General features: G+C 35.4%; 3 protein-coding genes and 1 pseudogene across 4 annotated transcripts; all 4 read left to right on the top strand.

Annotated features, from left to right (window-relative positions):
• The first annotated feature begins 8,042 nt into the window (after positions 1 to 8,042).
• LOC113362774 (coiled-coil domain-containing protein SCD2-like) lies at positions 8,043 to 13,609 on the top strand. Of its 2 annotated transcripts, XM_026605268.1 has the most exons (17): positions 8,043 to 8,532; positions 8,901 to 9,319; positions 9,560 to 9,632; positions 9,743 to 9,784; positions 9,878 to 9,940; positions 10,137 to 10,186; positions 10,260 to 10,287; positions 10,446 to 10,520; positions 10,644 to 10,754; positions 10,857 to 10,917; positions 11,156 to 11,266; positions 11,421 to 11,539; positions 11,700 to 11,769; positions 12,492 to 12,533; positions 12,669 to 12,709; positions 13,084 to 13,210; positions 13,326 to 13,609. In XM_026605268.1, the coding sequence occupies exons 1-17, from the start codon at positions 8,131 to 8,133 to the stop codon at positions 13,421 to 13,423; spliced, it is 1,932 nt and encodes a 643-aa protein (XP_026461053.1). In that variant the 5' UTR covers positions 8,043 to 8,130; the 3' UTR covers positions 13,424 to 13,609. The 2 variants fall into 2 exon arrangements, with proteins under 2 accessions (XP_026461053.1, XP_026461054.1); XM_026605269.1 differs by lacking the exons at positions 12,492 to 12,533; positions 12,669 to 12,709; positions 13,084 to 13,210; positions 13,326 to 13,609 and having other exon boundaries at positions 11,632 to 11,769.
• A 24,246-nt stretch (positions 13,610 to 37,855) lies between these two features.
• On the top strand, positions 37,856 to 39,608 carry LOC113273181. Its single transcript, XM_026522942.1, has 4 exons — positions 37,856 to 37,890; positions 38,180 to 38,673; positions 38,751 to 38,795; positions 38,996 to 39,608. Exons 1-4 carry the CDS (start codon positions 37,856 to 37,858, stop codon positions 39,046 to 39,048), a joined length of 627 nt encoding a protein of 208 aa, XP_026378727.1. The 3' UTR covers positions 39,049 to 39,608.
• Positions 39,609 to 46,694: 7,086 nt separating this feature from the next.
• LOC113273180 (protein ALP1-like) lies at positions 46,695 to 48,008 on the top strand. The gene has a single exon (XM_026522941.1). The coding sequence runs from the start codon at positions 46,695 to 46,697 to the stop codon at positions 48,006 to 48,008; it is 1,314 nt and encodes a 437-aa protein (XP_026378726.1).
• A 17,624-nt stretch (positions 48,009 to 65,632) lies between these two features.
• LOC113276785 lies at positions 65,633 to 65,732 on the top strand (annotated as a pseudogene).
• The last annotated feature ends 6,357 nt before the right edge of the window (positions 65,733 to 72,089 follow it).

The following is a 72,089-nucleotide window of genomic DNA, read 5'->3' as shown; positions in this document are numbered from 1 at the left end:
GCCAAGGGCGCGTGTCCTAGGGAGTCGATCAATATGATACTAATACGAGTCTATATATACTCAAGAATATCATTGTAGTAGTTACCAATTCAGTCAATAAGAAACAAATTTTAAAATGTAGATATGAAATCCACTAGCGACCGCATAATTCGGCAGCAACATATTTGTACGGACATGAAATTGAGAAGAAAAAATAATGTTGTAGTCTCAAACCTAAGTTAAACCCATTCTTCCAAACCCTTGAAAGTTGTAAAATCTTTGTTAATCTTTTCCCCAAATCACCATTATCAGCAGCATCAGATTCTCTTTGTTTCTTCTTGGTCTTGAGACTCCACCAAATTTTTACCACTTCCAAATCCATACTCTCTACATTTATTATCTCCTGGATGCTCTTAAACACAAATTTCCCTCTTGAATTCATCCACACATCCTTCCTCCTCTTGAATCATCAAACTGCGTCGCCATTTACGTCAATTTCTCAACTGAAAAGACGAGGGTACCCAAATACACCACAATCTTTTCATTTCAGCATATAAGTCCTATACCGAACGTGATCCCCTATGGACAGAGTAAAGACAATATGACGATTCGGTTCACACTTCGTGTTATTGTCTATGGATACGATATCGAGACAACACAACAACAAGATAACTTATGTTATTGACTATGGATACAAGATCGAGACAATACTACAACAAAGTTTGTTACTTGATAATAGGTTCGGTAATAACCAAACTCTATAGGATCACTATCAAGTATTACGGAGTTAACGTATATGTGTATTTTACTTTATAAAAAAATTATAATGTGGAAATCAAAGTAAAAGACACATCAAGATTTTGTTAACGAGGAAACCGCAAATGCAGAACAACCTCGGGACCTAGTCCAGGTTTGAATACTCTCAGAATTAAGCTGCTATACAAATCTAATACCAACTTCGTATAGTTGAGACCAAGCAGACTACCCCTAGATACTTAGTTCCCTCAGTATCCTTGTGCCTTCGACTTCTACAGTCACGCACGTGAATAGAAATTCCTTTGGATCGTATTCTAAACAACAAAGGAAGAATCTGTTTGATAACCACTTTAATCAAATTCCGCTACAAGATTTAGATGAGTCGTTGACAAAGGCTCTTATGTTCAATCTAATAAACTCCTTTGTCTGGTTAGATCAATCTAACTTAAACTACCGAAATAGTCAAGTATAGATTCGCACTCAGTCAATAAAAATCCCAAAGAGAAATATAGAGAATGTCGATATCATGCAACTAATCAATCAGATCTATCAAAGATAAACTAGTTGGATCCCAGCCGGTCAAGGTTTGTGCAGACAATTCACAAGATACGAAAACTAATAAGAAATCTTCTTCATATTCTTTTATATTCAATACATGCACAACACCTCTTGAATCTCTTGTGATCAATCACGCACAGAACGGAGTCTATTAACGATAGATTATCACAAGATGTTTTTAGATCTAACAGCAGTTCTAAAGATCCCGTAGATACTCTGATCTAGTTTGAGTGAATCTTATATCAGAATAGAAGATTCTCAAGAATAAACAAACTAGGTGCAATCAAAGTTTTAACAACCGTTAGTCAATCAAATCAATCAAAAACTAATAACAGTGCAATTATCTAGTTTCCCACCAATGGTACTCGTAGAGATTTTTGATCCCACTGAAGTCTTTAAACGAGCAGTCGGAAGAGATTTCACCTAATTAGGATACTTTCCTCTCCGAATAGACGGCTCAACCAGAAACTACAAGAAATGAAGTTTGCCTGGCTCTTAGGATAGTTTTCTAGAAATGCAAACTTAGGTATTTATAGAACAAGGATGTTTGGACACCAAGGAATTTCCAAAACCGAAAATATTCTCAAGATATGCAATGGATGCAAAATTCGGTTTCCTAATTCCAATAAATGCTTGTCCAATATTTCCTAAATCTCTCAATAGAAAATCTCCAATTAGTAAATGCACATTACTAATTTTTATTCTCTAGAGCTATGCATTAATTGCTGGTAATTTAAGCATATAAAACCAAAAACCTTAATTAGAAGATTCTTAATTTATTTCAGCACAGGATCACCTTGAGTACCAAGGAATATCTTTGAACAATAAATGATAAGATTTACTGCTCGTGTTCAAAGTATGTTGACATTTTTCACTACAAATCCTTATTTCATATTTACATGGATTTGCATTCTTGAAATCGGTTATACCACACTTCCAAACAAGTTTAGAATTGATTTGCATGTATTCCAAGACTACATGTGATACCAAATCACATACATGGGTCCAATAGGTTATACCAATTCACTAGGATCGGTTATACCTAAATATGGAATTCCTTGTCCTCGGTCACACCAGTCACTAGGATCGGTTACACCAGTTACAAGGATCGGTTCCATCTACACATGGTATTACTTGTGATCGGTCATACCAGTTACCAGGGCCGGTTACATCAATTACAAGGATCAGTCACATAACACTCATGATTGGTCACACCAATTATTAGGATCAGTCACACCAATTACAAGGATCGATCATACCATCACATGGTGGTTACTTAGGATCGGTTATACCAATTATCAAAACCAGTCATACCAAATCATAAGTCTAGGCATTGTGATTGGTTATACCAAGATACATAACCTGATTAAGATCGGTTCTATTGACTCACACATATTGGTCATCCAAATACTTGCAATGAATAGGAGGACCAATAACCCTATTGATTCCCCTTTCGATTCATGAAACAAGTTCATGATTGTACTTCCTTTAAAAAAATGTAAAACATTGTTTCCTAGGATGAAATCTTCACCATAACCCATTCACATAATCATAACACTATATACAAGATTATGCCTATGTCATATCTACGAAGTTCAAAAGATAAGCGTTATACTTCGTAGTCTAATTCCTTAATACTATGATCATACTATTATGATCATGTCACATCACTAGAGTATTATACAATATGTACAGCTTCACAGTTATGTTTTCAATATAGCACGACTTGAAAGATGCGTTAGAAATGAAACAATTCAAGTCAATATTACTAACCTCAAGTGGAATGATGATTTCGTCGTTGTAGTTCGTCACTTCTTCACATTCTTCAGGTATTAGGAGTAATACTTGTATGTATCAACATTCCTAGACCTTCTAGTCTAACCTAAACGAAGTTGACTCTAGTATTTAATCAAACGACTCTATATGATTTTTGATACTAAAATATGACAACCAAACTTGAGATACCAACGCTTGGTGAGTTCAACCGAGCTATGCTCTAACATCAACTGATTTTGTATTTCAGAACTCGTTCAATCCATAACCTAAGACATGACAGACTTGTACCATTCTCAATTGACGTCATAAGAAATTGAACACTAAATTTACCGACAGTGAAGTTGGTGCAGTAGAGAATAATTTTCTTCAGCTGTAAAGCCTGAATGGTAAAAACGAAATTCGAGCTAGATATGCCTTCCTTCAGCTGCAGTAACCAGTTTCATCATCAAATGCTAACTGAACTTTAGTGGCTTCCCTCAATAGACCTTAAATGCTGCTTGTAATTATTTGTTTTGTTAATCCCATGGTGTGTTTCTTAGAAAAAAAAAGGATAAATACCCCCAAAACCATTAGAACTCGGAACACTATTTACATTCGTACTGACATTTGGTTTCATTTTTTCGAGAAAAAAAGGTTATGTTACCACTTTTTTTATGGGTATGCAAAAGGGGAAGAAAAAGGAATATTAAACTACATTCCAGAAAGTAGCTATGTTAGACGGGATACTACAGTTAGTCCCTTCATCCTGGACTTTGAGAGATAAAACTTAAAGCTTAAAGTGACCTTAAACATCTAAGGAAAAAATATGCACCCTAAATTTTAACAGATCCGCCAGTATAATAAACATTTAAAAAGTTATTTATTTTTTGGGGAGTGAAAATTCTCTATATAAAAATAGAGTTTTTCCGAGCGACGTGGTTAATCGGAGCTTCTGGTTGATTCTGGCCCCACCATTTTTATTTTTATGACAATTGTAAAAAATTATGGAAATAAAATTCAAGAAGATATATTTTTCCCCACAATATATTTTATAGACATTCACATTCAATAAAAATTATTTCCGAAAACAGCGAAATCTTGAAAAAGTCGTATAAAATTACCAAAAATATATTGAAAAATTAATCATAATATATTTTATTTTAATTTAGTCTAACAAACAAATTAAGATAAAATCACATAAAAATATGCATTATTAATCATGATTTCATCACAAATTAAATCAATCATACAAAAAAAAATCCAATATCCGTTGTTCAATTACATTTATTCCAATGAAACTAATTTTAATTATAGTTCTAAACTATTCATAATTAAATAAATTCTAATTCTAATTGGAATTTACAATTACAACTCTAAATGAAATTACAAAAACAATTCAACAATGAAGCTAAATCATGATTGAACCAAATATGAGTCAATATCCCAAATTAAAAATAAAAAATTTTAGAGTCGTGGATACATATCAATAATTCAAATTTTCCTCCCCTTTGCTAAAACATTTAATTGTTGGTCTTGTAGAATATTAAAGATACAAAATAATTAATAGAAAATCGTGATGATCAATACATGATATCAAACAAAAATTTTAGAATAGAAAAACAAAAGCTTTAGTAGAAAAATGCGATAATAATAATGATTTTAACATTAATTTTATTCATTTCGTAAATACAAAATAAAAAAAAATTTCATTATGAGATGTAGAATATGCCAAATACTATCTTTTAGACACAAAAATTGCAACAGGTACATGCAAGTATCCAAAAATAGTGGCTATCCGAAGTATAAAAACTACAAAAAAAAAGAAATTGCACATAAGTGCGGAAATAATATCTTTTTTCTTCCGAATATTCTGATTTTATTACTATACTTTTTAATATTGCTTATTCAGAAAAATATTAAATTAAATACACTAATAAAGATACTTTCAACTACGGTTGGCAAAAAAATATACTGCAATAGGTAAATTTGTGATTTTCTTTGCTTGAGGTTGCCAAATATTTTACAATAGATGGATATAATCGGGAAAAATGCAGATATTGCTTAATATTATGTTCAAAATAAAAAGGAAATTCCAGATATTTCCAGATATTAATTAATATTATATCAAAAATAAAATCATTTTATTTTTGGGTCCGGTGTCTCTATATAAAGCAATCAAACAAACCCAAACTCCATTTTTAACCAAACCTTTTTGTTTCCACATTGCTTTTTAAAATTTTGTTGTTATTTCTTTTCTTTTTCCTGCGATGGAATCTGATAGGTATAGAATTTTTGGACGTCTAGAAGATATTCAAAATTGGAAAATAAATACTCAACCAAGATATAACTATCCAAAAATAATATTTACTTACTTATTTATGGAAATAAAATATTACATAAATTAGGTAAACTCTGATTTTTATAGTCTGAACTTGCCAAATGTAATCCAAAGTACACAATATGGGAAAAAGAACAGCTAACCAAAAAAAAAAAATCTCAAATATATTTAGATATTGATTAGTATTCATTTCAAACAAAATCCTTTTATTTATGGGTAGTGTCTTTATATAAATTATTAGAGCATAAGCCAAGCAACATCTTCAATGCCGCTTCTCACTTCCTATGACGGCTTCGTTTTTTGTTTTTTTCTTTTTCAATATGTTATTTTGTTGTTTAATCCGCCATCTGGTAATTTGCAGGTATCCTTGAAACCTTGGCGCTGCAAATGTCATTCTAATGGGATTCCTAATATATTTTCGCACATGGTACTCTTTCTGTTGTGTGACAGTTCTCGCTTTACTTTTTTTTTGTATTTTCTTTTAGGGTTTTGTCATCTTATTTTTATTTTTGAAGCAATTTTTTTTTTGTCATCTGATGTTTGTTACTATTTTTTTTAGCAAGTATCATTCAAAAATGTATTTGATTGCTTTTTTTTTTTGTGTGTGTGTCCAGATGGTGTTGCTTCTTTTTTGCCCGCTGCTGCTATCGGGTATGTAATCTATTAGAAATATCTTGATTTCTGATGATTTTTAAGCTTTTTGGTTTTTCTCATTCCACTGTACGTTTATTTTTCTGAAATCTATTGCAAATCAATTCAAGAATTTGGCGCTGTTTTGTAGAATGCAAATAGAAGAAAACTTTGCTTCGTTGGTGGCATGGAAAGAATGATTTACAAGATGGATATATCAAAACTATTGTCCATCAACACATTCGTGAAAATACCGGATCTATAAACCGTATTATTCTCCGAGCAGTGACCTATAGGAATGAGAATCATGAATAGAGGGTTAAAGTGATTTAGGTACTTAATTAGAGATTTGCTTTTATTTTTTCTTAGGAATGAGTTTTGCTTTTATTTTTCTTTGGAATAGATTTTTTTAGATGGGATTTTTAGAAATCACAAAAAATTTCAACTTTGTTATGGTTTCCCTTTTTGTAAATGTTACAGTTCTTATAGTTTTTCTCTTATGCTACCATTTTCAGAATAGAGAATAAATTATTTTACTTGAAACGTTATTGTGAAGTAGTTTTTCGTGTAATATAAGATGTTCTCTGTTATTTATGGACTGAATTTCCATACAATGACGCTTCTCCGAAGTCCTCCCAGCGCACTGACCCTTAATTTATTAGTTTTGTCCAGAATATTTACAAACTGATCGTAGGGTAATCAATCTTCCCATCATCCTTTACATGGTGTGGGATAATTACCATATGAATTTAGATCTTTACTGCCGTAAATTTTAAATAGTAAATCAAGTAGTAAATTAATTTTAATAGCTACATTCTAGATTAGGGTAAAGTAAACCACGTGTAAAACGATATCTTTCTTACCCTAAATAAACCATGTCTATTTAGAAACCCTAAATTAGATAAAATATGGAGAGAAAAAAAACATTAAACCCGAATTATCTTCTGTATATAAAAACCAAGTGTAAGCGATCTTTAGCCAAAAAAAAAAACGATAAAGCTAGAAGAGCTTCGTAATATATAAGTACGAGTATCACTACCTACACGCGGTAATCAAAAAGAACAACAAAAATGGCAGAAAACAACAAATTCACAAAAAGAAGAACAGAGAAGACTTGCAGAACAGTATGAAAAGGCAAAGTAAACTTATCTCCACCTTGAAGAACTTCACATCAAAAAAAAAAAAAAAGACATACGAAGACAACAAAGAAACCATAGGCAAAAGAAGTGTGAATCTTCGATTTGATACGAATGGTATGATTTTATTCAACCAGCCAAAAGAAGTTTAATCCCGACCAAATAGTTTAAATTTACCTTGCTTGCTATTTTCAATCAATTCTTTGTTATTTGAGAGTTAAAAAATAATAAATTTTTCTTATCATCAAGAATTTTGAATTGTGCTTTAAAATTTGTTTTTATTTAACAATAGCTTATAATAAACATAACTCTGATCAGAACTTATGAAATTTTGTTTATTTTATTTTCTTGCACAATTTGATTTTGTAATATATTCCCTATTTAAAAAGAGCATTAAATATTCCATAAGCAATAAACAGACCCGTACATCGTACTGTTGAGAAACTAGTTTAATTATAGGGTGACTATTATAAAACAGAAAAAATAAATAAATAAAAGAAAAACATTTACAAAAGAAAATACATTTTTATAAAAGTCAACCAGTTTTTATATTATCGGCTTCAAACAAAAAATTTAAGTTACAAGATACCTAAAATAAAATAAAAATAACATCTTATAAGTTGTAACCGACCAAAAGACCCAGGAAATAAGTAACATAATTTTCTGTCTGAAAATAGATGGTTGATTATTTCCCAAGGAAAAATCATGAAAAAAAATGCCTTTACAAGTCATTTCCACTGGCTCAAAGTAAAAAAAACAAGACATTGAATTCCTTACTTTTATTACAAGCTTACTAAAGACAATAACAGTACAAAAAAGTCAATGGCCACTCAAAACCCAATTTTAGTCAAATTCAACTAACAACAAACGACTACTCAGTCTTACTGCTGCAACTACAACTACTAGTAGTAAAAAACTAGGAATCAGTCCTTGATAATATACTATCATTCATTCTGTATTTCTGATCTTGTAAGAAAAATGGATCATCCTCGAAGAAGAAATGGCAGTCCATTGTATACAAGACAATCAAGAAACGGTGATGCTGAATCAACTTCTCCCGGCGGAGGAATGTCACCTGTACATCCACATTCTTCATCATCATATCGTGGTGGATATTCAGCAAATGGATTCTCAAGTATAAAGAGATCACAAAATGTAGCTGCTAAAGCTGCTGCTCAACGTCTTGCTCAAGTTATGGCTTCTCATAACGATGCCACCACCGACAATGATGACGATGAGGACGATGATGATCTTTATAGTGTTCCTCCTCCAATCTCATTCTCGAACCGACCCAGTAGTAATAACCTTAATAATCAGAATCGGAATAGAGTTCCCTTGGTTGCGAAGCCGAATGGTAGTACTAGATCTCAATCTCCTGCTGTAAGTTTCTTGATTTACTCTTATTTGATTGAAATCCCTGTTTCAATGAACTTGATATGATTTTGAATGTCAATATGGATTAGATCTTTTAAAATTTGAGTAGTTTGTCGCTGTTATCAAGTGAAATTGACAATCTGAGAACTGAATTTGAATATGTTATTCATTGATTGTTGAGAACTGTAATGAGATCATTGGATTTGATGTGGTTCGGGGTAATCATGTACTAGGAGTGAAATTAGTTGATTTTAATGTGAGGTCATGCATAGCTGTTGCGATTATCTTAATGCGCAACCAATTAACTACTGAATTTTGCTCAGTTCTGAAGTTTAATGCATCCATTTTCTTACTTCATTTCATGTTTTGAATAGCTAGGCGGAAACGGTGTGGAGCATGCACAATCGGCTCGCTCTACATCAGCTGGAAGGTCATCAGCCGCTGTTCGTTCAACGTCATTGATTCCACCTAGAGCCAATGCCTCACCTAATAGAACATCTTCGAGGACCCAGGTTTCTGTTCCAATGGTGGAACCTTCTGTCAACCCACCTAGAGGCAATGCATCGCCTAGCAGAACATCGTTGAGGAACCAGGTTTCTTATCCCCCTATGCAATCTAGAGCCAATCCATCACCTAGCAGAACATCATTGAGGACACAGGTTTCTCTTCCGCTGATGGAACCTTCTGCAAGTCCACCTAGAGCCAGCGCATCACCTGGCAGAACATCAATGAGGAGTCGGGATAGTATTCCACCAACAGAACCTGGACAAAGAGATAATCAAAGAGATAAAAGGTACAATAATCCCCTCTTGATTCGTTGTTTTGTTTCCCTCGTAAGGTTTGTGTATACCTGGACAAACAACGAGATGGTGAAAAAAAAAAGTGTGATGTAAGGAAACTAGAGTACGCTTATAGATATATAAGTGTGTTTGTGTTCACATATGTGTGTATGTCTCAAATTCAACAAGGACACAAGGGTGATAAACTTTCTTGAGAATTTTTAGAATTATGATCAACTCAATCCTTTTTGCAGGCTTCCATCAGATGTGGGACAGAGCCTAAACGGAATCGGAAATCGCCATGAGGCCTCAGCTCTTCATGATGAGGTGAGTTTTATTTCTCTTGTCATGTGTTATTGACCACAATGTGCCCGGATCTCATTCAGGGAGACTTAAAAACATAATCTTCCTTAAAATGATTTTTTTTCCAATTGCAGCTAGATATGCTACAAGAAGAGAATGAAAACATGCTAGACAAGGTGCAGTTTTGTTCCCAATGTAGGATTTTTCATTTTTGTTTAGTTCGCATATCTACCAATGTTTGTGACAATTACCATAAATGTGCCATACAGCTTCGGTTAGCAGAAGAGAGATGTAAGGAAGCGGAAGCAAGGACCAAGGAGCTTGAGAAACAGGTCCATTCCCTATCTTTATCGTATTTAGCTAGTTTGCTGGATTGAGGAGTGCAAAAAGCATCTCTAAGGTCATACTACAGTATACTAGTATTGTATCTGAATGTGCACTTTCTTTTGTGTCTGTGTCGGCTTTGAGTACTTAGATTTACCTTTCAGTATCACAGCCATTTTTTCACTATCTAATCTGTATATTTAGGTTGCTTCTCTTGGGGAAGGCGCATCTATGGAAGCCAAATTATTGAGCAGGTGCTTCTAAGACATTTATGTAGTTTGTGTCCATCGTAATCCCATTCTGACATCTTATGTGATTCTTCTGCAGAAAAGAAGCAGCATTGCGTCAAAGAGAGGTATAGTGCAAAACCATTATTGTCTGATTTTAAAATTAAATGAACCAAAAAAGTTCCTTACTCAGAACTGGAGAAGCACTGAAATTTTTTGACGTTATGCCATCATTTGAATGATATTTGTACACCCTGAAAGTTTCAAACACAACTCTTCGATGCAGGCAGCTTACAAGGCAGGGAAACAAACTAAGGATGAGCGGAATGAGGAAATTTCGGTTTTGCGGATAGAAGCTGCGGTAAAGTATTTCTAAAATGCACAAACATCACATATGCTTTTAAGTTCTTACGGGTTGCTCTAAGTTAAGTACAAACACTTGCTTCTGCGTAGTGGTTTATTGCTTTAATGTTGCTTAAACCAGAATGCAAAAGAAGTGGCTGCGGCGGCTGTTGCACAGGTACGGGAAGCAGAATCTGATATGAAAGCTCTTCGCTCAATGACGCAAAGAATGATATTAACTCAGGAAGAGATGGTTTGCAACTTTAAGTCCCGCCAATGTCTATATATATATTTTTTTATCTTCCTATCATTTGCATTATGGGACTTGAACTGTATCTTTTGATCTTCGTTTCAGGAAGAGGTTGTTCTTAAAAGGTGCTGGCTTGCTCGCTATTGGGGTTTAGCTGTATGGCATGGTAATTAGTGGAACTATTGTTACTTCGCCATGAAGGTGCTCTGAGCATGCTATTCAAACTCAATCTTGGTTTAGACTCTAACATGTCTTAAGGAGCTCTCAAGACCGTACTCATGTTGCAGACATAAATATTTGAGTTCTATTAAACAACTGTGAAGTAGAGGAAAACTGAGGGAGATTGTTTGGCGTGTAGAATAAGGGAAGCCTTCTCATGTCCTTATGATTTGTGATTTTTGCAGGCATCTGTGCTGATATTGCAGCGGCAAAACATGAGCACTGGTCATCTTTAGCACCTCTTCCTTTTGAAGTTGTCATTTCCGCTGGACAGAAAGCGAAGGATGAATCTCCAGGTATTAAACGGTACTGGTTTTTATAGAAGTGATGCATGTTTGCGTTAGCTTTTCAATTAACCGAAACATGACTAAGATCCAAAATTTTGGATATATATTATGATTTGTGACATTGCTGTATAATATGACTTCGTTTGTTAATGTGGCAAACCAGGTGTTGTTGATCAGGACAGGATGAACCTTACACGGGGATTCAGTGATCTAACCGGAGAGGGTAACATTGAGAGCATTCTTTCAGTTGAGATGGGACTGAGGGAATTAGTTTCTCTAAAGGTAAGTGTCTTTTTTGATGTACTTGATTACTACTAAACCTTGTGGATTGTGTTTCTATTCAGTTTGTATCTATCTACTGCATTAACTTTCAGAATATTTAAAAGCTGGATTATTATAAAAGCATTCTTTATATGCTTTTTCTCTTATGGATGCATTCAAGGTTGAGGAGGCTGTTGTACTAGCACTGACCCAACACCGACGCCCAAATTTGGTGCGCCAATCTTTGTCAGGTTTGTATTCATTTAATGTGATGAAATATTTGATTCTATTTTCAACCAAAGAGTGTTCAATTTGATGTTTTTTTTTCTTATATCTGAAAATTTAAATTCAATTAATCTTAGGAATTTCCTAAGCCGTTTTTTTTAATTGAATGAATTGGAAAGCTCACAGACAAACCGCCTTATACCGGCAACACAGGAGTACTCAAACTAAAATAGTTACATTGGTATCCCTTATCACATTTATCCCAGCAGCCCCCCTCAAACTGAGTACTGCCAAGTATGACAGTTTGCTCCTCCAATTAAAACAATACTGAAGAGAACAAAACAAAACAAAACAAGAAGAAAAAACAAAACTAGACAATAATTTCTTAGAAGTGACAAAGAAGATCAACAAGAGCCGCGGCAATCCAATAGCAGCGTTGGAGGGGGGATGAGGAGTTTAGAAATTACCAACTCTTGAAGCACCCAACTTGCAGTTGGACGAGGCTGAAACTGTAGGCATCCTTAGAATCCCAATGGAACAAATTTGAGTGATGTTGAGGGGCAGATGAAGACGAATTTGAGTTGTTATTAATTTAAGCAGGAGTCACCTTTGCTACAAAGATTTTGGAGCTGTAAAAGAAGTTTTCCCGTGTTTCTGTATTTAGTAATTTCTGCATTATCACGAAATTGTTGTTGTTGAAGTTCTCACACTTTCTTATCTCTTTCTTGTGTGTTAAATTAATAAGCAGATCCAAAATCACCTGGTGATCCAAAGTTTATGGAGGCATATGGTAACAAGAACATTAATTTCTTTACTCCTATGTGTTTTTAAAATGTGGGTTGAGATGTTCCGATCTGGAATGGAGTCACAATCCTTGGTTCACTAAACGGTCCTTGTTTTGTTTTTGTTTTCTTTGGTTTTACAGAATTAAGTCCAGATGAATCAGAAGATGTTCTCTTCAAGCAGGTAAGCAGTTGGTTTTCGCAATGCTTACAAGTGTCAGTTACTTTCACAGTTTTCTTGGTTTACCTACGCCATGCTGCCTATTTCGCTAAGTTCTTCCAAGATTTGGAACAAACATTCATTAGTTGCATAGAGGGATGCAACCTACTTTCACAAAACCTAAGCAATTATTGACCAACTACACTGACTGACAGTTCTATCTATCTGTCTGGTATATATATACACTCATATGTCGATCAACAAATCATTGCCTAAGGTTTATATAGCCTTTTCTCGCCTTTTCCGTGTGGCCCTCGCAAAAGATTGGTTTCTATGCATAAGATATTTGTTCGTTGTTGCTACATAATTTTGACAAGAGTTCTCCAATTTGAATTCAGGCATGGTTGACATATTTCTGGAGAAGAGCCAAAGCACATGGTGTAAAGGAAAAAATTGCAGAAAAAAGACTGACATTCTTGATTGACCGTAGTCAACACGCACCAACCTCTCATGACGCTGTTAAAGGTACTTGAGCTAAACTATAAATCCAAACTCAGTTATTTCATTCGCAGAACAAAAAAATGATCTCAATTTATGGAGGACCTCAAAACTGATGATCATCTTTTCGTTCTTATTTCAGTTGAGAAATGTATAATGGAGCTGGGAAAACTAGGAATCGAGCGCCAATTATGGGAAGCATCTCGCAAGGATCTCGAAAATTTTGAGACCTCTCTCTGATGCTGACGATCATCGATTTTATTTTCCAGTGTTCTTACAGTAATCAATTTTTCTTTTCGATCTTATTCTTGTTACTAAATGTTTCCTGCAATTTGTCATATGCTGAATTTTGATTTTAGTACTGTAATCGGCAAGACGTGAAATTTTCTGCAATACGGGAGGCTATTATAATTTTTCATAACATAAGCACGAGTAGTGTAAGAAGTGTGTCTGAGTGTGTGAGAATGAGCGAATAGTAACCATGCAAACAACATGTGAGGGTCCAACAACATAGCTCGGTGGTATCCCATCAACTCCAGTAGGGAGGAAGTTAGGATTCAATCCCCGCTGTAAAGGTTTGTAATAGATTAGTTGTATAATGTGGTTTGGCGGTATTGGGTCTGGGATAGGGGTATGGGTCCGGCTTTCGCGTATCAAAACAAAAAAAAAACATGTGAGAGTGGTGGTAGTTGAGTCTGGTTCTAACAGAACAGTTGAGCTGTATAAACTCAATCACCCATTCTGTAATTCATATCTTCTTTTGATCAATCTTTGATTAGAATTGTCTTCGGTAAAATGTAGACATTCAACTCATTTGAATGTTATCATGGTATCAGACTCAAAAATTTTAATTAGTGAGGCTATCAGTCCGCATCTTCCGTTGTTTTTCGCTTTGATTCATCTTCAAATTGAGTACAATTTTCTTTGAAGTGAAGATTTGTTCCTGGAATTGGTGAGGAGTTGGATTCTATCCAGATGCGTTATTGCAACTTCTTCAAACAGGATTAAGCATGTATTTTGGATCTAAAATTCAGTTTTAGAACTTGAACTCTTGGTTGTTTTGGATTTCAATTTTGGTTATGTTTGGATCTGGAATTTCTCTACCTCGACTGCTAAAATTCGAATCTCAGCTGGTAATCTCCAACTTAATTTTTTAGATAACTTTATATTTGATCTTATGTGTTCAATTTCTACATCACTATCTCAACAACATTCAATTTCATCTTCAAATTCTTTTTTCATCATAACTTGGTTTGATTTTGACCTCGTTTTTTTTTATCAAGTCCTACTAGTACTAATTCCTTGATCTATTCGATATGAGCATGCTTGTTTCTGCTACAATAGTCGGTTAGGAAGAAACTTAGTTTTGTCCATTGGATAGTGGAGAAAGATTTTTCTTAAATTCAGTAAAATATTAGGGTACGTGTGTGTGCTTAATCTTGCTCCAGTTAGCTCTTCCTGTCAATGTTACTTTGGTACAATGCTCAAAGTAGTGGTATGTGAGTGAGTTGGCTTGTGTGTAATGATGAAACTGAAGATGATGCCTTGGGATTGATGAGTCTGCATTCAATTGAGAATGTGGCATGTTATTCTTTATCTTTTACTTCTTTCCAGTTTCTATCCTAGTTTGGTTATTGTAAATGAATGATACAAGATGTTATTCAACTTCTTGCATCTTCTCTTATTTCCACTTTATTGTATATATTCGTGTTGGTGAATGAAAGGTTTAAACGCCTCATTGGCTCACTGCATTGGCATACTTTCTCACTTGTGTAACCTGTACTTGTTAGAGCGTTGCTCGGTCGAACTCGCAAGTTTTGCTATCTCAAGCTTGTTTTCAATGTTAGATGCACAAAAGTATATCTTGATTTCTAATTTACTAAAAGTCAAGTCTCAGACTAGGTGTAGAAGTTGGTAGTTGAGTATTATACGTCGTTGAACGCTCGAATATTGAAGACTGAAGATCAACAAAGACATTTGGAGAACTTCATCAACAAGAGGTATGGGAAGACTGAGAACTTATGTTTTTGGGAAAACTCTAGTGCTAACTTGGGATAATGCTTTTGGGAAGAGAGTGCACTGTAACTTCTTTTATATTGTAAAAAATTGGGAATCTGTTTTTTCCTAGCTTGTTTCTCTTGTCTACCATTTGTAGACTTTTGTAAATTCTCTCATCTCATAAAAAAAAAGACTGAACCATTCCATTTCCTCACATGAATTACCATTCTATCTATATGAGACTATGTCGTATGACTTCTAGTAAATTTAATATTGCAAAGCAGAAATTTTGGTTCAAGCTTGTCTTGTTAAACATCTCAAAATACGATTCAAGCAATGGATGTTCATAGATCCTTAACAATCTTAGTTCGAAGCAATTTATTGTTCAAGAACTATGTTTGTGTCATATGGATCATTTGAAAATTCCCAAGTAATTATATTTTATATCTATGGCATTTAAGAATATTTTAAAAGATCAAATGAGAGTTCCAAGAACTTACTGAAATCTGGACTTAGGGTAGGTACACGTACTCAGTACGTGTTAGAGCACTTCTCGGTCGAACTCGCAAGCGTTGCTATCTCAAGATTGTTTGTCAAGTTTAGTTTCCAAAATTATAAGTCTTGATTTCTAGTTTACTTATAGCTATATCTCAGATTAGGATAAAATGTGTAGTTGAGCTTTAGACTTCAGGGCGTCCATCGATTGAAGACGAAGAACTAATAAGGGGAGCTTGTGGAACTTCATCAATAAAAGGAATGTGGATACTTGAACTCATCTATCACTCGGAAGTCTATTTCTATTCTATCTCCTTTTGAGACAAAAGTTGTATAGCGATATAGACTTTATATTATACACATTTGATATTTCGAGCTGAGTTTAACTCGCTAATATATTTCTCGAAATATGTGTTGGTAAGCTTTTGCTTTAACCAAGTTCATCTTTATTCTTGACGAAAGTCAAAAGATGATCATGTGAAAATCGCCTGATAACATCTTACACGATTTGTGTGAGACAGTCATTTGATGTAAACTCGGAATATTTCGTATTAATTTATTGATCACTTGTAAATTGCTTTGAACCTAATAGTTTGTGTGAGACAGCTATTCCCGTCTTTCGAGAATGTTTCAATGATTAACATGGTGTTTAGAACGATTAACTATTGATTGGACATAACACAGTATGCATACTTGTATGCTAACTGTTACAAGTTATTCCAAGTCCGGGAACCATAGTATGCATACTGGTTTGATAGTTGAAGTCCGGGAACTTAGTATGCATACCCGTAAGCGTACCGACTGAAAAGTTCAAGTCCGGTAATTCAATGGACCCAAACCAAGTCCAGAACTCTAAGTATGCGTACCCGTTTGCATACTTGAGTGGGTTAAGTTCTAAAATCGGTTTGTTCATGAACAAATACATTTATATATATTAAGAAATGCAATCTTTTGCAAACCTTGGATAGAATGTTCATGAATTGATTCAAGTGAATCAAAATCGATTTTGCTTCAATTGTGTCTTGTATACTTCTATGAGAATATAAACTAGTTGTGATTAAGATGAACAAGGTTAATATGAAAGTGTTCATATGGATAACTTTGGTTAACTATTGTTGAGCCAACCATGTGCACACGTTTGAGTACGGTTACTCATACCTAAATAAAGTCGCATTTCATTTGTGTAAAACAAGCTAAGTTCGATCTAACAGTTGAAAGATATTACCTTGACTAATCACGTTTTCATCTAAAAGTGAATATTGAATGCTTTATTACCAAGGTAACATTGATTGCAAACCCTGATTTTAAGCATATATAAGGGAGAACTCTAGCAACTGGGAAACCTAATCCCCGCACCTCCTTTGTGATATTAGTTGTGACTAGAGTCGTTTCTCCTTTAACCTAGGTTTTTTCCTAAAACCATTATATGTTAATGACTTAAAGACTTCATTGGTATTCTGAAGCCAGACCCAACTATCTTCTCTGTAGTTACGTATTCTGATTTTACTTTGTTCTATCGTGTTGAGTACTATCTTCTCTAAGATTTGCTTGAGATTTAATCTCCGATAGGTAAGATAAAAAGTAGTCACAAACACCTTCGTCTCATCGTTTGTGATTCCACAATGTCTTGTTTCGCTTCCATACGATTAAGATTATTTTGAGGTGATTGATATTACTAGGCTATTCATCGGAAATATAAGACCGGTGTATCGATTGGTTCCTGTTCACCTTGATGTATCAAAAGATGGAACAAAAACTCTTAGGTATTTCTGTGGGAGATAGATTTATCTATTCAATTGACTTTTTTGTGTGAGACAAATTTGTTTATCAAGTCTTCGAATTTGGGTCGTAGCAACTCTTAGATGTGGGTGAGATCAGCTAAGGGAATCAAGTGCGCAGAATCCGGCGTGGTTCAAGAGGCGTAAGGAACGTGATTGTTCCTTAATCAGTGTGAAACTGGTTAGGGCTCAAAAACATTCCAGTCTGAAGTTAACTTGTAGTAGGCAAGAGTCTATAACGGCTTAATACAGTGTGGTGTTCAAATCTGGACTAGGTCCCGGGGTTTTTCTGCAATTCGCGGTTTCCTCGTTAACAAAATTTCTGGTGTTTGTATTATTTATTTTCCGCATTATATTTTTATATAATTGAAATATCACAGGTTGTGCGTTAGTTCAATCAATTGGTGAATCCAAAATTTGGTTGTTGATTGAAATTGATTGACACTTGGATATTGGTCTTTGGTACCATCCATGTTATTTCTCATATTAATCCGGCTCACAGATTTCTATCTGTTCGATTGCATATTGATTTGAGAAATTGAGATAATTCTTGGATGTATTTTTCTTGATTGAGTCTGACTGTTTAGTTGATTCTCTTGGAAATATATTGGAGTTAGTCCATACAGATTTCCTAGAAGAAATATTGGGTGTGGTTATTAGACCCCGTTTTTTCATTTGGTATCAGAGCAGGAAAACACGTTTAAGACCTCATAAGTCAGTGTTTGTAGCAATCTGGCTCTATGGACAGTAGTGCTACCTCAAACAACGCATCACCAGTCCAGAAACGTCTTGAGTTGGTCCGAAGCTCTGATTCTCCTGAGAAATCTTCCTCATCCTCTTCATGGTCGGAAACTGTGGATAACTGGGAAAAGCTCCTAGATGAACAGTTGGATGATCTTTCAGATGAAAGTGATTCAGACGATGGATACGATGTTAATGAGGAAGTCTCCCAATGTATCAATATTTTTGACCATCTCATAAAGAAAAAGAAGTCAACATCTTGTTTGTGTGAGTTTCTGACTCCTCTCTATTTAGAAAACAAGAACATGAGAAAGCTCTTTAAAGGTTATGATTGTGGATATAACCTCTTACAATCCCTTCTTAAAGATCGTGAAGAATATGTGCGTTCAAAGAATTCTGAATGTAAAAATCTTCGTAGAAATCTCTTTAAGTTAAAAGAAAAACTTGTTGAATCTGAAGCAAGATATGACTCTCAACAAAATTGTTTTAATGACAGAGAAATCGTTTTTCTCGTTAAAGAAAAACAATTAGAGACTGACCTAAAAGCTGCGCTTGATAAGGTCAAATCACTGGAGGAGAACTTGAAAAAGTTCAATGCTAGCTCGAAGAAATTACCCACTATGATGTGAGCATGTAAAAAACATCGTGATACACGAGGTTTGGGATATGAAGGAATAGACGCTCCAAGCTGTGATGTGGTCAAATTTGTCTCGCTAATGACAACCTCCAGTATAAGAGTTCCACTGATGGAAAAAGTGAAACTTTACCTTTGGTTAGCTGAAGTTTTAACAAACAAAGGTAGTCTCCCTCCTAAAATTAGTCATATGAGAAAAGTTAATAACTCTCCATGCAGATGTTATTATTGCAGAAACAAATGTCATCTTGAGAGGAGATGTCGTTTTCGTTTGCGGAATGAAAAACTTCATAACATTCTTATCTGGATGTCTAAGGAAGTAATCAAACCGGTTTCTCATATTACTGATCTTAATTGTCCAACTCTCAGACAAGAAAAGTGATGTGATGAGCCAAGTCTTGCCTGTAAAAATAATACAAAGGCTTTTTATAATTGTAAAAAGAATTGTGTTATACGGACCAATGACTTTCTTGTTGATCCAATGAGCAAGAAAACTTCTTCGAACTTTTCTTTCGTGACTAAAGGAAGTGTTGGATCAAAAACGTCAATCGTTCCTGAGCATATTTATATCAATAATCGTGTTTCGAAACTAAATACCAGTATAAACAGACTCGATCGCAGCATTAAGAAGGCAGCATCTCCAGGTATCTCTTGTCCTCCTCTTGTTAATTCGTTTGAGATTAACTCTATTGACTTTTATGAAGGTTTTCAAGAAAGAAAAGGGGAAAATGTCAATACCCTTGATGAGCTATATGCTTGTCAAATTACAACTTGACTGCTTTCAAGTGAGCATCCTCTTTGAGTCTGTGTGAGGATGCTCATAATTCTAAAGAAGCTTTTCTTCTTGACAAAGTGGTATATGTTGTATCTGTTTTTCGATTTAAGCATAAAATGGTCATCTTACTGTTGAGCCTTGCTCGGATTAATTATTACATAATGTAATATATTTTTGATCGATAACTCTTGAGAATATTCTTTTTGTTGTTTACCTCGAAAACTCTTGTTTTTCTTCCTAATGACAATTGATTTGTTAAATTCAAAAATTATCTTGTGCTTGCTTCTAAGGTAAGATGTTCTGTCATTAGAATGTGTTCCATTGGCTTCTTGATTTTCGAGCCTGGCTCATAACCATGGACATTTGTGGACCCAACCCTTAACGAACGTAAACGAGTAACCCTAAGGTTTCCCTATGAAGCACTCATATATATGTATCATGGTTTTCCTGTTCTTCTGATACATACACGTTTCGTAACTTCAAGAGTTCTATTGAATTTTTTTGTGGTGTGCACAATTGATGGATGCAAAAAGGAAGACAGTGTTAAAGAGAGCAAGGTTATTGAGTTTCATGAGAACCCCATTATCATATCCTGCTACCATGCAGTTGATCATGAAAACAAACTTCCAATTCAGATGTCATCTCAATTGGTGGGAAATCTTCTTCGAGATTTTGGGGTTGTACGTGAACAACTTGAAATTGCAACAAAGAATCTTGAATTTCTGAAAAATGAACTGAAGAAAGCAACTGATGAACTTGTTTTTGTTCGATCCCTGGTTGCTGGTTCTGTCTGAAGACCTCCAGTTTTGTTCTTCTTAGGAGTTATATTTTTTGTTTAGGAAACTTCTTATGAGAATCTTTTTCTTGTGTTTTAAGAAGGATAACTAGGGTTTGGAATAACCTATATTGTCATTTCACATTGCAATTGCCAACAATTTTCATCTTGCAATGTTTTAAGATTTATTTATTTAAATTCTAAAGTTTATTTGGAAGATGATTTTGCAGTCAGTTTCAGTACAACTATTTGGAGATGGATATGCTCCTTCTTTCATTTTACTCAACCCAATCATTTTGATGATGTGTGGAGATGTTCAAAAAATAAAAGTCCTTTGATCAAGAAACTCTGGCTTACTGCATCCTGCATTATACTAAAGGAACTGTGGTTCCAGAAAAATAAGAGATTTATTGAAGAAATCAAACCTCATATACAGAGTTTTAAGAGCAGAGTTATGAAACTGATAAATGAGGGGGGTTTTAGGATTACAGGCACTAAATGGAATCAAAGTTATGACCTTGAAATCATTGCAGCTTTTAGATTGGGTATAAGAAATTCCGGATTTCAAGAAATCAAAAGTTGTCAATGGTTTACTCCAAACCCTGGATTTACAATGTTCTGCTGTGATGGCTTTTCCTTAGGAAATCCTTGTGCTACGGGATTTGGAGTGGTGGTCAGAGATCAATTTTGTCAAGTTCTTGGTACTCTCACTGGAGGTATTGATATTACTTCTAACTATATAGCTGAGATATATGTTGTTATGTGTGCTATGGAGCTGGCATTAGAGTGGGAGAAATAAAACATTATAATAGTTGAAAAAGCGGGGGTCTAATAACCACACCCAATATTTTGCTTAGCAATCTGTATGGACAAACTCCAATATACTTTCTAGAGAATCAACTAGACAGTCAGACTCAATCTAGATAAAAAGTATATCAAAGAGTTTATATCTCAATCTCTCGATTTGATATATACTCAAGCAAATAGAAATCTGCAAGTCTTTATCAAATACTAGAGAGATAACTTGGATGGTACCAAAGACCAATATCCAAGTGTAAATCAATTTAAATCAACAACCAAAAGATCGGATATTCTAATTGATTGAACGACGCCCAACCTGTGATATTTCAATTATATAACAAAATATAATGCGGAAAAGAAATAACACAGACACCAGAATTTTGTTAAAGAGGAAGCCGCAAATGCAGAAAAACCCCGGGACCTAGTCCAGATTGAAGACACATTGTATTAAGCCGCTACAGACTCTAGCCTACTCCAAACTAACTTGGGTCTGGACTGTAGCTGAACCCCAACCAATCTCACACTGATCCAAGGTACAATTATGCTCCTACGTATCTGATCCCAACAGGATACTACGTACTTGATTCTCTTAGCTGATCTCACCTACAACTAAGAGTTGCTACCACCCAAAGTCGAAGACTTTAATAAACAAACCTTTATCACACAGAAAAGTCTATGGTAATAGATAAATCCGTCTCCCACGAATATACCTACGATTTTTGTTCCGTCATTTGATAAATCAAGGTGAACGGGAACCAATTGATAAACCATACTTCTATTCCTGAAGAACAACCTAGTATTATCAATCACCTCACAATAGTCTTAATCGAAGCAGCGAAAAAAGATATTGTGAAATCACGAACGATGAGACGAAGATGTTTATGATTACTTTTTATCTTGCCTATCGGATATAGAAATCTCAAGCCAATTATTACAATTGTACTCGTACGATAGAAACAACAAGATCAGATCACACGACTATGATAAAGTAGTATCGGTTTGGCTTCACAATCCCAATGAAGTCTTTAAGTCGTTAACCTGGTTTAGAAGAAGAAACCAAAGGTTAAAGGATAATCGACTCTAGCTTAGCACAACTAGTATCACACAGAATGTGTGGGGATTAGGTTTCCCAGTTGCTAGAGTTCTCCCTTATATAGTCTTTCAAATCAGGGTTTGCAATCAATGTTAGCTTGGTAACAAAGCATTCAATATTCACCGTTAGATGAAAACCTGATTATATTCAAGCTAATATCTTTCAACCGTTAGATCGAAAACGTAGCTTGTTATACACAAATTAAATGCACGTTTCTAGGCTTGTGTAACCGTACCCAAACTTGTACATTTGTTGTTTCAACAATAGTTAACCAAATGGTTAGCCATATGATTACTTTCATATCAACCATATTATTCTTCACCATAACTAGTTAAAATGACTCAAATGAACTAGTTAGAGAGTTGTTCAATTGCAAGGAATCTTATATACTATACAAGATACAATTGAAGCAAAAACGATTTGATTCACTTGAATCGGTTCATGAACTATATAGCCACGGTTTGCAATTGCATTTCTTAGTTAATATGAATAAGTTCACAAATATCGTTTTTATATATAACCTACTCAAGTTCGCGGACTTAAGTTCACCAGCAGAAATTCTCGGGTTTGAGAACTTCGCCAGTTCGCGGACTGAGTTCGCAGACTTATCTCACGCACTACTCCGATTCACTTGATCAACAAAGTTCGCAAACTTCGGTTCAAGGAATAAGGGCATATACATATTTGTGTTTCCATAACAATTCTTATATCCTCCAATGGTTATATAATCTAAACTCCCATTTCGATCATTGAAACATTCTCAGAGGACATTATGTAGTTGTTATTCACAAACCATTTTTCGTCAGAGTAATTTTCAAAGTGATTGAAACATAACATGACTTTCGTCACTAGGTAAAGATGAACTTGGCTAAAGCGAAAGCTTACCAACACATATTTCGAGAAATAGATTGGCGAGATAAACTCGGCTCGAAATACCAAATGTGTATAATATATGTCTATATAGCAAAACGACTTTTGTCTCAAGATAGGAGATAAATACACTTTTGAGTGATAGATAAGTTCAAGTCTCCACATACCTTTTAGTCGATGAAGATCACCAGTTCCTTGAGTAGTCATTCGTCTTGTATGATGATTTCCATGTAGTTCTTGAGCTCAACTACACTTTCTATCCTAGTCCGAGACCTTAGCTGTAGTAGACTAGAAATCAAGACTTATAGTTTTGATCACTAACATTGACAAACATGCTTGAGATAGCAACACATGCGAGTTCGACCGAGCAATGCTCTAACAATAGTATTTGACTCAAAAACAGTAGTAAATGAATTTGCAAAGGGGCAGGTACCTTGGTTTGTCAGATGGAGATGGAGAAGTGCAGTGAGTAAACTAACAGAAATCAGATATTCTCATTGTTATAGGGAAGTTAATTATTCAGCTGACTGTGTGGCAAAGAAAGGAGCAGCATTGGCACCAGGTGAAAGACAAATTTACACAGGAAGACCTCCATTCCTAATTATAATTGAAATGCCCAATGTGGACTACTACAGGTTTTGCTACAAATTTGTAGTGGGCTTACAATTTGTAGGCATGTTAGTTGTGCTGATGTATTTTGTTTTTAAGTCTTCATTTTTGAAAAGGAGGGGGTCTAACAACCACACCAAATATTTCGTTTGACAATCTGAATAAATAAACTCCAATATACTTTCAAGAGAATCAACTAGACAGTCAGATTCAATCTAGATAAAAGTATATCAAAGAGTTTTATATCTCTATCTCTCAATTCAATCTGCAATCAGCAAATAGGAATTCGCGAGCCCGATTGAATATAAGAGAAGTAACTTGAACGGTAGCAAAGAACAATGTTCAAGGATCAATCAATTTCAATCAATAAACAAAGGTTGGATTTACCAATTGATCGATTCAACGCACAACCTGTGATATTTCAATTATATAACAAAATATAATGCGGAAAAGAAATAACACAGACACCAGAATTTTATTAACAAGGAAAACCGCAAATGCATAAAAACCCCGGTACCTAGTCCAGATTCGAACACCACACTGTATTAAGCCTCTAGAGACACTATCCTACTACCAATGAACTTCAGATTGGACTATAGTTGAACCCTAATCAATCTCACGTTGATTCAAGGTACAATTGCGCTCCTTACGTCTCTGATCCCAGCAGGATACTACGCACTTGATTCCCTTAGCTGATCTCATCCACAACCAAGTCGCTGCAACCCAAAGTCGAAGATTTGATAAACAAACCTGTCTCACATAGAAAAGTCTATTGGAATAGAAAAATCTGTCTCCCACAGAAATACCTATGAGTTTTGTTCCGTCTTTTGATAAATCAAGGTGAACAGGGACCAATTGATAAACCATACTTATATTCTCTAAGAACAACCTAGTATTATCAATCACCTCATAATAATCTTAATCGTATGGTAGGGAAACAATATATATTGAATCACAAACGATGACACGAAGATGTTTGTGACTACTTTTAATCTTACCTATCAGATATATAATCTCGAGAAAATCTTAGATAAGATAGTACTCAACATGATGGAAGAAGTAAGATCAGATCACGCAACTACAGAGAAAATAGTTGGGTCTGGCTTCACAATCCCGATGAAGTGTTCAAGTCGTTAACCTATATGGTTTTGTAAAAAACCTAAGGTCAAAGGAGAATCGACTCTACCTTATGAAACTAGTATCACAAGGAGGTGTGGGCATTAGGTTTCCCAGTTGCTAGAGTTCTCCTTTATATAGTTTTCAAATCAGGGTTTGCAATCAATGTTACCTTGGTAACAAAGCATTTAATATTCACCGTTAGATGAAAACCTGATTAGTTTCAAGCTAATATCTTTCAACAGTTAGATCGAACATAGCTAGTTATACACAAATGAAATGTACCTTTATTCAGGTTTAAGTAACCGTACCTAAATGTGTACACCATGTTGGCTCAACCGTAGTTAACCGAGGTTAGCTATATGAACAATCTCATATCAACCTTATTCATCTTAACCATAACTAGTTCAAATGACTCAAATGAAACTAGTTAAAGAGTTTTTCAATTGCTATATTCTCATAAAAGTATACAAGAACATAATTGAAGCAAAATCGGTTTGATTCACTCGAATCAATTCATGAACATTATAGCCACGGTTTGCAAAGAATGCATCCCTTAATATATAAATGTATTAGTTCATGAGCCAAACGATTTTAGAACTTTAACCATTCAAGTATGCATACGAGTACGTATACCTAAGCAGTCGGTCTGAGTTTGGGTTTGCCAGTATGCGAATGAGTACGCATACTTAAGTACATTTCCAAAACCGGTATGTGTACTTAATACACGGAATTTCACAACTTCAAGTACGCATACGGGTATGCAACTTTAGTTCCGGTCATGGATCACATACATGCAAGAATGCACACTATGTTTATAATCCAATGATGGTCAAGTATTCTAAACTCTATTTCAATCATTAAACTTTCTTAGAGGATGCCAATATCCGTTTTCACACACTATTAGCATCAAAGCAATTTTCAAGTTATTGAACTAATCATAGCGAAACATTCCAAGTCTACACCAAACGATTGTATCACACAAATCATGTAAGATGTTACTCGGCGATTTTCACATGATTATTTTTTGACTTTCGTCAAGAATATAAGATGAACTTGGTTAAAACGAAAGCTTACCAACTCATATTTCGATAAATATGTAAGCGAGTTAATCTCAGCTCGAAATATCAAATGTGTATAATTGAATTCGATACATCTATACGAATTTTGTATCAAATGGGAGATAGAGTAGATAGACTTTTGAGTGATATATGAGTTCAAGTATCCACATACCTTTTGTTGATAAAGTTCCACAAGCTCCCCTTAGTAGTTCTTCGTCTTCAATCGATGAACGTCGTGAAGTCTAATGCTTAACTACACTTTCTATCCTAATCCGAGACTTAGCTATAAGTAGACCAGAAATCAAGACTTATAGTTTTGGAAACTAAACTTGACAAACAAGCTTCAGATAACAACGCTTACGAGTTCGACCGAGCAGTGATCTAATAGGTATAACTAATGGCCCAACCAAAAAAACAACTGGATCATATGGCTCTAAGATAGTTGATTGTGTAACAGGTGTTTCACTTCGAGGTGTTTTTCTCTTAGGCCGAGTTCGAGCTAGTGAGTTTACTCAACCTTTTGGATATTTTTGCGTAACTAGAGTTATCACCTACTGGATAACTAGAGATGTATATGTAGTTGCTCGACATGGTGAATTTACCGTAGGTCGAGGTAGTAAAACTCTTCTTCGTATTAGAGTTGTCATATTTCTTGTTTTTAGACAAGATGACAAAAAACATGTGAGATTTTATATTAGACGGTTGATAATCGATCTTTTAAATCTGAGATTATTATTTCTTTTCAAAAGAAAATTTTCACAAATGAAGCTTGTTGGTATCAACGAATCATGCATATTTTATGCTTTTTTAGTTCAGATAATTGATATTCCACCAAATCAAGATGAAAAATACGTTATTTTACAAAAACTTTAAATTTCTTCTTAGAAAGGTTCTTGCTACTCAAGCAACTGGCATTATCCCAGTTGGCCAGGGGTTGGGCTCCCAACCTATAAGTTGCGGGTTAAATTCCCCCTCTGATCGTGTCAAAAAAAATTAAAGATTCTTGCTACTAAGATTCGGAAACTTCTAGATTCGGAATATTCATTAAAGCTACGTCGGTTAAAGTTATGACAAATAAATATCTATTTTATGCTTAAAAGATGCATGTTTAATTAATCAACTTAGATCTATATGATTAACATGTAAGATATTGGTAATAGAAAGATTAGATCGATTAAGATCCGCTAACGATATGATAAAATCATCATGATTTCATGTAATTTTAAGACAAAAGAGATTATTATATGAGATATTAAGCATTCAAGATGTCAAAATTATGAGAATATAATGATAAACTTAGTAATTATCATTATATTTATCTAATTGATGCTTTAATTTGTGATAAACGATAACATGCAGATTGATCACTACAAATCTCATATAGATCAAGATGAGAGATAAGAATATACTTAATGTAAATTATGCTTAGATGATATTTTAATATATAAAATGTATAAGATGATTGTTTTTAAGGTCGATCTATACGTAGATTAAGCTAGAAATGATATAATCATGATTGCATGTCGATTTTAGACGGGATTAAGATGCATATGAAGAAATTAAGTACGTATGATCATTAATAACATTCAGATTCATGATTTGAGATCAAAATAATCTTATTTGTATGAAAGTTTTCATAGAAAATTCATTTTTCAACCAAATAAAGGATAATTATGCATCAAAATTAAGATCTAGCATGAGATTATGATGAAAAATTAAAATTATGATGTATCCCTAATCGGCGCCAACGAAGATGCATATGTATGTAGTTACTTAGTTCTTAGTCCACTTATGGTTTACCGAGTGATTTGTCTCACACAAATCATGTAAGATGTTACCGAGCGATTTTCACATGATCATCTTTTGACTTTCGTCAAGAATATAAGATGAACTTGGTTAAAGCGAAAGCTTACCAACACATATTTCGAGAATATGTAAGCGAGTTAATCTCAGCTTGAAATCTCAAATGTGTATAATCGACAACTATATAGTGATACGACTTTTGTCTCAATATAGGAGATAAAGTAGAAATAGACTTTCCAAGTGATAGATGAGTTTTAGTCTCCACATACCTTTTGTTGATGAAATTCCACAAGATCTCCTTATTAGTTCTTCGTCTTCAAATGATGAACGCCGTGAAGTCTAATGCTCAACTAAACAATCTATGCTAGTCTGAGACATCACTATAAGTAGACTAGAAATCAATACTTATAGTTTTGATCACTAACATTGACAAACAAGCTTGAGATAGCAACGCTTGCGAGTTCGACCGAGTAGTGCTTTAACAAGTTTCATAATCTCTGATGTAAAAAATCTTTGCTTTGTTTTAATAAAATTCATGTGATTCAGAAAAAATAAATAAATGATTTTGCAGTATTAATCTTTATTTTTTTTATATATTGCAAAAATTGTTATGAGATATGTGTGTTTGCGTCCTTGAGCTATGATTGTCCCATATATGTCAAAAGTTAAGTTTATTGTGTCATTATGCAAATACTGATGGAAAGTAGAATGAACTTTTGAAATCCAAAGATTAAGTCTATTATATCATTATGCAAATATTGATGAAAAATAGAATGAATCTTTAATATTCCGCAGTATTGATCTTTCCGCGATCCTCTTCTATGTGAAAGTATTGTATGGCTCCGTGAGTTTTCTTATGTTGAGAATTTACGATTAAATTAATCATGGGTTCTCTTGTGGTTAATTCAATTGATTTTTCTGGATACAAATTCATGTTTCATGTAATTTTTTAATTTCCAAAGAAATCCTTCTTTTCTTGTGAAAGTAAGGTCGCTCTTGTTGTTCTTTCGGGAATGACATTTTATGGGGGAGAGTTCTTATTTGAACTTGTGCTTAATTTCCAATCTTTTTGGGGAGTGCGGCTGTGGAATATTGTAGGAGTTTTCTTGTATCTTTATAAACTCCTTGACGAATACACTAAGTTTCGACTATGTGAAATCATCGAAACAAAGTTGATATGTTCTCTTTTAGTCATGAAGTATATCTCTATGAGAATTTCATTATGATCCCACTAGTTTTCGTACCTTTGCCAATTTATATTGACAAAAAGGGGGATAATTAATATGTAGTTCACATTACAAATACATATGGTTTACGGATAATTATGTAAGGGGGAGTGGTTTTCATTGTGAGATGAAGTATTGACTAAGGGGGAGTGATACATATCACCGTAGTATTATTATCAAAGTTGTGATACAATTGAACTTTAATGTTGTGTAATAATACTATGACGCTGTATAACAATATAAGAAAACAATCTTGTGGAATTATTGTTATGGCTACGGATCTTCAATAACTATGATGCTGAGTTGAACACGTTCAGAATCACTGGAGTACTTGAAAGTGAAGAAGATTTCGAGTAATGTTGAAGAACCAAGGAAATCAAGCATTTGGATGAGAATCTACAAAGTTTATTTATTTCGTGATCCATATGTATTGATAGTTTTTCACTAAAATTGACAAAGGGGGAGATTGTTAGAGAACTGCTCGGTCGAACTCGGAAGCATTGGTATCTCAAGCTTGTTTGTCAAGTTTGGTTTCCAAAACTATAAGACTTGATTTCTAATCTACTTATAGCTATGTCTCGGATTAGGATAGAATGTGTAGTTGAGATTTAGACTTCATGGCGTTCATCGATTGAATATAAAGAACTACTAAAGGGAGCTTGTGGAACTTCATCAACAAAAGGTATGTGGAGACTTGAACTCATCTATCACTCAGAAGCCTATTTCTATTCTATCTCCTTTTGAGACAAAAGTCGTATAACTATATAGACTTTATATTATGCACATTTAATATTTCGAGCTGAGTTTAACTCGCTTACATATTTCTCGAAATATGTGTTGGTGAGCTTTCTCTTTAACCTAGTTCATCTTTATTCTTGACGAAAGTCAAAAGATGATCATGTGAAAATCGCCTAATAACATGTTACATGATTTGCGTGAGACAGTCATTTGATGTAGACTCGGAATATTTCGTATTGATGTATTGATCACTTGAAAATTTCTTTGAAGCTAATAGTTTGTGTGAGACAGATATTCCCGTCTTTCGAGAATGTTTTAATGATTAACATGGAGTTTAGCACGATTAACTATTGATTGGACATAACACAGTATGCGTACTTGTATGCTAACTATTACAAGTTATTCCAAGTCCGTGAACCATAGTATGCATACCCGTATGGGTATTGGTTTGATAGTTGAAGTCCGGGAACTTAGTATGCATACCCGTATACGTACCGGCTGAAAAGTTCAAGTAAGAGAATTCAACTGACTTTGGTCACGTACGACAGTATGCGTACCAGTTCTCATACTGTCGAACCCAGACCAAGTCCGGAACTCTTAGTATGTGTACCCGTTTGCATACTTGAGTGGTTTAAGTTCTAAAATCGGTTTGTTCATGGACAAATACATTTATATATTAAGGAATGCAATCTTTTGCACGTCGTGGCTATAATGTTCATGAATTGATTCAAATGAATCAAAATCGATTTTCTTCAATTGTGTCTTGTATACTTATATGAGAATACAAATAATTGAACAACTCCATAACTAGTTTTATTTGAGTCATTTGAACTAGTTGTGATTAGGATGAAAAAGGTTGATATGAAAGTGTTCATATGGATAACTTCGGTTAAATATTGTTGAGCCAACCATGTGAACACGTTTGGGTACGGTTACCCATACCTAAATGAAGTCACATTTCATTTGTGTATAACAAGCTAAGTTCGATCTAACGGTTGAAATATATTAGCTTGACTCTAATCAGGTTTTCATCTAACGGTGAATATTGAATGCTTTGTTACCAAGGTAACATAGATTGTAAACCCTGATTTGAAGACTATATAAGGGAAAACTCTTGCAACTGGGAAACCTAATCCCCACACCTCTTGTGTGATACTAGTTGCTACTAAAGTTGATTCTCCTTTAACCTAGGTTTTTCCTAAAACCATTATAGGTTAACGACTTAAAGATTTCCTTGGGATTCTGAAGCCAGACCCAACTATTTTCTCTGTAGTTGCGTGTTCTGATCTTACTTTGTTCTATCGTGTTGAGTATTATCTTCTCTAAGATTTGTTCGAGATTTAATCTCCGATAGGTGAGACAAAAAATAGTCACAAACATCTTCGTATCATCGTTTGTGATTCCACAATATCTTGTTGCTTCCATATGATTAAGATTATTGTGAGGTGATTGATATTACTAGGCTGTTCTTCTAAAACATAAGACCGGTGTATCAATTGGTTCCTGTTCACCTTGATTTATCAAAACACAGAACAAAAACTAATTGGTATTTCTGTGGGAGACAAATTTATATATTCAATGGACTTTTCTGTGTGAGACAGATTTGTTTATCAAGTCTTTGACTTTGGGTCGTAGCAACTCTTAGTTGTGGGTGAGATCAGCTAAGGGAATCAAGTGCGCATAATCCGGCGTGGTTCAAGAGGCGTAAAGAATAGGAGTGTACCTTAATCAGTGTGAGATTGGTTAGGGCTCAACTATATTCCAGTCTGAAGTTAACTTGTAGTAGGCTAGAGTCTTTAGCGGCTTAATACAGTGTGGTGTTCAAATCTGGACTAGGTCCTGGGGTTTTTATGCATTTGAGGTTTCCTCGTTAACAAAATTTCTGGTGTCTGTATTATTTCTTTTCCGTATTATGTTTTTATATAATTGAAATATCACAGGTTGTGCGTAGTTCAATAATTGGTGAATCCAACCTTTGGTTGTTGATTGAAATTGATTGACACTAGGGTATTGGTCTTTGGTACCATCCAAGTTATTTCTCATATTAATCTGGCTCACAGATTTCTATCTGTTCGATTGCAGATTGATTTGATAAATTGAGATATAACTCTTTGATGTATTTTTGTTGATTGAGTCTCACTGTCTAGTTGATTCTCTTGGATATATATTGGAGTTAGTCCATACAGATTTCCTAAACGAAATATTGGGTGTGGTTGTTAGACCCCAGGTTTTCAGTACGCATATCATAGATATCTAAGATTTCGGAATATAGGAAGGTACACATACCTAGTACGCGTAGCTTAAAGGTTCTGGATTCGTGAATGAGTACAGTACACGTACCTATAATGTGTATTGTAAATAATCTGATTTCGTAAACAACCAAGCGGTACACATACATAATACGTGTATTGTTGGTCCTTGAATTCATGAACTGGTCATAGGTACGCATACCGTTTCTCATACCTACCCACTAAGAATCATACATATGCTTATAGACTACTTCCACAAAAATGTTTAGCATTGCCACAACTCTCATACACCTATAAGACATCATTGATCATTAAAAAACTTTGTGTTGAGAATCATGATTTAAATCTTAAGTGTTCAAATGAACACGATATTGCTTTTAATTTCGAAAGGTATATTTGCGAAGAACTATATTATACACAGTTCTGGTACCCGGACCATAGTGTATATTCTTCTATGTAATTTCATGACATATTTCTCACATGATTGCATGGACTCCTAGTAAGAGTTTCATCTAAACATAGAAAGTGTTTGCTTGAATCTCAAGTTATTTTAGCTTGAATCCTAAGCAACCGTTAATGTTGAAAATCTATACAAAAGATAGACTTAAACAACTAGGAAGTTCAATCCTTGATACATTTGTATCCTAGTTGGTTACTAAAGTCGTCCCATATGAACCTAGGTTTCCTCTGTGAAACATAATTAGGTTTATGACTTAAGCAATTCACTTAGGGATTCATCATGAAGCCAGATCTGATTATCTTAACCTCGATAACTTGTGTATCTTGATCTTTTTCGTTATGTTATTGAGGTTTTAGTACTCTCTTTCAAGAACGAGATAAAAACTTCAAAAGTTATCTTCGTCTCAGACTTTGTGACTCATAAAGATAGATATCTAAAACTCTTTTTTATTGATCGACTTAAGATTGTTCTTGAGAGGTGGTCTGTAATCCAGGCTTCTCGGCTAACTGAGTGTAAGGATTCTGGATTTGCGAGGCTTACTAATTTTGTATATTGCAAACATATTTCCAAGCCTTGATATATTGATCTAAAGGGATATCAAATAAGCTTATCTGTTGTAGATATATTGGTATCCAAAGTATTCATTTAATTAGGCTGAAACAACTCTTAGGGTGTAAATGATGTCAACTAAGGGAATCAATTGCGTAGAGCCTTGCGAGGTTCAAGAGACGTAAGGAGCACCTATTGCAGCTAAATTGCTTGGAGGCTGAATTCGGTTTAACTACATTCCAGTTTGAAGTATGATAATAGGCTAGTGTCTGTAGCGGCTTAAAACAATTCATTGTTCAAATATGGATAAGGTCCTATGGTTTTTCTGCAGGTGTTATTTTCCTCGTTAACAAAACTTCTGATCTCTTGCGTATTTTGCTTTTCTGCTTATATTGTGTTATCTTTCTAATATGAATAACGCAAGTAGTACGTAATCAATTCTATTAAATAAGTATATATTAATTTTGATCCATTACGAGCCACATTCTTGTATAATTAGTATCTTGAAAGACGGATAACAAGTTTCATACTTGGCAGAATTGGGAATCAATTATTTAGATACGACCAGATTGATCTTGGATTTTTATTTTTGAGATCGTTCAAGTACTCTTCTAAAAAATCAGGTTCACGGATTCTATTGTCTATACTATCTAATTGTAAAGAGGTAGAGATATTAACTCTATATACATATACTCAAAGATCATTAAGTCGGTCTACTTGCAATTGTATTAGGTTTTGTCCATACAGGTTGCCAAACGAAAAAGTTGGTGGTGTACATGTGTTAGAGCATAGCTCGGTTGAACCCACCAAGCGTTGGTATGTCAAGTTTGGTTGTCATATTTTAGTGAATCAAAACTCATGTTAAGAGTCGCTTGATTATGTACTAGTGTCAACTTCGTATAGGTTAGCTTGAAAGTATTAGGATATGAGACATTACAAGTATTGCGGAGACTTGAAGATGTGAAGAAGCAAGGAGCTACAATGACAACAATCATCTTTCCGCTTGAGGTTAGTGATATTTGACTTGAACCGTTTCATTCCCTAACTATCTTTCAAGTCGTGCATATTGAAAACAAAACTGCAAAGCATATTTGAACTCTAGATAGACATAGTATTAAAGATACAATACGAGGTTTATTGCTTAACCATTAAACTTTGTAGATAAGATATCGCCATAATCATTTGAATGCTATTGTGATTATGTATGGGTATGAGGTGAGGATCTCATCCTAAGGAACAATGTTTTACATGTGTTCCAAGGAAGTAAGTTCATAAACTTGTTTGTGAACCGAAAAGGAAATTGCCAGGAGTTATAGGTTTTGTTATTCATTGCTTATCTTATGAACAACCAATATGTGTGATTGAGTATAACCGCTCACAACTTGTTTGTGTTCTTGGTAGAACTATTCACAATGGCCTGACTTATGTATTGGTATGACTTTTATTAGTGAAGCCGATCTTAAGTAATCACCTGAGATGGTATGATCGGGTTTGTGTTTTGTCTGACCAAATTTGGGAAAGAGGAACCGATCCTAGTAAGAGGTGCAGTACATCGCTAAGGGGAACCGATCCTTGTATAGGGTGAAGCAAGGTTATAGCAGAAAGGGGAACCGATCCTATGAACATGTGCAACACGTTTTTAGGCAAAGAGGAACCGATCCTATGGACATGTGCAACACATATAAGTTAGATACCATATATATGTGGGGAAGCGATCCTAGTACCTAGTCAACCAAATTTTGGAAAGCTAGTGTGACTATACACAGTTCTCACATGGAGGTAGAACCGAAACCTTTTTTGGTAGAACCGCTAAACCCATGATTGTGATTGAATGTTTGTTTGATCAATCACATAGTTCTTGAAAGTCAGATAAACCAATTCTAAACTTGTTTTGAAGTGTGGCAAATCGGTTTCAAGGTTATAAGTATGAAACATGACTTATAAAGTAAGGATGTCGACATACTTTGAACACGTGTTGTGAATGTTTATTTCTTTAATTGTTCAAAGTTATTCCTTAATATCTAAAGGAAGAAAATCCCAGGATCGAAACATAAGTAAGTTAAGAATCTTTTAATTAAGGTTATTAATTTCATTTTGTAGGAAAATACAAGAATTAGTAATGTGCATTTACTAATTATATTTTCCGAGAGATTTCGATCATTATTTTTGGACAGAGCATTTCCAGGAATTATGGAAACCGAATTTTCACTTTAATGAATATCTTGAGAATATTTTCGGTTTTGGAAATGGTGTCCAAACTTCCTTGTCTATAAATACTTGAATTTTGCCTTTCTAGCAAACCAATCCTTCATAAAAACAGACTTCCTATTTTGTTGTTGTTACTGGTGTAGCCGCCTATTCGGAGAGGAGAGTAACCTAATTGGGAGAAATCTCTTACGGCCGCTCAGTTTAAAGTCTTCTTTGGGATTGAGAAGCTATAACGTGTACCGTTGGTGGGAAACTAGATAATTGCGGTTTATCTTTTGTTTTCGATTGATTTGATTGACTAACGGTGGTTGAAATATGATTGCACCTAGTTTGTTTATGCTTGAGAATCTTCTCTTCTGATATAAGATTCACTCAAACTAGTTCAGAGTCTCGACGGGGATCTTTAGACTGTTGTTAGTTCTAAAGACAATCTTGTGATAATCCATTGTTAACAGACTCCGTTCTGTGCGTGATTGATCACAAGAGATTCAAGTGATTGTGTGCAGGTTTATATTGACGATATAAGAAGATTTTAAGACGAAGAAGATATTGAAGATTTCTGATTTGTGAGTTCATAATCTTTGGTGTGCATAATACTTGTTTCGGTAAAAGAGGATCCAATTAATAATCGGTTTATCCTTGTGGTAGATTGGTTAATTAATTGAGTAGATCGGCATCAACACAATTCTTTTGATTAAGAGTGTTGTTGGCTTAATCTTAAACGATTACTTCCGTAATTGAATATAATATAGATCTAAGGACCTGGCGAAGGAGTTTATGTTAAGATAAATAGAAAAGTCTTTGTCCAACTCATATCACTTGGTTGAAGAGAGTTGATACCAAACAGATTTGTTGTTCCTTTACTGTTTGGAATACGAACCAAAGGAATTGATCCAAGTACGTGACTTATTTATAAGTTGGAGGCGTGGGAATACAGACGGAACTAGGTGAACTATAGGTTTAGCTGCTTGGTCTCAACTATACGAAGTTGGTGTAATTTTGTGTAGCGGCTTAATACTGAGAGTTGTAGATGGTGGATTTTTGAAAAGGGAAAAATCGTAAAACCATAATTATACATACTCCGTATCTGACAATCGGATGAGTATTGAGACTCATGTCTCTCAATAAAGCGTGAAAGCTCATGCCATAAAACCTCTGACTGAGAAGGTCGTCTCTCAGAGTATATGTAGATGTGTAATGTCCCAGCTGAGGCCACGACACATCTCATGAATACTGAGCAATTTCAGTAATTATTTATGTATAAAATCGAAATATTGGATGGCTCCTAGACAGCATGCCTGCTAGTATAGAGCAACAACATCTTCAGGATGCAACCAGGTTTTCCCTGACTATACAGGAGAGATATGACACTCCAGCAAGTTCATATTGCTCAACTCTCAGATAATTAATGCTCCTAGATAGGAAGCCTTTCTAGTATAGAGCCCTCAATTAATTATCTTTAATCATAGCTGAATATTCAACTATATTCTACGATGCTTCGAATGTTTCGTTACTTCAATTTATGGTTTTCCCAGCAAAATTCCATGGGTTAGTAATAGATATTCAACATACAGGCATCTGAGCATTGAATAAGCCCTGACTAAAATGACGCAAGTGTGTTTAGCAATAATGCACAGACCATCATCTGAATGCGCGAACGAGCATTTCAGAACACGAAGGATGATGAACCTATGCAAAATAGGAAGAAAAATAATAATAATAAAAAATATTTGCAAAGGCGCCAGGGGACTGGGTTCACCAGCCGGCCAGTCATGCCGTGACCAGTCCCGCGCTAATTTTATATTTTATCATATTTTATTATTTTTCTCTGATCTCATGAAAATCCTTTCATTTGAGAAAATCTCATTCGTTTCAAGGAAATTCCCTAATCTCATGATATTTCCTTATGTTAAAGAAATAATAAATTAGGAAAGGTGTCGCGGGACCAAGCGCACTAGCCGATCGGCCATACCCTGGTCGTGGCCGGTCGCAACCTCACGGTTCCTTATTAGTTTATTATTTCCCTCATCCCATGAAAATTCCCTGATTTCATGAATTTTCCTTAGGGGAATTGGTCAAACTGTCCCCAAACTAATAACCGACATACTAATCTATACCCGTTATTTTAAAACTTTCTAAACTATCCTTGCCGTCAAAATTTCCGAGAGAATTTTTGACTTCTGTTGAGTCTCCTATGAAAACACTAAATTGTCGTAAAAAAAATGCTACGTGGACATAGCTTTTATATTAAATGGACGCATGTACCCTCACAGCTCCTTCTTCCCATTTTCGTAAGACATTTTCTTCGGTTCCTTCTTCTTCCCCCACTTTCTTCACAGTTCTTGCTTCTTCCCCACTTATTAGCTCATCAAAGGACGATCTGTAGTAGTGGGAATGAAAATACCCTCACAACTCCTTCTTCCCATTTTCTTCACAGTTCCTTCTTCTTCCCCACTTTCTTCACAATTCCTTGTTCTTCTCCACTTATTTTCTCATGAATCCACTAACTGTAGTAGTGGGAACGAAAATTCCAGATGCTAAATCCCACGTATTATCCACTAATTCAGTTTCTAACCCATTTCCCCATTTCCTATTATCAATTCTTTCCCCCAAATTTCTTCCTTATAAATTAGGGATTGTTTGTGAATTTTTTAGAAACTCGATTTTGTCATCCGAAAGCAGTGGTGCTGAAAATGGTGAAGAAAAAAACCATTGAAATTCAATTAAGGTATTAAATCCAAATTTATACCTTCATATGTATGTTTATTTTAGTGACTTTTTCTTTGGTTTAGTGTGTTTTTTGATTTATTATATACTCAAATAGGTTGTTGGTGTTGTTGATTTATATGTCTGTATGTGCATCTGTTGGTTTATTAGCATTCATGTTTGGATTCTCTGATGGAAATTGTCGAAATCTTCTTACTCTTTTTTTTTTGCATGTTCATGTGAATTCTTACCGTGTACTTGGAACGTATCTGATGTCGTTATTTTTATGATTTTATTGATCATAACTAAAGGAGTTCAACACCAAAGAAGTTAGCTAGAGCATCAGCAGAGCCAAATGTTACTCCAAGACTTATTTCTAAAGCTACGAATAATCTGAATTCAAGTTCTAGAAATGTTGTCCTAGATTTTGGTGATGATCCTAAGCCAACACAGCCAACTCAAGCAAGTGGTGGTGACAATTTACATGTGGGAGGCAGTCAAGGAATTGTTGATCTTCAAAATGATGTGGAACAAGCTCGTTTCTGGACAAAAGCTTCAAAAAAAGTCATTAATTTAGAGGAAGCTTTTAAGGCAATGCAGGAGTCAGTTTGTAATTTGGAAAATTGGGGAGAGGACGAATGTCATCCTGAAGATGCACCATGGACTCAACCACTTTTATATAGTGAGAGTGAAGATGCTAAGGAGTGGTCTGAGTTCTGTAATAACTTTAAGGAAGTTGGTCCTGGTGGTCCTTCTGTGCGAGGTGACCGATATGAATTTGGTGACCAAGAAGGCATTAATGAAGGTTATGTGTTTGAACTTATGATTTATATTTTATCTTGATTTTTTTGATGTATTTAACTAATAATGGTTGGCTTGCAGACGATGGATACGAGCAGTTGTTGGAGACGGACGATGAAGCTGAAGGTAATGTCAATGAACTTATAGCCTCTGTATTTTACTTATATGGAATCTTTGTTCATGTTCAAATTACCTATTTTATTCCCTTACAAAATTCATGCATTATTTAGTGTATGTACTCTAAGCTCTAGCTTTTCCTTTTTTTTGTATTGTTCATGTGCATTAAAAAATCTCTGTTGAACATATATTTTTCTTCTTTTCTAAAGCCAACCATTGTGATCAATGCTCCGATACTCATGAGGAAACCGGGAAGGCCTAGAGTGAATAGGAGGAGGAGCTACGATGAATCACAATCTAAGAAGAAACCTAGGTCCTGTAGCAAGTGCAAACAAACTGGTCACAACAAAACTACTTGTGGGGGTGGCGCAGTTGGTTTAAATCCGAAGGCAAAGAGACTTAGAACTGAGGTAGATGGTCAGACTTTCACAAGCATTAACTATAATCACGGTCAAAGCCGCACTGGAAAACGTAAGAATAATGGCAACAACAACATTAATCTTGCTGAATCTTCACAACCTGGAGGATCACTAGTTGATTAATGGGGAAAGCGTTTATCATTAGTTTCAGTTTTTATTCAGTAGGACTTCGTAAGACTTCTGTTTGTTGCATGTTTTATTTGGTTGTTTTAAGATTTCTGTTAGAGGATCTTGGGGAGTTTTTTTTCCGCTTTTTCTCGATCAATCCCTCTTTTAGGAATTAGGTTTTGTATTTTTCTTATCTCATTATTTAGTATCTTCATATCAAAACTACTTGTTTTAGAATATGTCTATCTACTTTTATTTACAATTACTTTTATTTACAATTTTCAACTGAGTTCGGTTCATAAACAGTCTTAAGGTTGTTTAAAAGATATCTGAAGACAGTGACTAAGAACAGGTTGGTTATCTTAAGGTTCTAGAGATTACTTTATGAAATTGAATTTAGGGGTCTTGTGGTCTTTTTCTGCCTAGCACTTATTAACACGTGGATAAAAAAGACTATTGTTGGTATGGAAGGAGGAAAACGGAAAGGAGGTTGGACGGAAAAGGTGATTTAAGGATATTTTCCAAAATTGGCAATATAACGGGATAAAAATAAAAATATTTAAAATAAATGGGGGCATATCAATTAATGACCCTTTTCCTTAAACCCATGAAAATTATTGTAAAATTAGGGAAACCGTGGGACCGGGCTCTAGCCGGCCGGTCATGCCCTAGCCGGTCCCACACGCCCCTTATTTTATTATTATTACTTGTTTTATTTTCCTCATTCCATGAAAACTCCTTGATTTCAACAAAATACCCTGGTTTCAACAAATCTATTTGATTTTATGAAAATTACATAAAATTGGGAAGAGTGCCCTGGGACCGTGCTCGTTGGATGGACGGCCATGCCCTTGGTCATTGCCGGTCCCACACTCCATCATTCCCTATTTTATTATTATTTTATTTCTCTCATCTCATGGAAGTTCCCTAATTTCATAAAACTCTCTAGTTTCATGGAATTTCCCCCAATTCAGAGAAAATATATAAAATTACATAAAACTGGGAAAAATGTGTGGGACCGTTCTTGTCAGCCGTCCATGCCCTAGCCGTGACGGTCCCATGCCTTGCAATTCCCTGTTTTATTTATTATTTTTCATCATCTCATGTATTTTTCCTAGTTTCAGCAAAACCTTGGATTCTGCATATTTTCTCAAAATGTTGCTCAGACGCGCATCGGAAAATATTGAAACTCTCAGGACTGAGACATGGACACTATGGTGACACGGGCACATACCCTTGACCGACCAAAGGTGTCCCTAAGGCTTGCAAACATCCGGTCCCACACGTTTTAATGATTTTAACCTAATTTGCTCAATTGCTCATATTAGGTTCAAACTCTTTTCAAACAATTGAGGGTTTGCTCAGACGACCATCAATTGGTCCCACGGCCACCAAGTGCCGGTATCATGACCTCTTGGTCGGTCCCTTATCTTTTCATGACTAGGTTTTATTATCTGACGTTCACACGAGCATTATTTCAATAAATGATTAAACCAGCATTTAATCATTCTTTCACCAACTGGTCCCCAAGAGACTTTGGTATTTTGCTCATTAGAGCATCTGGGCGTTACATGGTGGACTTATCATCCCAGGTAGACGGTCCCTTTGCTCTGTGCGGTTGATTTTCAATAAATCATCAATTTAATTAAAATTAGGATTTTTGAATCCAGAGCTCTGCAAAAACGTGATTCTGAGCAGATTTAAATACTGATAATTTTATGTTGATCCCATAATCAACACTTTTATTTATTATACTCGACCCAGCAGTCAGTATCTTAAATTAATGTTTTATTTGGTCCTGGTACCAACAATTCATCAAACGAGCAATATTTTCTCAAACCGACAATATTTGATCAGACTAGCAATATTTTCTCAAACCAACAATATTTGCTCAGATTAAAGAATATTGGTTCAACTATCAATATTCAATAATTCAGCAACACTTGCTCGCCTTAGGTTATCAACATAATAATACCTCGTCTCAGCATACATTTAATTCATGAGTTTCAGAACATTTGTAAATCATGTTCAACTCAGCAATACATGGACTCATCGTCCCATAAAGTCAGCAACTGACTCCACAATCACGAGACATCAATCGTGTCACATGGGGGATATTAACTAGGGTTTTGGTCTGGCGGTCTACGACACGTGTATTCATACACACGACGAGAATGTGAGCAAGTCGTGCAATCAGTTGGAAGAGTCAGCAAAGTAGTGGGTGGAAAGTTAACCAAGTCTCCGTACGATGAGCAACTGGTTTTTGACATGATTTCCCACTTCCCCACTCTTTGATTCCAGCAACTGTCACACTTCATGGGATCATGGTGTTTTCAATTTAGCAATATAAAAAGACCTCTGAATCATGATTGAGAGGACAAGAAATTTCTCGGCAAGTTCATACAGACAATCTTTCATCTACACGAACTCATCGTCTGAGCAATCACTCTCAATTGAGTAATATTCAATCATTCAGAACTTTCCTACGCTGAATTCACAACACACCTACAATCTCAGATCACCATTGATCCCGCACATTTCTCAGCTTCCCTCCTACAAATCAACCATCCTCTCTTGTGACCGAATTGACTCTGGAACGACCATTGTTCTTGGTTTAGGTCGGAGTCCTACAGATTGATCTCTCGAACTTAAAGCACTCCCTTATTGCAGTGCATCTGTGTGAGGTTCAACATTTCGCTCGGTTCAAGGAGTCTCCACATGGACGTCTCCTTAATTCCGTAAAAACCAGCAAATCGTTTTTCCCCATCAAAAAGAGTATTCAATTCTGGACAATGTCCCGGGATTTTTCTGCATTTGCGGTTTCCTCGTTAACAAAATCTTGTTGTGTCATTTATTTTATATTTCTGCATTATAATTATTTTATTATAATTAAATTAAATTACACAAACGTTAATTCCTATTTACTTGATAAGCAATCCTATTGTGTTTGGTTAAGTCCGAACCTTTGTATCAAGTAAACATACTTCGTTGTTGTATGTTCTCGATCTCGTATCCATAAACGATCACACGAAATGTGAACCGATTAGTTGTTGTTGTCTCGACTCAGTCCATAGAAAATCACTTTCATAAAAAAGGATTATAGATAGAAAAAATTTTAGCTTGAAGTATATTTGGGTACCCTCGCCTTTTCAACATGGTACCCCTCCTTTTTAGCAAGTGATAAATCTGATGATGCTGAGTTACGAGTGATACAAATACCATATTAAGTGCTGGAAGTTAGTTGCAGTTGTTGAACACTAATGTGCAAATCTGTATGTTTGTTGCTTCTTTTGAGATTTTATATGGTTTGCAACAATGAGAATTCACCACATAATTCAAGACATCACTCAGTTGCTTATTGGTGCAGTATTGCAATTCTATAATTGGATTTGGTAAAACGGAGTCTGGGAGCTAAGATGCTTGTTACTTGTTATGCATCTGGTGAAAATCTCAACGGTTCAAGACAAAAGTCCAGTTTACAACTGCTTCATTGTTATGATTGTTGATTTATGGACTACGTATTTACCATTTTTTTCCACCTACACGCCCTGATGTATTACAAGTTATTATTCCAGCGCCGACTTTTGTCATATCCTTCTTATCACTAGCAGCTGTTGATTTCTTATGCTACTTCATCGGTACCCTATGTTGATGCATCTTGTGGAGCTCTTAGTACTTGAAAATACAGAAATACAAGCTTTCTTGCATATTCTTTGGTTTGGTTTGTGTTGTTGCTAAGCGGATTTTAACCGTGCAAACAACACATGAGAGTGATGGTAGTTGACTCTGGTTGTAAAAGAACAGTTGAGCTATATAAACTCAATTATCCATTTTGTAATCATGATATATATTTTAATCAATCTTTGATTCAAATCGTCTTGGGAAAAATGTAGACATTCCATTCATTTGACTGTTACAATCTTGCCTACTATACTCTAGGTAACCGAAAATCTAATACAAGTCTTTTTTTTTTTAAATAATTCAAGAAGCATAACTCTATTAGAGTGGTGTAAATTGTTTCTTGATCCTGAAAATGTTATTCTATGAAAACTTTACTGCATTAACCACAAGAACTGAATGGAACACCAATTCCCAAACATAATGCATATAAACGTAGAATTTCAAATCTGAGTTTAGAGATCCCATGAGCCGAAATGAGTACATGACGATGATGGATAATTAACAAATACTGTGTTGTCTTGTTGTCTGACTCGAGAAACTCACACGATGAAAATCAATAATTGGTAGTTAAATATTTGTGGGAAAAAGACATCATAAATGGAGATCAATACTTTCACGGTGATTACCTGGAGGTATTTTAACAATATAAGATGACTTTTTGCTGCAATGTATGGCGAAAAAAATATAACCAAGTGTTACCGACCACACGACCTAACCGCACGCGTGAAATCTCCACCGTTGGATGAAGTAAATAACTGAATGTTTAATAACGGCGCAAAGGAAAACCGTACTTCAAAAATAATTCTAGAGATATACTAACTTTATGTACTTAAGAGCGAAGGCTATGGGTAGTCTCCATTTGGAGACTAACTCGCCCATATGAACGAGTATAGCCACTGTGGGCAAATATAAAAGAAGGACTAGACGGGGGACCGTCTCCCGTTTAATAGTTTTTTTTGAAACCTTATGGGGGACAGTCTCCCGTAAGAAATAAAAAGAAATCTTGACGGGGGACAGTCCCCCGTCTAAAATATAAAAAAATCCAAACGGGGGACGGTCACCCGTTTGTGTAGGAAGTCGATATCAGGAGCAATTCTCCTGGATGTTTTCATTCTTCTTCAACATTTTCATGGGTTTTCATCTTCTCCTTCACTATAATCTTCAAAAACGATAAGCAATCCGATTTCTTGCAAAAATAAATGTATCCCATTGATTAACTAGTAGAGGTAAATCCTATTCTAACAAAAAAATCGTTTATTGATATTAATTTCATCATCTTATTTAGGTTTTGGTTAAAAGTTACCCTAATTTGATTTTTTTTTCTAAATTCTTGAAGGTGTTGAGCTAATTGGGATAATTGAGCAAATTAGATGTATGATTCTTAGCTTAATCTTAATGTTGAGCGAATTAATTTTGTTTACCTCTTGTTTCATTGTTTTAATTTGATTGATTTATAGCTTAATTTTGATAAATGGTCAATGACACTTGTTTTAGGGTATAGAGAACAATGGATTATACTATTTTGTCTTCTAAAGGTGAAGAAAATCATATATGCAACACTCTTGACATTGTAGACGGTGAACCTTCAATTAGATTTAGAGGTGGATGGAGCAATATGCATAATTTGTATGAAATTGTATGTAAAAATGAAAAATGTAAGTTATTTGTAGACCAATGTGGATTGGGTCGATTACTTGAGATAAATGTTTCGAAAGATGATCAACAACTCACACACGCAATTGTTGAGCGGTTTTGGAAATCTACAAATACTTTTCATTTTCCTACATTTGAAATAGGGCTCACACCCAATGATTTCTCTTGGTTTACGGGTTTAGAAGTAGGAAAAGGAATAAAGCTAGATTATGTAAATTGTTGTGATAAGGAAAATAGAGAAACTTGGTTGGAGTATGTTGAAAACCTTTTCCCAATTTAGCTCAACTTATTTTCGATAAAGCTGAGAAAAATAAAGCCGCGGAAAAGAAGAAAGCACTACAAAAGGGGAAAGGGAAAGTCAAAGCAACCGAGCAAGAAAGTGATGATGAAGAAGATATTCATGAGAATTTGGAGCCGAATGATAGTGAAGAAGAAATTGGTGAGAATGGGAAAAACATAATTCGTGGTCTTGATGTGTCCTCCTATTTGAGCAAGAGGAGTGGTGGTATCAAATGTGTAGATATGTGTGATTGGTTGAAGACATTTAAAGGAAAAAAGTGGAGTGGTTATGGAACCATATTGGGATGAAATTTTTAAGGTTTTTATTTTATGGATGATTGGTCAAGTGCTTATGCCAAATAGTGAATCCACCACAAAGGTAGGATGGTTATGTAACTTTGAGGAGTTGGAGTTAGAAAACATAAATAGGTTTGATTGGGGATCTCCGACGTTGGCTTGTCTTTATAAATCTTTGGGCGAGGCTATTAGCAAATTGAAGACTTTCAACGGGATGTGGATGATCTTAGAGGTATGTACATATGGCTCATTTTATATCTTAAACCCTTTTAATGTTGATATTTGTGGAAAATGTTATATATTAATTTCCCTCACTTTTTTTTGTAGTATTGGTTTTACTACTATTTCCACACTTTGTTTCCCAAAATTGATGGGAATGCACCGGTTTGGGATGATTTGTGGCCAAATATTAAGGTGTTTAACAAGGAGAATTTAGCGGAGGTTCAAAGGGATATGGGAAGACATTCAATTACTATTGCTTGTAAGCAAATGGAGAATAGGTCAATACAAGGAACAACATGGCAGGCATGGCGAGGAAGTGAGCATACTAATAATGAAGTCCTAAGATATTCGCATAGGTTGTCAAAGAAACGATGTGTTTTTTTGGATATTGAAGATGATCAAGGATATAGGTACTTGGGTGAGAGATGTTCGTTTCAAGTAACCGGTGTATTAGGTATTCCGCCTCGCCCACCTCCTGAACATGAAATGGTACGAATGGATCAAAGAGCATGTGAGAAGTGCAAAGGTTTGAGGACTTGTAGGGAACCCAATAGGATTACAACTGTTGAGGAGTATGAAATCTGGTGGTCTCAAGTTTCTGTTGGTCCATACTTTGCAAGGGTTAAACCAATATTGGTTCGAGGCCGGAATCGTGACGACATTTCCTCATCATCTCAAGCGCAGTTTCGTGTTCCATATCCTCCTACTATGCAAATAATTTCATATGTGTATGAAAATGAGCGAGCTCAAAATGAGAATGAGAATGTAGAGCTTGAGTATTTTCGAAGTCGGGTTGTAATCCTTGAAAATGAGAATGTAGGGCTTCGAAGTGAGAATCAAATTTTACGAAGCTCCTTGAATTCACAAGAGTGTTATGCTCCAATTATTGGGGGGTTATCTAGTCAAGTTTATACGAATGTTGTTAATGAAACTCAAGATCCTACTCAACCATCTAATCCATCTAATACTACTTGGAATGGACAATGGTTTACAGACTTAATGAGTTAGAGCAATTGGATACTTGCTTGATTAAAATTGAATGTCATTTTGTAGTTTTTCTTTTAAAAAATGTATGTTATTTTGACACTTGGTTGTTTAAAAATTAATGTTATTTTGGATTTACAAGTTATTTTGGATTGACATGTTATTTTGGTTAAGTGACATGATTTTTTACTTATTTACGTGTTAAATTGGTTATTTTGCGAAATCTTTCGTGGTCCTAATTTGTTTTAAATTTTTTACAAGTATAATGAGTGACACGGACTCAGATGAAGATTACTTTTCTAGACGCCATAGAAGGAGACGAGCTAATGCGGCGATGGTGGTGAGGACAATAATGTGGCAACAATCAATCTCTCTCATGGATCAACAACCCGAGCATATTGAGGTAAAAAGAAGACGTTATTCCATTAGGAATAGGGTTCTTCATGATGCTATTATGATGCGTGATTATTTTACCGGTGGTAAACTCACTTATTCGGAAAAGAATTTTCATGACCGTCTACGTATGAAAAGAGAATTATTTCTTAAAATTAAAGATAATTTGTGTGAAAGGGACCCGGAGTGGCCTCAAGGAATAGATGCACTTGGAATCCCGGGTCATTCTCCACATATGAAAACGCTAGCTTGTCTTAGGTTACTTGATACGGGGCAATCGGCCGACTCGATAGATGATTATGTGAGAATGGGTAAAACAACTCTATATAAGAAGTTGAAGAGATTCGTTAGAAACATAGTTAGGCGTTATGGCGGGGAGTACTTGCGCAACCCAAACCAAGATGATATTAACCGCATTTTAGCCGAGAATGAAGCAAGGGGTTTTCCGAGTATGCTTGGGAGTGTGGATTGCATGCATTGGCCTTGGAAGAATTGTCCTTCGTCTTGGGCGGGATATTATGCATCTTATAAAGGTGAACCGATGATAGTTTTGGAAGGGGTTTCTACTTATGATTTGTGGTTTTGGCATGCATATTTTGGGAGTCCCGGATCAAATAATGATCTTAATGTACTTAATACATCTCCATTGTTCGATGGTATCTTCGATGAAAATGCTCCAAAAGTTGATTTTCAAGTAGGTGGTGGAAGATTTGATATGGGTTACTACTTGACCGATGGGATATATCCTAAGTTATCCACTATTGTGCAAGCTTATAAGAAACCAACAAACCTGAGACAAAGATGTTTTACCAAGATGCAAGAAGGGGCTCGGAAAGATGTTGAGCGTGCATTTGGTGTTCTACAAGCAAAATGGAATATAGTGAGAGGTCCGGTTGAACATTGGGATGAAGAAGACTTAGAATTCATAATGTTGGCTTGTGTGATATTGCATAACATGATAATTGAACACGAGAGGCGAGATAGGGCATGGAGAACCTTTGGGGATGAAGACTATAGGGTATACTATGATATTGTACCTCGCGGAGCCGTTAACTATCATGAGTTAAAACATGAACCCTTGTATAATGATCTTCGACTAAGATTGATAAATCATGTTTGGGATATGTTTGGTAACAACATGGCACCGGAACAAGCGGAGGAAGCACAATACATGGATAAACCGTAAAGAACAAGGTAATTAAAAGTTATTTTCATTTGGTTGTTCGGACAATGTGTTTATTTTTGTTAATTTGTATGACTAAATAACATTGAAACTTAGAAAAGTAGTAGTTATCTTAAATTTGTTCCATTAATATTGAGTCCTACTAACTCATTACATTGTATATTGTTCATGGTAACAATCTTTTAATTAAAAGGAAATTACAATTAGGAAAACAACAACACCAAATATTAGACACTACTCATCCTCGCTACTATCTTGCTCCATCAAGTTCCTTTTCTCTAGTATCTTGTTTTATTTACGTTCAAGACAAATTTGGCCGGCATTAGATAGCTTAGACATATCCGCCATCATGATTCTTTCTACACGTTCCTTTTTCTTTTCTTTGATCCTTCTCATATTCTCCTCTTTTAGTTGTTAATCTTGATCTTTCAAATAACTTAACATTCTCTCCTTGGTTTCACTAAATTTGGATTCAATGGAATCACTTGGAGTACCACTTTGATATTTTGCTTGTTTTTGAGCTTGAAGAGCTTTCTTCCCTGGGTCCCCTTTTTTTTTCTTCCCTTGAGCGTCACTCGTTTGTTTTGTATTACAATCGACTCCCGTCTCTTCCTCCTCGACACCATCGATACGTTGGACACCATCGACACCCTCGGCACCAAAATCATCAACAACTTGGACCACGGGTGGTGGGGGTAGCGGGGGTACTTCAACATACTTGGTGTAATCGTAACCGGGTTCATTCTTGTATAACTCGTAGCCCTCATCAAGGATGAAGGGTCTCCCATGTACCTTGTGGAAATCACACCGACCACATATCATCTACAATGTAAACTTATCGTATGAGTATTCATTTTTACAAACATAACGAGCAATACGTACGAAACAAAAATACTTACCGTGTGCTCGGCTCCGTAACCACTTATTCGTCCTCCTCGAAATAATTTTCCAATAACGACGACAAATAGCTTAATGTCTTTCTTTATAGCATATATTCGGTTTTCTAAACTAGTTTTGTCTCTATCATTTGGGTTACTTTTCATTTTCTCGATAAATAATGGAATAATACGATTCCAATATTTGGTTTTTCCTTGATGCACACCAACACTACCATCACCCGTTATTGCTATATGTGCTTCGCAAAGAGCTACATATTCCTCCGTAGTAAATTTAATTTGTTGTTTCCTACGAGTTTTTTGAGCTTTTTGGGTTGAAGGGGTCAGTGTTGATGAAGAAGACATGGATAAAGATAAGAAGAGAACTTCAAAACTAAAACAGAGTAGAATGAAATTGAGTTGGAGTTGAAGTGGAATGAAGAGAAAAGAGTTTTATGGGTTGGTTTTATAGGCTCAAATGTAGCCATTGGGGGAACGAAATTCAAATACCAAACGGGAGACAGTCTCCTGTTTTTATCTTAAAAACTCATGAAACGGGGGACAGTCACCCGTAAAGAAAAAAAAAATATAAACGGGACACTGTCCCCCGTAAAGAAAAAATAAAAACCTTACGGGGGACTGTCTCTCGTTTGTTGTTATTTTTTCTTACGGGGATAGTCCCCCGTCTAGTGTAAAACTCCCAACCACTCGTTCGTCTGAACGAGTGTGTGGAAGGATTTGGGGAAAAAGTGCGTTGAAACCTACCCGTAGGAGAGCCTAATTTGCTCAAATTGGTAGTGGACTCTTTCATTTGAAAGGGTGACACTACCCATAGCCCTTGCCGTAAGGAATTTAGATACGAGGAACTTGTCTTTAATTGGGAAAAAATGGTGAGTGGGTAGATTTTTTGTATGTTATCTTTTCAAAACTGAAACCATGAATCAATTTGGATTTGTAATTTTGTAATTCTTTCTATAAGTTTACAAAATTTATGGTTTTTACTAAAATAAAAGGAAAAATAGAACTGAATACATCTATTTTCGTAATGTAATTGAAACAATTTTTTTATTCCAAAACACCAATTAAGTTTTTCTATTGTTTATTATTCATGTACTTTATAGGGACAAAAGAAGACAAATAAACACACTGGTATTTGGTTGTAGCCTTAGAAATTAAGTACAAAATGGAATGGGGTTTACCTTTATTATTTAAGACACTCTAATTTTCAAAAAGATAATAATCGAAGACGCTCATAAAACGTTCAAGTAAAAGTTTTCATTATCACGGTTTAATGAAACAACATATGTGTGTCCAACATCAGATCACTCCAAAAATTTCGGTAGTTTTTATCTTTTGTGTTGTTGTTTTTTCCTTTTCCTTATGATAACTCTTAGCCATATTAATTAAATTTTCTAATATAAAAAGAAAGTAAAAATGCTAAGGAGACATGAAAATATATTAAATCAGTGAAATCACGTGCATGGTGAGATATTTTAGTCATAGACAAAAAGAGTTTTTCTTTCTGCAAAAAACACGTCGTTTGCAGGCAATTGGTAGAGTTAAGTGCCTAGCTTGTTTTTAATAAATATTGTATTTAAGATATTGGAGTGAAAAGACAAATATCATATGAGGGAAAAGATTCTCATAAAAATTCCAAGACATCCATGTCCAATCTGTTCCGGTTGACTATAAGAGAGCATTTCTTTAAGAACGCGCGATTGTGGATTCTAAAACTAACTGGGGATAGAAGAAAAGGATAAAACTGAATATAATATCAAATCAAGATCACCTTTATCAAAATATTTTATATAATTCCTAATCTACCTTTCACTAATCAGGTTTAATGTTTAATTATAATTAGAAAAAAATCGTAAATATTTGTTAAATGATTAGTGAGTATTTTTATTTGTATTTGGGTGAGTGAGGTGAGAATAGGAGTGAGGGAAAAAGTATTTGAGATGAACTTTTTTTGGTGAAAATGGAGGATGATTGTAAAGAGAGAATTATTGTTAAGGTTGAAAATTTGATTTTTTTCTTTGAATCCACCATTTTTGCAGCTGAAAAATCTCGGTGCCGGCATGGACGTGGTATGAATACAATGCCGGAAGCAACCATACCGGCATGGAATTCATAACACGTCCATGCCGGCACCGAGCTTATCCCCCATTTTGAAGTTCAATCCGGCATAGTATTCAACCAAAAAACTATGCCGGTACAAAAGTTGTTTTTTACCTATTCCGTTTTGAATTTTTTCTGGTTTTAATCAGTCCACTGCCGGCACAGTTAGTTAATTCTCGAGCATGCCGATACTGCTAACAACATAGTATGTTGTTTAAATCTTTTTCCGGCACATGATGTAAAGTATCCAAAAAATTAAAAAAAAAATCACTTGACTACCGGCATTGATGGATTTCTATCGAGCATGCCGACATTTAGTTACGGCATTGAATGTTAGTTACCAAGCATGCCGACACCATTTTCCGCATGGTCTTCATCAATTCCGGCATGGTCTTTATCACTTCCGGCGATGTAAATTTTTTTTATTTCCGACATGGTCTTCATCACTACCGGCATGGTCTTCATCACTTCCGACATGGTCTTCATCACTACCGGCATGGTTTTCATCTATACCGGTATGGTCTTCATCACTTCCGGCATGTCTTCATCACTTCCGGCATGGTCTTCATCACTTCCAAATGTAAAAAAGAAAAAAATCGATTTCAAAGTGAGGAGCCGACAGAGAAGGAGAAGAGAATTTGAAAGGGAGTGGGAAAAATTAAGAATTTGAAAGGGAGTGGGGAATATTTAGGTTTCAAAGCCCTAACCCTAAAAGAAATTAATAAGAGGTGAAGATGGAAATGGGGAGTCTGATTTTGTTTTTTGATTTTTATTTTGAGGAAAGAGTATTTTAGTATTTTTGCCTCCCAAAAATACCCCTTAGCAGACATTATTGGTTGGGGGAAGTAAATTGTATCCCCCAATTAGTTCAAGTATCTCCCAATCGCGCGTTCTTTTTTAAATAAGAAAAAGATTTTTATCATTGGATGGATTAAATTGACACATCAATTTTCTCTGTAATGAGAGAATTTAACCAGATTTGGAAAATCTAATGACCAAGACTGATGTGATTTTTAATTGTCGTTGTAGTAAATAGGATTCGAACTCTAAGACTTGTGAAGATTAAATTTAAAGGTTTAATGAAAATAATAAAAGAGAGAGTCACTGAGACTAGGAGTTCACCGAATTCATATCATAAGGTTTAATTATTTATTCTTCGGCAATTATAGCTCAATAAATAAAATATACTGACTCTTATTTTTGCCAAGGTAGATTCTCAAAACATTAGTTATAAATCGTAAGCATGGGACATCAAACATTTAAGCAAGCATCACCCATCGAATAAAATAATAACTAATTAATTCAAATCATAAATCAATTTAAAATAAGTGCAAAAGTCATATAGAGAGTAAAATAATTTTACCACGTATGAAATTCGGCTTCTTCCGTCGTCCCAGTGATGGGGTTTAGCTTCTCATGATGAAAACACACTCAAAATTTATTTTTATTGCTCAAATGGTGTTTACAAACAAGAGAAAAGGAGAAAAATTAAACTCAACTATTTTGCTCTTCCAAAACTCCCCCTCTCCGGATGCCTGTTTGGTCCTATTAGCACCCTATTTATACACAACAACCCATTACTCAAACATCTTTTCAAAATATTCTTCCATAACTCCACCAGATCTTCTCTTTAATGAAAGATATCTCAGGAATAATTTCTTTCTCCATTTATCACACATCTTCCTCTATTTTCTAGAATAAAATCCTGGGGATATTATCTTTTTTTATTTATAAATAAAACCACAGATTTTCTTTCTCCTATCCAATAAAAACAAACTCATCAATATATTATCTCTTTTAACTTCAAGATATGAAAACTTCTTGTATAATAGGCAAGAAGATATCTTTTCCTTAAATCTTTGAGATCTCCCATAAATTATGTGAATCTGTTTCAAATGAAGAAGAAGAGGATGCCTCTATCCATTTGTTGGGTGCCCGTATCTGAAATGATGGGTGCCTTTATCAGTTCCTCTGGTTTCCTTTAACACTTTTTCGAGTTTTTTCCAAATGAGCTTATTTCCTTGAAAAGACTTAAAACAAGATTATTAGTGATTAAATTAGTCATAGCGAATGTAGTTATGGGTGAAAATGCGTCACGCTTGCGTGCTCATCAAAGACTCACTTAGACTAGACGATTTAACTCTCTTTGCTAAACAGTTAGCAATTTCATTGGACTCTTTATGCACAAAAGTGCATTTCCAAGACTGAAAACTCTATAACAATACTCTACAATCACTTATAATACTATCACTTGTCCATCTGACATACCCAACTTTCCCATTTATTGCATCCATAACATTCTGGCAATCTCCTTCTATGTGCAGACTTTGTACTGCATCACTCCTGACCATTTTTATCGTCTTTAAAGCTGCTAGTGGTTCAACCTGCTCCTTATCTTGTGCTAGCCCAGCTTTTGAAACTGCATCCCCATATGTCCCTGCACGAGAAAAACTTATAATCCAATGCCCATAGTTTGTTATCTTTGAGAAAAAAACATAGAAATTAATTTTCTGAAAACAATTCTCTGGTAAAGATTGTGGATTGAGTCCTTAAATGTCTATTCATTCCTGCTAAGTTTTCTTGCTTAAGCATATTTGTCTCCCGTTCAGCTACTTCCTTGGTCACCATTCTAGTAAAATTTTTGGAATTAACTGAAGCACCCTCAAATACTATTGCATATCTAAGTTTCTATATGTGCCAAAGAGCAAAACTAATTGTTGTGATAAAATTCAGGTGGCTTTTGAAAAGAAGAGGGTACCTAAATACACCATAATCTTTTAAATATCAACCTGTAAGTCCAGTATCGTAACTGATCGTTTATGGAAAGAGTCGAGACAATACAACTTAATTCTTATACCTTGTGTGATTGTCTATGGACGAGGTCGATACAATACGAACAAGGTATTTACTTGACAATAGTTACGATAATAAAATCGATTGGCTATTAGGATCAGTGTCAAGTAATTCGGATTAACGTACAAGCATAATTTACTTCAAATTATAATAATCAAATTGTAATTTCGAAATAATAAAGTAAATGACACGGCAAGATTTTGTTAAAGAGGAAACCGTAAATGCAGAAAAACCCCGGGACCTAGTCCAGTTTTAAATACTCTCAAAATTAGCCTCTATACAAAATCTAATGCCAACTTCATATAATTCAGATCAAGTAGACTGCCCCAAGCTACTTAGTTTCCTCAGTATCCCCGCGCCTTCGACTTCTAGAGTTACACACGTGAATCACCACTCCTTTAGATCGTATTCCAAACAACAAAGAAAGATTATGTTTGGTAACCACTTTATTCAATCTTTGGTGAAAGATATGTTGAGTTGTTGACAAAGGATCTTCCGTTTAAACTGATAAACTCCTTTGTCTGGATAGATCAATACAAAAAATTAGTTACCCAAATAACCAATTTCTAGATTCGCAATTAATCAATATATAAATCAAATAGTAACTACAAAGTGATGCCGATTTTACACAGCTAGACAATCTAGTATATCAAAGATAAACACGATTCTAGTTGGATCCTAGTCAATCAAGGTGTGTGCACAAAATTCACAAGGTACGAAAACTAATAAGAAAATCTTTTTCTTCTTCAAATTTTCAATTTCCTTCTCAATAACCTGCACAACACAAACGTGAATTCTCTTGTGATCAATCATGCACAGAACGAAGTCTGTTAACAATGGATTACCACAAGATGTCTTTACATCCGAAAATGGTTCTAAGGATCCCGTCGATATTTTGATCTAGTTGTAGTGACCGTTATATCATAAAACAAAGTTCTCAAGAATAATCAAACTAGGTGCAATCAAAGTTTCAACGACCGTTGGTCAATCAAATCAATAATCGAAAACTAAAATAACAATGTTCCTAACAACGGTACTCGTAGAGCTTCTTGATCCCATGGAAGTCTTTAAATGAGAAGTCATAAGAGATTTCACCTAATTAGGGTACTTTCCTCTCCGAATAGACGGCTACACCATAAACAACACGAATGAAGTTTGCCTGGCTCTTAGGATAGTTTGTAAGAAATGCAAACTCAAGTATTTACAGACCAAGGTTGTTTGGATAACAAGGAAATTCCAAAACCAATAATATTACCAAGATATTAATTAAAGTACCTAATGTCAGTTTTCCTATTTCCAATTAAATGTCAAACCATATTTCCAAAATCTCTCTTAGACAACTTCTATTCTTAGCTTTGCACATTAACTAATAAACTTTTCCAGAGGATATGCTTTAATTGGTGGTAATTAAAACATATATATTTGAAAATTATAATTAAATGCGTTTCAATATTTCGGTTTGGGATCACCTTGAGCATCAAGGAATATCTTTGAATAATTAATGATAAGAGTTATATACATGTTCAACTAATTAATGATAAGAGTTATGTACATCTAGAAGTTTCTCATCTCAGGAAACCCTAATTCCAAAATCACACAAAACATAAAGAGATATGTGAATATTGGAAACTCGGTTTTTCTCCTTGGGATCGGTTATACCATGACTCACAATTTAAGTTGTGACCGATTATACCATGCTTCCCAAAATAGGTTGTGACCGGTTACACCATGCTTCCAAAGGTATCTTTTGATCGGTTTCACCTCACTTCCCAAATTAGCTTGTCATCGGTTACACCTTGCTTCCCAAAGTAGCTTGTAACCGACTACAACTAACTTCCCAATGTAGCTTGTGACCGGTTACACCTTGCTTCACAAAGTAGCTTGTGACCGATTACAACATGCTACACATTATAGGCTATGACCGGTTATACCTCCATTCTTAACATAAGTCAAGATAGGTTCTACCTTGTCATCTTGTATTGGTCATCCAAAAGATATTCAATAAAAAATCAAACCAACATGATTTTCCTTTCGATTATGAATCAATTTTATACATCTACTTCCTTAAACCAATGTAATAATACATAGTTTTCTAGGATGAAATTACACCTATATCCTACACATAATCAAGTAACTAAATACACATATTATGTCGATGTCGTATTTTCAAAAGATAAGCGTTGTACTTCGTAATATATTCCTTGACACTTTGATCATAATCATATGACCAAGTCTAATCACTAGAGTATTATATATATACAACTTCACATATTATGTTTTCAATATAATACGATTTGAAAAATACGTTAAGAATGGAAAAAAGTCAAGTCAGTATTACTAACCTCGAAACGAAGGATGATGTCTTCGTTGCATTCGTTACTTCTTCACTTTCTTCAGGTCTTTAGAGTAATACTTGTGCGTCTCAACATTCCTAAAATTTCTAATCTAAGCTAAACGAAGTTGACTCTAGTATTTAATCAAGTGACTCTATATGAGTTTTGATGCTAAAATATGACAACCAAACTTGACATACCAACACTTGATGGGTTCAACCGAGATATGCTCTAACAGCTTTGACTACTGCTACTATTACTAGAGAAATAGAAAGCAATCCGATATTTAACCTGAATCCCATCATTTATACCTGCAAAATTTGAGTCTATAACAGTTAGTAAGCTCTTAGAAACAGAGCAATCAGAGAATAAATGGTTCACAGTTTCATTTGCTTTCTGACATAGATGACAAGATTCACCAATATACGTGACAAACCTAGTTAACTTATACCTAATAGCTAAGCAATCCTGCACACATTTCCACATAAAATGTTTGATCTTTTGTGCTCCTAAGATCCCTAATAAGCCACCTGCTTTTTATGACTTGTATATCATATCTCATGCCACCCAACATATTTTCTTCTTTTCTGTTATTTCCCACAAGAAGTACCTCATGATTTTATCATTCTTTTCTCTACTAATGTTGGCATTTGCATAATGGACATGAAATAAATTGGCAAGCTTGCCATAAAAGTGTTAATGGCCACTATTCTTCCTGCTTTGGCGAAATATCTCCTCTTCCACTTAGCCAACTTCTTTTGCAGTTTGTCAATTATCACCTCTCAGGATTTAACAACACTCGCACACTTCTTACCAATAACAACTCATGATAACTTACTAATATCCGCTAGGAGATAACTGTTACAAGAATGATCGATTTTCAAACGAACTAAACATATAAGAAATGTATGACACTCTTTCGTGATATGGGATGCCCAAAATTTTATGGCTACGAAAATTGAAAAATATACTGTGATAAATAACACAATTCGATCTCCTTTAGTATCGGAATAAACTTGTACTTTGACGTTGAACACCTTCCACCAATGAGATGAAAAATCAAAATAAGATAGGATTGTTTATAATCTTGTATTTGTTTATATTCACCGAGTTTTTAAAGTTGATAGTCAGACGAAAACATTTTAAATAAAAATGTTTTAAGTGACATGCTTTAGCTTATAGTAATCATGTAATGTAAAATTCGTCTAAAATAAATATACTAATCTTGGAAATGTCTACTTTTCTGTTTATTTAGTAATAAAATCATATTCTGCCAGTTTTCATGTATAGGGTGTTTGGATGCACCGTATAAATTAACTTCTGGATTAGAGGAAGCTAAAAGTGAGAAATTAAGTTGGGAGCAAAATTAGAGAATGAGAATGACTTCTAAAAGCAAAAGAGAACAATATTTTGGAAACCTTTTTCTTTCTTAATATATGAATACCCTCTAACACTTAAATTAGTGGAAATTGAATAAATACCCTTTCTTTTGATGGGATTCACAAATACCCTTATCCGTTAAGAATTATGCCTCTCGTCTTCTAAAACATAATTCATTTAATTTTGGATCTTATAAATACCTTCTATATACATGCTGGTGTTGGTGGTGACGGCGGCGATGGAAGTGGTGGTAACGCCAGATTTTGGTATCAACTTATGTTGTTAACACCGTAATCTGGACCTAACTAATTTCTGAATTTTTAATCATGGTAACAACTTGGGTTGTTCATACCAGATATGATATCAACTCTGGCCGTCGACACAAATACCTAACTTATTTTTGAATTTTCAATTTTGTTATCAACTTGGAGGTGATGGCGCAATGGCGCCGGAGTTAAAGGCGTCAATGGTGATGCTGGTGGACTCTTGGTGATCGTATGATGTGATTTGTAGATAGTGGTAAAAGTGGTTCGATTCTCAGACTTGTGAAGGATATTAATTAGATTTAAATTCTATTATTAAAATAGAAAACTCACTAAAAATTATAGCAAACTCAATCAAAGATGATATCAATACTAAAAGAAACAATGAGGCTAAGATTCCACTATTTTCCAAGTTCAAAGTGATTAAACCAATACTTATATTTATGCAATTTTCTCGTTTAATTTGATTCTAAATTATTGCAACAAGTAGATTTTCAAAAGTAGTAATTGTAAATACCAAGTATGAAGCATCAAAAGTCTTAAAATTATGCATACTCCATCAATATAGATCACAATCACTCAAATAAAAATCAAATTCAATAATATTTCAAGGCAAATATCATATAATTATTGCAAATAAAAAGATAAAATAGAATACACCACTTTTTATTGGAAAAATAGCTTCCTCTATCACCTCAGCAATGGGGTTTAGCTCCTCATATTAATCATGACCTCAAAATATGTGTTTGTTGCTCAAAAGATGATTAAAAGAGTGAAAAGTAATAACACAGACTGTTTGCAACAGTGTATTGGTGTTGCAAAACAGCTGTTACAATGGAACTGTTACAGAAAACTGTTGTAACTACTGTTGCTTTGTCGCTGATTTTAAGACCCTAGAATACGACTGTCCTGCACAGCTTAATGTTCTTCAGCTGTTAAACAACGACACTGTTCTGCGACTGTTTCCCGTGCGTCAATATTCTTCACGTTCTTCCTCTTCAGCAGCAGCAGCAGCAGAAACAGAGTTTGGTAAAGCTCTGATTTCTTCTTCTCTGGCTCTCCTTAGGTTCCCAAACTCTCGACACCCCTTCTATATGACCCAGGACATCTATTTATATCAAAAATATCGATTAAATCTCTCCCAAATCTTCCAAAATCTCTTTCCTTCTCTTCACGGCCAAGTTGCGGCAATTTCTTGTTTTAGAATTTCTACGTGTTTCTGAGCTTTCCTTTTTATTCTAAACTCTTTATTAGATAGATACAAATCTTTGGGAGAGTTTACATCACTTTAATCTCTCTAAAATTCCCTAAAAAAGGTCACACACGTGACTTTCCATATTTTCTGTTGTGAGAAAAATCCGTCGATTGAGCCCAGTCTAATCGATTTAAACACCCATATCAGATTCCTAGACCTATAAGGAGTCTATCCTATGAAAATCAGAGGTTTAATCGACCTCAAACTCCTCCAAATCACGATTGCCAAAACTGTTCTTAACTGCACTTTTCCCGCCAAAACCTGGTTTTTGAAATGTTGAAGATGGTTGCCCCTTATCCAGGTAGGGGTGCGATTAGCAACTGCCTGGAAATGGGATCCCTTAGTAATTAGGTTACCCCTTATCCAAAGTGAGAGTCCGAATAGCAAATGTCCTCCGGGTGCTTTCCGACAACTTTTCGAGCCAATTTTTTCCAAAAATGTTTATTAGCCAAAAATACCTACAAATAAATAAAACACCATAATAAGTACAAAAATGAGCCCTAACAATATATAGAATCGAGACAAATCGGACAAAAAATGTGTCTATCAAATACCCCCAAACCTATTATTTGCTAGTCCTCGAGCAAAAATAAAATAGAAATAAAATCCTAACTCACTGTCGCAGGCATCGTCGATTGCATTTAGCGTATGCAATAAGCCTTTAAACCCCTAGGTGTCCCTAGTGGCGGAGTGTTGTCTCCGGAGGGCTTACCAGAGGTATACCCACAAAACCTTTATACTCCAGACCCTAGCTATCTACACAGAACCTTGGAAGGCACTAAAGAATCTCCTTGGTTGGCATACTTATTGACTACAGGAGGAAGTACCCTGATGCGAAATTCCAATTGTTGTACACGAGTTTGCACTCAAGCATACTAAAATTCATATGAAGTGACAGAGCTCTACTCAGATAGTCGCACTATGGACATCAATATCCGGAGTCAAAACTAATCACATGGATAGATCAAGAAGATGGATATAGAAAAACATAGATGGTTTTGATGTTTACTAGGTGAACGGTGTTTCTCATATCTGTCTGAAGGCCTCCGCCAAAATGAACCTATCCTAATGGACTGAGATACGGTCTGACTAATATCAACACACTGGCATATACAAGGGAACCAGTGTGATAATCCTAACTCTAGGTCAACACAACTGGCATATACAAGGGTTCCAGTGGTCGACTTTATTGAATTTATTCCAGTTGGTCTGATGGTCTGGTCTCTTTTTTTTTTTTTTTTTTTTGTATCTCAATCACTCTAATTCACCCTAGCATTGGTAACAACTTGAATCGTGAGCCCCACCTAATCACTTAGAGAAACATAGTTTAAAAACAAAAAAAAAAAAACAGAAGTGAAAAGGACTCAACGAGATATGGTGAAACTATCATGTTATTTCTAACACCTGAGCTCTGTGCTTTTATGAATAGACTCTTTAGATGTTGCCATCTAGTCAGATTGGTTCCTCAACTCCTACAACCAAAATGCTTCCATCCACTTAGATTGGTTAGTGCCATCCTTAATAGGGATAAATTTCTAGGCTCTGGAGTTTATTATTGCAACGAAAAGGTAACAAAAAGTTCTACCCCACCCCCAAACTTAAATCTAACATTGTCCTCAATGTTTCTAATCAAAGAACAGTACCAAAAATATAAGTAACATGAGGAAATAGTAAAGAGAGAAGTCGGAAAGATAGTACCTGGGTGAAGTGTAACCAAAAACCTACAAAAATATTATACAACATACAAAATCGCCTCGATGGTCAATCAAGGTAAACAGGGTCCTCCAGAGGGACCTCCTCAACATCACCTGTAGGAAAAGGCTCTAAAAAGGGCTTCAATCGCTGACCGTTAACCTTCGAAGAACTACTACCATCTGGTGTCTCAATCTCAACAGCGCCATGAGGAAAAACAGTACGGACCACAAAAGGACCGGTCCACCGAGAGCGCAACTTCCCGGGGAATAGATGCAAACGAGTGTCATACAGAAGAACTTTTTGACCTGGAGAAAATGACTTTCGTAAAATATTCCTATCATGCACAAGTTTCATTTTGTTCTTATACTCCTTAGCACTATCGTATGCATCTCTACGAATCTCGTCCAACTCATTGAGCTGGAGCTTTCTTTGAGCTCCTGCCTTGTCAAGTGAAAAGTTTAAGTTCTTAATAGCCCAATAGGCTCGATGCTCTAACTCAACAGGCAGGTGACATGCCTTGCCAAACACTAAACGATAAGGTGACATTCCAATGGGTGTCTTAAACGCAGTACGGTAAGCCCATAAGGCATCAGTAAGCCTCGACGACCAGTCTTTCCTATTTGGATTAACTGTTTTCTCTAGAATACGTTTAATTTCCCTATTGGAAACCTCTACCTGACCACTAGTCTGAGGGTGATATGGGGTTGCTACTTTATGGGTAATACCGTATTGTTTCATTAAAAGAGAAACGGTCTATTACAAAAGTGTGAACCTCCATCACTAATTATAGCTCGCGGCGTACCAAAACGTGTAAGTATATTCTCTTTCAAAAACTGGACTACGACCCTGTGGTCATTCGTTTACACGGAACCGCCTCAACCCACTTAGACACATAGTCTACACGACAAGTATGTAAAGATAACCAAACGAAATAGGAAATGGACCCATAAAATCAATGCCCCACACATCAAAGACCTCAATCACTAAAATAGGGTTCAAAGGCATCATATTTCTACGGGAAATGGTTCCTAACTTCTGGCAACGCTCACAAGAAACACAATGACTATGGGAATCTTTAAACAACGAAGGCCAGTAAAATCCACACTGCAAAATCTTAGCAGCAGTCTTCTTAGCACTAAAATGACCCCCACATGCATGTTCATGACAAAAGGAGATAATACTAGACTGGTCACTCTCAGATACACATCTCCTAATAATCTGGTCCGGACAATACTTAAACAGATAAGGATCGTCCCAAAAGAAATGCTTAACCTCGGCTAAAAACCTAGAACGATCTTGCTTACCCCAATGTTGAGGGGTTCGACCAGTAACAAGATAATTCACTATATTTGCATACCAAGGTGATTGGGAAACAGAGAACAATTGTTCATCAGGAAAGCTATCCCTTATAGGAAGGGAATCACTAGGGGAACTAACAACTAGCCTAGACAAGTGTCTGCTACTACATTTTCTGCACCCTTTTTGTCTCTAATGTGGGGAAAATTCCTGTAACAATAGGATCCATCTAATCAATCTAGGTTTGGTATCCTTCTTAGATAAAAGGTATTTCAAAGCAGCATGATCTGTATAGATTATGATCTTAGAACCTAATAGGTAGGACCTAAACTTATCCAAGGCAAACACGATGGCTAAAAGTTCCTTCTCGGTAGTTGTGTAGTTCATTTGGGCATCATTCAGAGTTTTGCTAGCATAATAAATCACATGAAGTAATTTGTTTTCTCGTTGTCCTAAAACGACGCCTATAGCATAATCTGAAGAATCACACATAATCTCAAAGGGTAGGTTCCAGTTAGGTGCCTGGACTATCGGGCAGTAGTGAGTAAAGTTTTAAGCTTCTCAAAAGCCTCTAAACAAGCATCATCAAAGACAAACTTAACATCTTTTGCAAGCAAATTGCAAAGAGGTCTAGAAATCAAGCTAAAATCCTTAATGAATCGACGGTAAAAACCTGCATGCCCTAGGAATGACCTAATATCTTTTAGGTTTTTGGGACCTGTAAAGTCTTAATAAGGTCAACTTTGGCTTTGTCTACCTCTATACCCTTTGAAGAGACGATGTGCCCTAAACAATTCCTGATTTAACCATGAAATGGCATTTTTCCCAATTAAGCACTAAATTTTTTTCCTTACACCTAGTCAACACTAATGTCAAATGATGCAAGCACTCATCGAAAGATGAACCAAACACTGAAAAATCATCCATAAAGACCTCTAAGAACCGTTCTACCATATCAGAAAATATGCTCATCATACAACGCTGAAAAGTTGCAGGGGCATTACATAGCCCGAAAGGCATGCGTCTATACGCAAAGGTACCAAAGGGACAGGTAAAAGTGGTTTTCTCTTGGTCTTCTGGGGCAATAACGATCTGATTATAACCGGAGTAGCCATCTAAGAAGCAATAGTGACTATGTCCAGCTAATCGCTCTAGCATTTGGTCGATAAAAGGAAGGGGAAAGTGATCCTTCCTTGTGACCTTGTTCAATTTCCTATAGTCAATACACACACGCCATCCCGTGGTCACTCGGGTTGGGATTAATTCATTATTATCATTCTGGACTACAGTGATACCTGATTTCTTGGGGACAACCTGAACAGGGCTGACCCACTTACTGTCTGAAATTGGGTAAATAATACCCGCATCTAACAACTTAAGCACCTCTTTTCGAACTACCTCTTTCATGTTAGGGTTCAGTCGACGTTGCATCTCCCTAGAAGGTTTGGAGTCTTCCTCTAAATGAATCTGATGCATACACACAGTAGGACTTATACCCTTAATGTCTGCTATAGTCCACCCTAAAGCTTCCTTATTGTCTTGAAGTACATTTACTAGCCTACTTTCCTGATCACTATCCAAATTGGAAGCTACAATCACAGGTAAAGTCTCAGATGGGCCTAAAAACACATACTTTAGAGTATCGGGTAGTGGTTTAAGGTCCAACTTTGGGGGCTCTTCTAAAGAAGGAATTAGGGTAGTCTCAGAAACTGGTAACGGTTCGAACCTAGCTTTCCATCTATCAGTGTCTAACACAGGGGTAGAATCTAATAGAGCATTCACCTGTTCAATAGTTATCGTCGTCAAAATCTAAACCAAAATGGGATAGACAACTTTCTAATGGGTCTTCAGACAAGATGTTTGGTAATGACTCCTGAACTAAGGCTTCTATCATGTTCACCTCCTCAACACATGTGTCATCTAGCTCATGAGGTTGCTTACTGACATTAAAAATGTTCATCTCCATAGTCATATTACCAAAAGATAAACTCATCACACCATTTCGACAGTTAATGATCGCATTAGACGTAGCTAAAAATGGGCGACCTAAAATCACAGGTATCTGGTTCTCTGGGTCAGGGACAGGTTGGGTATCTAGGACCACGAAATCCACTGGATAAATAAACTTGTCGACCTCAATAAGAACATCCTCGATAACACCTCGAGGGATTTTAACAGACCTATCAGCTAACTGCAGTGTCATCTGAGTAGGTTTCATTTCACCAAGTCCTAGCTGTAAGTATACATGGAATGGCAGTAAGTTCACACTGGCTCCTAAGTCAAGTAAAGCTTTTTCTACCCGGAAGTTACCTATTGTGCAAGCAATGGTAGGAGAACCTGGGTCTTTGTACTTTGGAGTTGTGGTGTTCTGAATGATTGAACTTACGTGACTAGCTAAAAAGGCTTTCTTATGGACGCTAAGTTTTCGCTTTCGCGTACACATATCCTTAAGGAACTTGGCATAAGCAGGAATTTGCCTAATTGCATCTAATAAGGGAAGGTTTATGGTAACTTGCTTAAAAACCTCCACTATGTCATTAAAGTTCGATTCCTTCTTTGTTGGTACTAATAGCTGAGGAAATGGGGCTCTAGGCCTAAAATCAGACCTTTCAGGAACCGAATTCACATCATCAGAAACTTTATCAGTCTCTTCAGCTACTGGTCCTGAGAGGTGAGATCCTGGGGTGAACTACAGTATGTTCACTATCGGGCATGGTTACCTTATTGTCTACAACTCTACCACTTCTAAGGGTTCTAAAACATTCAATTGATTCGATGGTTTTGCACCTAATTCATGAACTCCTCTAGGGTTGGGTTGTGTTTGACTAGGAAACTTACCTTTTTCTCTCAAAGAATCACTTATCAGACCAACCTGGGTTTTTAACTCGGAAATAGCCTGACTATTTTCTTGTCCTATCCTGTTACTAGCTTGTAGACTGTTCTACGGATAACTGGAATTTTGCAGTTTGCTGAGTTAACAAGGCGAGAGATTCCTCTAAACTTAGGATTTTCTTATCTGACTGATTCTGAAACTGAGCTAGTCCTGAAGGATTCTTAGTATAGCCAAAACCTGGGGGAGCATTAGAATTACTAAACTGACCTTGACTTTGGCCCTTAGACCACGAAAGGTTCGGATGGTTTCTCCAACCAGGATTATAGGTTTCTGAATATGGGTCAATCTTTTGACGGTTATCAAATCTAGTGTTATTATAAAGAGCATTGGCCTGCTCTTCAATATTCTGGCCTTCCCAAACGGCTCCACTCTACCACTAGTCTGGCCCACTTCTAAGGCTTCTAACCTTTTTGCTATAGCACAATTTTGGCATCTGATTCATAGCCTCCTTCTACCCTATTAACGTTTCCTCTACTTAAAAGAATTGTTTTCTGGGGTGCCCTACTATTTTCCCATTGCTGGGTTTTTTCGGCGATTTCATTAAAAAATTCCATCGCCGCATCAACAGTTTGGTTTTCAAATCCACCAGTGCATAGAGACTCAACCATGGTCGTTGTGGAATAATCTAAACCCTCATAAAGGATCTGAACTAGCCTAACCTTTTCTAAACCATGATGAGGACACTGGGATAATAAATCATTGAACCTTTCCAAATACCTATATAAAGATTCTCCCTCTTGTTGTGAAAATGTGCATATTTGCGTCCTAATAGACGATGTTTTGTGCCTAGGGAAAAACTTATTGAAAAAGGCAGATGTAAGTTGTTCATATGTCTCAATTGACTCGGAGTCCAAACTATACACCACGACTTGGCCTTATCTTTCAGGGAAAATGGGAATAACCTAAGTTTCAAAGCATCATCATCTAAGCCTCTAATTCTTAGAGTACTACAAATTTCCTCAAAATCCCTAACATGGTAATAAGGTTTTCATTTTCTTTCCCTAAAAAGATTGGGAGCATCTGTAAGGTCCCAGGTTTCAGTTCATAGGGTGCCTCCGTTTCAGCTAACTTAATACACGAAGGACGGGTAGTCCTAGTTGGATTCAACAAAGCTTTCAAAGTTGCCATTTCTGGCGCTATCGGAGCAACAGGGATTCTCTCCTCAGTCAAAGACGTTCAAAAACAGACTCTTCAAAAGTCGGACTTTCTAGATTAAGGTAATCGAGACGCTTCGAACTACTAGTTTCTCTTTAACAAATCTACCTAGTGCGTCTCTTTTACGTTCAGGCATACAATAGAATTTTCTAAATTGGAAGGGTAAGCAAACACAGATCAAGGCCGACTCAACCAAATCAAACCTATTGATTTCTAGCAAACAAAAAGCATGATGGCTCCACTTAGATTGTTTCTAGACCAGCTTCTAATCCTTCGAACGGGAATTCGTTACAATTTAAGCAAACCCCTCTGGAATCAATCCGAGTTAACGTAAGTTGAATAGAGGCGAGGGAAGCTCGGTGGAGCTTTGATACCCAAGGCCTCACCGGTATACAAGGCGGCGCAGTCACGCATTCAACTTACAGAAACCGTCAAGAACTTCGAAGTATGCTTAAAAGAGTAACCAATATTTTTCGAATGACTTTCCTGTTAAGCTCGTTACCCTATCGGTCTCGTTCTAGTCAAAATTTTAGGCTTAGGTTCGCGTAGGTTACGTGTTCCTAAAGCGGGCAAGAAGAGAACGGTGATGAAATCCGAACCCTTATCTTGTATGGCCAGGCCTTGCTTTACTAGAAAAATAAATGTCGTATTCAGTCCTCAACATATATGCATACGAAGGAGTCCAGTAACTCGCTGACAGGGGATTCGCGAGTGTTTAGAATCTTACCTCCCGTTCCAGACGGGGGATGAATCGGTTGTAGTCGACTCGGGCCACTGACTCCGATGTCTAGTGTACGAACCCAAGGTGCAGAGACAATATCGTAATTGTCCTCCTTCTCTGCAAACTTTATATTTAAAGTACCCTTCCGTAGGGTAAAAAAAAATAATGTCCCAAAGTCCAAAAGTCCAAAAAATAAAGAAAAAACAAAAAATAAACCCTAATACATTTTTTTTTTAAAAAAAAACAAACCCTAAACTAAAATTGTCTAAAATAAAATTGTCTTCTTTCTGTTCTTTTTGCTTTAATCTTTAGCTCCAAGTCTTTATGAAATCACCAAACTCCTTGGCTCAATTTTCTTTATGATCCAGAACCTGTAGACACAAGATAAATACCCAAAAACATAAAAAGGACAAAAAAATAAAAAAAATAATAAAAAAATAAATCTAAAACCCTAAAAACAAGTCCGCGTCGGCGGCGCCAAAAATTGATGTGATTGTAGATAGTGGTAAAAGTGGTTCGATTCTCAGACTTGTGAAGGATATTAATTAGACTTAAATTCTAATATTAAAATAGAAAACTCACTAAAAATTATAGCAAACTCAATCAAAGATGATATCAATACTAAAAGAAACACTGAGGCTAAGATTCCACTATTTTCCAAGTTCAAAGTGATTAAACCAATACTTATATTTATGCAATTTTCTCGTTTAATTTGATTCTAAAATATTGCAACAAGTAGATTTTCAAAAGTAATAATTGTAAATACCAAGTATGAAGCATCAAAAGTCTTAAAACTAAGCATACTCCATCAAAATAGATCACAATCACTCAAATAAAAATCATATTCAATAATAGTTCAAGGCAAATAATCATATAATTATTGCAAATAAAAAGATAAAATAGAATATACCACTTTTTGTTGGAAAAATAGCTTCCTCTATCGCCTCAGCAATGGGGTTTAGCTCCTCATATTAATCATGATCTCAAAATATGTGTTTGTTGCTCAAAAGATGATTAAAAGAGTGAAAAGTAATAACACAGACTGTTTGCAACAGTGTATTGGTGTTGCAAAACAGCTGTTACAATGGAACTGTTACAGAAACTGTTGTAAAACTGTTGCTTTGTCGCTGATTTTAAGACCCTAGAATACGACTGCCCTGCACAGCTTAATGTTCTTCAGCTGTTAAACAACGACACTGTTCTGCGACTGTTTCCCGTGCGTCAATGTTCTTCGCGTTCTTCCTCTTCAGCAGCAGCAGCAGCAGCAGAAACAGAGTTTGGTAAAGCTCTGATTTCTTCTTCTCTGGCTCTCCTTAGGTTCCCAAACTCTCGACACCTCTTCTACATGACCCAAGACATCTATTTATATCAAAAATACCGATTAAATCTTTCCCAAATCTTCCAAGATCTCTTTCCTTCTCTTCACGGCCAAGTTGCGACAATTTCTTGTTTTAGAATTTCTATGCGTTTCTGAGCTTTCCTTTTTATTCTAAACTCTTCCTTAGATAGATACAAATCTTTGGGAAAGTTTACAGCACTTTAATCTCTCTAAAATTTCCTAAAACAGGTCACACACGTGACTTTCCATATTTTCTGTTGTGAGAAAAATCCGTCGATTGAGCCCAGTCTAATCAATTTAAACACCCATATCAGATTCCTAGACCCATAAGGAGTCTATCCTATGAAAATCAGAGGTTTAATCGACCTCAAACTCCTCCAAATCACGATTGCCAAAAATGTTCTCCACTGCACCTATTTTCCCACCAAAACCTGGTTTTTGAAATGTTGAAGATGGTTGCCCCTTATCCAGGGTAGGGGTGTGATTAGAAACTGCCTGGAAATGGGATGTCCCTTAGTAATTAGGTTACCCCTTATCCAAAGTGAGAGTCCGAATATCGAATGTCATCAGGGTGCTTTCCGACAACTTTTCGAGCCAATTTTTTCCAAAAATGTTTATTGGCCAAAAATACCTACAAATAAATAAAACACCATAATAAGTACAAAAATGAGCCCTAACAATATATAGAATCGAGACAAATCGGACAAAAAAATGTGTCTATCATGGTAGCGGTGTAGTGCTGGTGGTGGTGGCGTGATTAAGAAAGAAAATTATTGTTTTCTGAAATTAAAAAAAATGTTATGTGCGATAGATTAATAAAGTAATCTATTTTTTAGCGGGTAAGATTTCTAAAAGGGAAATGATATTTATAATGTGGTAGGGGAATTTTTGAAAGGTTCCAAATATAGGGTATTTAATTTATATACCCGTTAAATTAGTACTCCTTCGGTAAAACATTTATGCATCAGTAGAATAATATAAAACTCTTAAGTTAATAAATTCTTTTGATCTTACAATTATTAATTGTTCTTTTTTTTTACCTTTCAACTCCTAGAATCATTCATATTCCTAGATCCAAGATGGAGGCCACATATTAGGTAATATTCCGGAAAGAAAAGTAGAGAATAAGTCTGAAATGCTAATTCCCATCAAAAATAAATATGTCAACTCAACACGAATTATTGGATGAGTAATTATATAGATAAAATTAGATAGTAATTTACTTAAATTATGGATTATTACATATATATATATATATATATATAAGTTTGGAGCATAATGGATTGAAATTAAGAATACTCGAAGTGAATTACCAAATCATAATATAATTGATGTGGAATACCTAATCATCGCGTTTCCCTTTCTTTTTTAAAAAAAAATCTGTCAATAAGTTGAGGTGGTGGGTAGTGGTGGCATTTGGTTGTAGCGATAGTGGTGGTCGGTGGTGGTAGTTGTTGTGTATCGTGGTTGTAGTGGTGGTGTTGGTTGGTGTTGTGTTGTTGTTAGGTTGTAGTGGTTGAAACACGTGGTATTTTGTAAATTAAAAAAGAAAAATAAAATAAAAAGAATTCTCCATAAGAATTCACAAAACTTTTATGGTCTGGGTCGAGATTAATAGTTCCTCTGTCCTTAAAAAGATGATTTCCTTCAAATTTGCACAATTCTCAAGGTAAAGAAGGGAGAAAAGTATCTTTAAATATTATTTTTTCAATTATATTCTTGTGGATAATAATTAGTAAAATTTAAAAAATATATATCTCTTAAACCATACCACGGATATTCGTAAACTTTACACCATTGAAAAGCGTTTTGAAACATTTATATAACGAATATAAACATGACTATCATACATATATATTTTACTAACAATAATCAATTAAAATGATAGTTTTAGAAATATACCCTTATTTAAGAACGCGCGATTGTGGGATATAAATTACTTCCCCCAACCAATAGTGTCTGCTAAGGGGTGATTTTTGGGTATGAAAATATTAAAATACCCTTTGGTTAATTAAAAAACATTATGAAAAAACTATTATACCCTTTCTCCTAAAACTTAAAATCAAATAACCAAAACATATCCCCCATTCTACATAAATCAGTCCCGACACTCTTAGAGTTAGGTTTTTGAAAAAAAAATATTCTCCCATCTTCTTTTTCATCGTTTTTCATCCGTTCTTCATCGACGATTTTCTTCGTCGATTAACCTATCCGAATCCATAACCATGCCTCCACGAAATAAATCAGATGCCCAATCGAAGTCAAAATCAATTGGTCAACAAAAATTAGACCAAAGGATTGCTTTGATTGCTCAAGAGCAAGAAGAAGAAAAACAAGAGACTTCGGACGATCAACCTCTCGTAAACATGGCTTCTGTGAGAAGGTAAGTGATTTTGAACTGTTTTATAAGTGTTTGAATCGATTTACAGCAGTGGGATTAGGTTTGAATCGTAAACCCTAACTCAAATAGTTGAGTTTCAGTGAGTACCGACATTGAAATTTGTATGAATACAATGCCGGTACTTAATTATGACATTCAATTTAATATGAAGTCAATGCCGGTATATTGTTACGGCATTGATTTTGGTATGAATACAATGTCGTTTACAAAGCGAAAATCACCTGAAACTGAATGTTTTGTACCGGCATTGAAATTAGGTTGAATACTATGCCGGTAGTACGTTACGGCATTGGTTCACGTTTATTCGACTATGCCGGTAGTGCTCTTTTGGTATCTAGGAAAACCCTAGAAATTGTTATCAGTATCGGCACTGATTTTAGGTTAATTCCATGCTGGTACGTGGTTACGGCATGGATTTGAATCCTTACGTTTGTGCCGGCAGTGCTCTTTTGATATCCAGGAACTGCCTAGGAGTTACCTAAGACTACCGGCATTGTCGATAGTTATTGTTCACCGCCGGAATAGTGTACAAGCATAATGTATTTGCTATATTACTATGTTGTTTATGGTCTCGGCATGGTTCATATTTCGTGAATCAATGCCGATACTGATGATTCTATGATATTATTTAGTATATCTATGTCGGTATTAAAAATGAAAGTGAGTTGTTTTATATTCATTTCGTGTGTTTTTTGATATGGGGCTAGAGCCAAGGAAGCTAAGAAAGGAAAAACTAAAGATGCTGGCATTAAGAAAAGAAAGAAGGACGGTCTTGGTATTCCTCAGTCTCTGCCTCCTCGAGGGAAAGAACAAGGTCGCAACAAGCGTTTGGGGGAGAATACAAGAGGGAAAATTTGGGAGAGTGGTAGTGACTGTAGTCGACTCGTAATCCGTGAGCACGATGAGCAAGATGAAGAGGAAACTGAGGAGGAGATAATGAAGTTGATCCAAGTCAATTAGCAACCCAAAGCGAAGTTTTAGAGGAAGATGGTGGGCCAAGTCAACAACCGACACAAGGCAAGGTCAAAGGCAAAGTAAAAGTTAAAGGTTCGCACCTTCCTCATACTGATGACATAATACCTGACCTTGATCGTGGTAGAATTTGGGGTGAAGCTGACGATCCGAGAATGCTATTTGGCTATAAGAACACGTGGGCTCGTACTATCTATCAAACCTATGTAAGAATTTTTTTATCTTGTGCAAATGTTTTGTTTTGTATTTATGTAAAATCTCTTAATCGTATTATATCGTAATTGTAGGATCATAAGAAGGTTATGCGTGTTTGCCGAAACCAAGTTGCGTCTCATTGGGATTTGTCTACGGAATGTGAAGAGGTCCAAATATTAGTAAGGGAGTCTGGTCTTTATGGTTTGGTTGAAAATTATGTGAAGTGTGATTCTGTAACAGTCAATTGCTTCGTCGAAAAGTATCATGGTGAAACTGATACCATGCGCTTCCCATTTGGGGAGATGACCTTGATCCCTGATGATGCTCAGAACATTCTAGG

This window comes from Papaver somniferum, chromosome 4 (genome assembly GCF_003573695.1).
Source record: "Papaver somniferum cultivar HN1 chromosome 4, ASM357369v1, whole genome shotgun sequence".
NCBI classification, from domain to species: Eukaryota; Viridiplantae; Streptophyta; class Magnoliopsida; order Ranunculales; family Papaveraceae; genus Papaver; species Papaver somniferum.
The sequence above is the reverse complement of the archived record's forward strand: the minus strand, read 5'-3'. Positions and strand labels throughout refer to the sequence as shown.

Coding starts and splice junctions, on each gene's coding strand:
- LOC113362774 (XM_026605268.1), top strand. CDS start 8,131: ATGGATCATCCTCGAAGAAGAAATGGCAGTCCATTGTATACAAGACAA. Junction 8,533..8,900: donor CTAGATCTCAATCTCCTGCT/GTAAGTTTCTTG, acceptor TGTTTTGAATAG/CTAGGCGGAAACGGTGTGGA. Junction 9,633..9,742: donor CCTCAGCTCTTCATGATGAG/GTGAGTTTTATT, acceptor TTCCAATTGCAG/CTAGATATGCTACAAGAAGA.
- LOC113273181 (XM_026522942.1), top strand. CDS start 37,856: ATGGTGAAGAAAAAAACCATTGAAATTCAATTAAG. Junction 37,891..38,179: donor ACCATTGAAATTCAATTAAG/GTATTAAATCCA, acceptor TCATAACTAAAG/GAGTTCAACACCAAAGAAGT. Junction 38,796..38,995: donor GACGGACGATGAAGCTGAAG/GTAATGTCAATG, acceptor TCTTTTCTAAAG/CCAACCATTGTGATCAATGC.
- LOC113273180 (XM_026522941.1), top strand. CDS start 46,695: ATGAGTGACACGGACTCAGATGAAGATTACTTTTCTAGACGCCATAGA.